Here is a 72,089-nt window from a genome sequence, read left to right as displayed (position 1 = left end):
GATAGTCCACAGCACGTCCGGATCCGCCTTAAGATTGACCAACTAGAATCGCCCTTAAGGTACTAGAATTTTCGGCACTTTTGAGCAAGATGTGTGATTGAATTTTTCTCTCAAAAACTCACTTTGAATACTTTGAAAACTCGTTATAAATTGTGAACCCAGGCCACATATTTATAGGGGTATGGAAAGGGAATTGGAATCCTATTCAGATACAAATTAATTAAACCTAGAATCCTACAAGAACTCTAATTAATTAATTTATCTAATAGAATTAGGAATTTAATCATTAACCGAACTCTGCATGTTTTAGGAATCGTGCATGAACACAAACACTCACGCACACACACACGGCAGCCACGATGGGCCGCCCATGCGCGTGCGTGCGAGCAGCAGCCCACGCAGCGAGGCCTACGCGAGCTACAAGCCCACGTAGCTCCTGCGCGCGCTGCGCGCGCTGTGCGCGCTGCCTCGGCCTGCTGGGCCTGGCCTTGCGCTGGGCCTGGCGTGGCCTTGGCTGTTCGTGTGGCGCGCTTGGCTAGCTGGGCGATGGCCTGGCTTCGTGCTGGGCCCTCGTCCGGCAGGCCTCGTCCGATGCTTATTCGTACGATACGCTTCCGATTAAATTTCCGATTCCGGAATTCATTTCCGATACGAACAATATTTAATATTTCCGATTCCGGAATTAATTTCCGTTTCGAACAAATATTTAATATTTCCGTTTCCGGAATTATTTTCCGATTCCGATAATATTTCCGATTCTGACAATATTTCCGTTTCCGGCAATATTTCCGATTCTGGAAATATTTCCATTTCCGATAATATTTTCCGATACGTACCATGTTTCCGTTTCCGGCAACATCTACGACTTGGATAATATTTATATTTCCGATACGATCCATATTTCCGTTTCCGGTAATATCATCGTTTTCCGGAGTATTCATTTCTTGCCTGTGACGATCTCAGCTCCCACTGAAACCAAGATCCGTCGATTCCGAATATTCATAGATGGAGTATCTAAAGCCATTAGATACTTGATCCGTTTACGTACTATTTGTGTGACCCTACGGGTTCAGTCAAGAGTAAGCTGTGGATTAATATCATTAATTCCACTTGAACTGAAGCGGCCTCTAGCTAGGCATTCAGCTCACTTGATCTCACTGAATTATTAACTTGTTAATTAATACTGAACCGCATTTATTAGACTTATCATAGAATGCATACTTGGACCAAGGGCATTATTTCCTTCATGTAAATCACAAGCGCGCCTTTCAATACCCGGGAAAAACCCAAACGACATTTAGGAGGGATGGACTTCACGGTGCAAAGACTTGTAGAAATCAATCTGTCAAGAAGAGTGACGGTAAAACCACAATCAAGCTCTTGCACCGTAGTATCCACTGAAGGAAATAATGCCCTTGGTCCAAGTATGCATATAATATTAAGTCTAATAAATGCGGTTCAGTATTAATTAACAAGTTCATAATTCAGTGAGATCAAGTGAGCTGAATGCCTAGCTAGAGGTCGCTTCAGTTCAAGTGGAATTAATAATATTAATCCACAACTTACTCTTAACTGAACCCGTAGGGTCACACAAATAGTACGTAAACGGATCAAGTATTTAATGGCATTAAATACTCCATCTATGGATATTCGGAATCGACGGATCCTGGTTTCAGTGGGAGCTAAGATCGTCAAAGGCAAGCAAATGAATACTCCGGAAACGATGATATTGCCGGAAACAGAAATATGGATCGTATCGGAAATATAAATATTATCCAAGTCGTAGATGTTGCCGGAAACGGAAAACATGGTACGTATCGGAAAATATTAATGGAAATGGAAATATTGCCGGAATCGGAAATATTGCCGAAAACGGAAATATTGTCAGAATCGGAAATATTATCGGAATCGGAAAATAATTCCGGAAACGGAAATATTAAATATTTGTTCGAAACGGAAATTAATTCCGGAATCGGAAATATTAAATATTGTTCGTATCGGAAATGAATTCCGGAATCGGGAATTTTATCGGAAAGCGTATCGTACGAATTAGCATCGGACGAGGCTTGCTAGACGAAGGCCCAGCACGAGGCTAGGCCAACGCTCAGCAAGCCACACGCCAAGTGCTCGACCAGGCCCAGCCAAGCACTGGCAGGCGCGCACGAAGCTCATGGGCTGCGAGGCCGCATGAGCTGTGCGCTCGGCGTGGGCCGCGAGGCCTGCGTACGGGCGTGCATGTGCGTGCGTGTGCTCGTGTTCGTAACGAATCCTAATCCTATCGGAATTCGTGCATTGATTAAATCCTAATCCTAAAAGATTAAATTTATTATTTAGAGTTCTATTAGGATTCTAATTAATAAATCCATATCCTAGTAGGATTATAATTCCTTTTCATAAACTCTATAAATAAGGGCCTAGGGTCACATATTTGACAGATGATTTTGAAGTATTCAAAGGTAAGATTTTTAAGCAAAAATCAGCCAAACACTTGCAACCCAAAATAGCCGAAAATCCTAAGTAACCTTAAGGGCGATTCTAGTTGGTCAAGCTTAAGGCGGATCCGGACGTGCTGTGGACTATCTACGGAGGGACGACACTTGGAGTCCTAAAGACTTGTTCTTGTTCGGTTCTGGCGTAGCTAGGGAGGGCACGCTACAAAGTGTATGCATCTGAATTTTGCTAAATGATTATGTGCAAATAATATGTTTCCTGGCTTTATGGTTTTTCCGCATGATTTATGTTTATTCATATATATCATAACCTAACATCCACATTACTAGGTACATCGAAATTGAGTTGCGGTTTAGAAAGACCATAGAGCACAAACCGAACAACACCATCTCCATTATAAGACGGGGCCACAAAATTAGAACCAGCACCATGACGACATTTAGAACGAATATCATGCGTCTTAAAATAATCCCCACAAAGCCCAATCCCCATACGACCAAAGGTAAACTTAGCTTCAGAGAAAATAGCCAAGTCAGTAGTAAGAGAGTGTCGTTGTAATAGCCCCATTTTTAAGCAACTCATAATTAATTGATAATAATATAATTAGCTTAACTTATCTTATATTGTGTTTTAAAATATTTGAGGAAATGGGTTTAAGGAATATAGATTTAGGATATACTGATTAGTGTTTTAAAGATATTTGATATTGTATTAAATCTTAATATTTTAGTTAATGCAAACCCTTGAGTCCCTGTCAACCTTCCTCCCTTTCCTTGCATTGATGTCAATCAAAGAGGAAGACACAAATCATCCATGCTGTCAACTCCTCCATGCCCCATATTTTGTGAGTTAGTTTCTTAATTTGTCATCTCAATTAGAAAAACCCAAAACCCCATCTCATCTTGTCTCTCCTCTAACTAATTACTTTTCAATCGTCACTTCTTCTTGATCAAATTACTCCATCATGCGTTCATGTTTTGCCAATATCTTGTTCATAAAGGTGGTAGCCCTTGAAAAATTAATCAGTTTGGGCTCAAGAATCACTCAATTTGGAGCAATATTCCAAGAGATAATCCCTTCTAAAACTGATTGTTGCTGCTGTTGTTGTGATGCCAGCACCAGAACCTGTTTCTATTATTTAGACAATATTCTGATCATTTTTAGCTTCTGTTCTCTGAAAAAGAACTGTAGATATCTTCAATCTTATGAATTTAGGCTCAGGAATTACTAAAATCGGAACCCTGAGCTAAGAGATACGGTCTTCTGAAGCTGACAGTTGATGCTGCCAATGTGTTGTTGTTGTTGCCCCTCTTCCTTGTTACTTCTCACTTCCCCAACTTCTTAATTGTGTTGTTGGCTTCTAAAGGGCAAGTGTTGGTGATTAATTTATGAAGTTCAGGATAAAATTGGAAGTCAAGATTATGAGTCATCTTTGGAGATTAAAGTATGGGATGTGTTCTGGAAGATTGAATTCGGATTTAAGCGATCGATGGTGATCGAGAAATGAGATTCTTGGAGGTTGGGTGTGACGAGTGAAGGTACACATTGTACATCAATTTTTGCTAAAACTTGGCTTGTGTTTCCTGGATTTTAAGAAGTATATGATTTACATTTAAGAATAAAATTTTGATTTAAGTTCAAGTACTATGTTGATGTGATTTGGAATTTGAGATTTCAAAAAGAAAGTATGAAAGGTACATTTATTTAACATTTCAAAGAACTTCCATTTTGTTTTCAATTGTGAAATATATGATTGATATGAATGTGTGAATTGTGAAAGCTTGACTATGAAATTTGTGAAAAGTAACGTGTGTCTTGGTATATGATCGGTGCCAGATTTTGTTGAAAATAGTTATGCCTATATAAGAATGATATGGGTTGTGAAGTTATTAGTCTTTTGCATTATGGAAAGCTATGGGCAAGCCTATGCTAGTGTAATTATAACATTGGTATGTTTGATAAATAGTGTTTGAGCATCTTTCTAAGTATTCGAAATAACCTACGGAGTACATGATTAGAAAACTAAGAGTACGTGACTCATATATATTGACCTATTTTCGGGATTAATAAGGTTTATCCAGAGCTACCAGTTGACCCATACGTGAGAGATAAGATTTCTTTTGTACTCTTTGTTTTCTTGACCCATTATTTGAGCCATACAATTTTATAACAAGATCTACAAATTAATTTTATGAGATTATTATTTTCTTTATTTATGTTATGATTAAAGCTATCGTTAAATGGTAGTTTCCCAATATACCAGTTATTTTATGATTTTAGTTCGAATATGATGAAAATGATTGGTTACAACGAAAAAAGACTTTTTGAAATAAGTTTTATGATTTGAGTAATCATAGGAAGTAAACTAAATGATCTTCTAGAATCTAGTTTTTGAACTACTCAATATATTATGTATTTTAATTAATTACTTGATTTTCCGAATTATGAAGTATGGCCTATATTCAGCAAGTTATACTTTATCGAGTTGGGAAGCTCAACATTTTATTAAATTATTTCGTTTGAGATCTTTAAATGGTTTTCTGTATAGGGTATGTTTGAATTTGAAAGACCTAGATTATTCTTTGAGTAAGATGAAATAATATAAATAATTTATATTTTAATACGATTAAATTGTGGATTTATATATATCGTTTTATACCTTAACCCTAATGAGAATTAGTTACGTTATAAGATTTATGTGATAGATTTTTGTATGTAACCTTGTGCGATTGAGTATGAAATTAAGTTTGACCAGTACGGATTGAGTTATTAAGCTCGTTTGGGTATAGTATTTTATTGAGAACTCAGATTCATTTAGGATTACTTATAAGTGATCAGACTTATGAAAAATTCGCATTAAAAGGGTATGGGATTATTATGCTATTGTGATTATAAGCTAATGGTTTGGAGGTGTGATCTTTGTGTTACAAACCAAATTAAATGTGCAATTTTGTAATTGGGATTAAGGATTTCGATGGATTAATAGTGAGTTGAAAATTTGAGCTGGAGAGTATGATTTGTGATAAGTTTAAGAAATATGATTTTCCTTGAAGTATAGTTTATATTCAAGGGTTGTTAAGAATATTGGACTTTATATACATACTATGTTCAAAATTGTTTTTCAAGAATTACGTATACGAAATTTGTGGAAAGTTATGAGTAACTCATTAAGATATTTAAGCAAATATTTTGGACAAATTTATCACTATGTATAAGCATGGTTTGTGCCAAGATTTTCCATTGCGTTTAAGATTTCAGATGAGGTTTTGTTGTGATACCAGACTTTGAGTATGTGTGAGAATATATATTTTCTCAATTTATTGGATAAGTTTTAAAATGTGTTTTTTAGTGGGGAAGAAGCCGTTAACAACGGTCATGAACAACACTTGTGTATTTGTGTGTGATTTGTGTAAATGCACAATTGTGCATCTGTGTAAATGTACATCTGTACATCTGTGTGGGGACATGTCCTAAATTCTTGCAAGCATGTGTGAAAAGGTGGGTGACGACCCCTAAAAGTTTGGAGACTATGGTTATTCAACCCGTCTCTATTCGTGTTCTTTTCCCCTGATTAGTATATATGTTTGAAAAAAATATAATGTGTCTGATTTTGCTAGAAGTAACAAATATTGTGAAGCTTGTCAATGTGTGTGTGATTTGAAATGTAAATAATTTGCTAGAAAAAGCAAATATCTCTTAAATCATTGATTTTGTGCAAGCTTTGAATCATAAAGGATTTCTAAGAAATACATGTTTGATATTATTTCCAAAATAAATTATCGAGAGTAATCCGTATTTGAGTTCATTGTTTTCAAAAGGAATATATATGTGCGATTTGGATCTGAACCTCAACATGAGATTTTGTTCATGTTGTATTAGGGAATGGAGAATTAGTCTTAGTTGAGTTGTGTTAATTGTTTAAGCTCGGGTAGACTCTGAGATACGAGTTGAGAATATGTGATGCATTCATTCTCAAAACATATGAGATTAGTTATGCTGAAAAAATGGATTTCAAGACTTCTGAAAATATAAACCGTGCGATCTTTGGAAAAACACCTAGTGAATGAGTGGAAATCTTTTCTTGATTTATTTGTCAATTATAAACACCAAAGTTATGTTCAATGTTTCATGTGCTTTAAATTTTGGCAATTTGATTACTGAGCTTAATTTGAATATGATTTGATTCGTATTGAATCGATTTTATCTTTGAAATAAATAACTCACGAAATTATATTTTAAGCCACTAAAATGAGTTTCAGGTTGGGCAATTAATGTGTACTCAGTTTCCCTGACTTTGTTCTTTGAACCTGTCCTGGTGGGGGCAGATTCCTATTCGTGATTTTGCAGGTTTAGTTAATGCTCGAAGTTGAATAAGGGATCGCGAATGCAAAAAGAGATATGCTAGCTGAATTACATATATAAGGTTGGAATAGTTTTTGTGTGATTATTCTTTAGTTAAACATAAAGAGTTATTGAAGATTATGGATTAATTCCTTGTGGGTTAAGAGCTAAGTTGATCAATGCTAATAAGTAATTCTAGTTAACAGCTCGTTAAGAAAGGGTTGTTATAGTCGTGTTACTACTTTAGCGGCATCATCACTACAATGACGATCACGAAGATAAGTGATCAAAGAGCTCCTAGTAACCCTATTTCCCCCACCATCTTGACACCCATTAAGACCCACAAATGGGCAATGAAAACGCACCACAGCAGTGGGCATTAGAAACGACAACACCTATAAACGAGAGACTCCCAAAAAAAAAACCAATATCCAATCACAACCCAACAACTCCAATCGCAGCAACACCAAACAACAAAATCCACTACCAAAGTAACTTACTGTAACAACACCAAACAACACCAAACATCACATAAAGCTACTTACTTTGAGCTTTGAGATTCCCACGATGATATGGCAGCAGCTGAAGCTAACTTATTTGGTACATGCAACGTCACCAGCAACGTCATGGTATAGAAGCACCTTCCAACAGACCGCAAAGAAACACCGCAAACAACGACAACCAATTCACCGGAAATAACAACAACGTAAACAACACACCGAAAACCACCTCAACCAACACCGGAAACAAAAAAAACACACCGCAACACACCTAAACCAATTCGTAACCAACACACCGCAACCAATTCCCAAACAACACACCGCAACCAATTCGCAATTTCACACCCCACAACAAACTTCTCTTGATCACAAACTTCCCCGTAAACAAACTGCCACAAACCGCACAAATTGCCCAAAGAATACTCACCGGAAACTGATCACAAACTTCCCAAAAAAGTCGCTTGAAACCTCCTCGAAACTGACCCAAAACTGCCCCGTAAACTTCTTGAAACCTACTCGGACTGACCCAATACTGGAGTAGAAACCCTCCGCCTGAACCCACACGCAACCTCGCCTGAAATTTGAACCGTAACCGCCGCAAAAACAGTTCCTAAACTGCCGTCGAAGTCTGCCCCAGAAACTACCGCAAACCAGAAACCACCGGCTGAAACCACCCTGTCCGCAACCACCGCAAAAACCTGCTGGTCCCGTCGCTGAACCTAATGCCGCCGGAAACCCTGCCGGATTATGGACGTGAAACCACCATATTCGCACCCTAATCGCTCTATTTTTGAGAGAAAAGGCCGTTTATTATTATTATTATTGTTATTATTATTATTATTATTATTATTATTATTATTATTATTATTATTATTATTATTATTATTATTATGAAGAAGAAGAAACGATTACACAAAGTTGGATGGGAGCCTAGCCACTAATTGGGCTCCAACACCCTTATTCAAAGCAAAACACAAACGATGAAAAAGAAAAGAATGAATGTTAGCAGCATCCGTGTTACTCTGAGCTACCCGTGAGACCCTAGCCATGAACTCGAGGGCATCACACCCTAGTTCTCCAAAGGTGGAGAAAGCAAAAGCGATAAAACCATACCCGTTGTCTATGCACTTCGCCTCATACTTCTTCTTCTTCTTCCTGGCAACAGCGTTAGCGACAGCAACCCCAGGAGCAAAAGCATCAACTCCTGGCCCGGTGAATGGAGAGATCCCTGTGACATCTAAGCATACATTCTTCCCTTTGTCCCAAGAGTAGACAAGAAGGTCTGCAGGACGGAGATCTCTCCCTTCCTCAGACAGAAATCCCAAAGGCACCTCCTTCTGCACAATAACCCCAGCCTGCGAACAGATATCCCCTAACACATCTCGAACCAAGTTATGGAGGAATTTCAGGCCAACATCATTACCACAATGCACAGCGTGATCCCCGAAACGATCTATGACTTTCGAAGAGCAGCAAGGACAAGTAAAGTCAGGAGGGAACATAGGAATCGCAAGGCGATAACACAAAACACACCTGAATTGTCTTGGGTGCATCGTCTGCCCTGACCCCTCAATAGGGAGGGCTCTCAAGAAGTCTAAGGAGTGCGTCGCTCGGTTGCTAATGAGTATAGCCTTTTCTCTAGACCTCGGGTTGTGCTGTCTCATCATCTTCTTCTCTACCATATCAAAGTACACTGTAGCCAACTTTTTCATAAACGATGGGGCTGGTACCACACGGCAAAGATCGAGAGGATCGAAATGACACAAATCTCGAAAGCTATTTAAAGCTAAATCACAAGCAAGGCCTAAACCAGAGTCACCACCATGCCCAAGCAGTCTGTTCTGGAGACCAAGAGACTGGAGACGCGAGGCAACAAAAGCATATGCGGAAGAATCCTGCGCAGTGTAGACCCCAAAACCACCCAAACGAAAAGGTAAAGTGGCACACCGCCACTGCCAATCTCCAAAACCCGCACCACCATCCACAATAATATCCTGAAGAACCCTCCTTAAGGCGAGATCAAAGGAAATAGGAGCAGACCCGAGCATAACTATTATTATTATTATTATTATTATTATTATTATTATTATTATTATTATTATTATCACTATTATTATTTTGTATTATTTTTTTTAATTATATTTATAAATCAAATGCTAACAAAGTCAAATATTTTACAAATAATTAGTAGGAATCTGAGAAACAATCTGGGTCCCCACTCCTCTGGCTATAGAAAAACCTATCCTGGTGAAAATGGGATCATTATTATTATTATTATTATTATTATTATTATTATTATTATTATTATTATTATTATTATTATTATTATTATTATTATTATTATTATTATTATTATGATAATGATGATGATGATGATGATTGATGTGGCCTAAAAGAATGCCACCTGACTGTACTATCAAACCCCAGAAAAAAGGCCCAAAAGCCTGCCTGCGGGCTTTTCTCAACTTCACAGGGCCAAGGCCCAAACGATTAAGAGGCCCACTTGGTCCAAACCAAGCCTCCAAAAACTTAGCAGGACACGTGTCCCGATCTTGCATAACACCCAATCATGCAGGACCAGTTCCCGAGAAACCCTAGCAGTATAAATAGTGCAGATCCCTAGGTAAAAGGCATTCAATTCATCCCCACCAACAAAAACTTATCTTTGCTCTGCCTTCTCTCTACAAATTACTTATCTCTCTAGCTTATACTTACTTAAGCATCGGAGGGAATATTCCTACGGGAATATTCTTGTTTTGCAGGTTGCCAGAAGTTCGTGCCAGGTCATACTTGATACCTCCGAGGAACGCGTGCCACGTCAGCACCGTAAAAGATCCCACAACATTTGGCGCCATCTGTGGGGAGGTACAATGTCATGGCCGAACTATACTCTGACAGAGAGTACGCTGGTGGAGAAGAAGAGAGACGGCACATTGAAGAAGCCAATCGAATCGCAAATGCAGGGAACACACCGCGACGGATGCAGGCTGAGGTGGTTGTAGAAGAAGAACCAATAACCGAGGCGTCTCCGCCAGGCGGCCATCTAAGCCCCAGCGTCCGAGACGTCGTGTTAGACGAGAATCTAGATTTGCCAGTCTCGGTGGGCTCCCTACGCGAGATCTTAACAGGATTCCAACAGCAAATGAATCAGACCTTTCGACAAGAGATGAGCACTACATTGCAAGATGAAATTCGGAAAAATATGCTAATCTACTGCGCTGAGAGGACGGCTCCGCAGAGGCCCCTCAGTCTAAGCGTCAATCGGATAAGCAGAATGCCGCTCAGATCCAACGTTTGGAGGGTTGGAGAAGGTTCTCGTCCACAAGCAAGCAGGGGAGTCAGCCCTGTGCCTGAGCACTCGGGAAATGGCCGTGACCCCCCCCACCTTCTTACCTCGAAGGGACCCGGTCATACGACCATCGTCTAGGGGAAGCCCACCAGCCGTCTTACGGCCAGCCTCAAGGCGTCAAGAACATTATGAGGCTGAATCTGAACTATCAGACACCGGGTCCACTCCTGTGATGGAAGATACGCCATTTTATCCCACTACACGTGGACCGACCCAGATGACGCCCCATAGGGAAAGCATGCGCCCCCGCCTGCTATCCAACCGCCGTGAACCAACCTATTATATTCAGCAAGGGCTCAACAACCTGACGTTAAGGCACATGAGTACCCCTTTCTCTGACGAGATCATGAACGCCCCGAAGGAACCCAAGGTAAAAACTCCTACAATTGAAGCTTATGACTGGACCACCGATCCCGATATGCACCTTGTCGCATACCGCCATCACATGTATGTTCAGGGAACCAATGAAGCCACTTGGTGCAAATACTTCCCAGCCACGCTCAAAGGAGTAGCGTCTAAATGGTTTGAACGGCTGCCCCCAGGATCAATTGCCTCTTTTAACGAACTATAGAATTTGTTCTCTACGAAGTTAATGGCGCACAAGGAAGAAAGGAAAACCAGCATGCATTTGGGACGGATCCAACAGGGGAAAGACGAGTCCCTAAGAAGCTACATGAAGCGTTTCAATCTAGAGGCTGGACAGATCCCAGAGTTGCCTGATGGCGTCTCTTTTGATAATTTCATCAGGGGATTGAAGAAGGGATCCTTCAAGTTTGACATGGTTAAGAAGAGTGTAAGGACTATGGCCGAGGTCCGGGACGAGGCTGAAGCATTTATCCATGCAACAGAAATATGCAGCGCGTCAAAGGAATGAAAGATTGGAGAAACAACAGACTCCTCCGGGAAGAAGGATAAAGTGGACCGAAAATCCCCACGAGTGAATGGCACATGGGCTCTCTCAAAAGAGCATGATACCAACTTTCCTGGGCACAAGAGAGAACGACCGCAAGAAAGGGAATATTTTGAGTACAACACAGATCTTCTCACCATACTAAAAGACGTGGGGACAAGGTACGACCTTGATCGACCTTTCCCCATGAAGTCTCCTGCTGAGACTCGAGATCCCAAATTATATTGCCAGTTCCATGAAGATATAGGACATGAAACCAAGAATTGTAGAAGCTTGAAGAGGGCTTTAGATGGCATAGCCTCCAAAGGACACCTCAAGAACTACTTACAGAAGAATGCTCATGGCTTTGGAAAAAACCAATACAAAAAGAACAAGTCACCTGCCTCGCCGACTAAGGGACAACACAGCGACGGAGGATTTGTAGTCGTCATATCTGGAGGACCGGCCGCTGGAGGACCCACCATGAGAGGACAGAAAGATTATGCTCGCCGCTTAGGACAAGTGCTGCTGTCAGCCAAAGCGCCCATGGATCCATTCCCAAAGATAGAAAATGTGAGTCAGATGACGGACGGATAGCCACGCCGCATGATGATCCCCTTATGGTTGAATTCAAGATATCTAACATGAGAGTTAAACGCATACTAATAGACACGGGAAGCTCGTCCGACATAATGAGTCTAGAATGCCTCAATCGCCTAGCGCACGACCCCAAAACCATCGAAAGAATTCACTATCCCATCATTGGTTTTGGAGGGAGTATCATTCACCCTGTTGGCGTCATCACTCTGCCGGTTCGAATTGGGGATAGGAAGAATGGGCGAAAGATGGAGGTGGACTTCCTAATTGTTAAAGACTTGACTGCATACAATGTCATCTTGGGACGACCCACCTTAAACAAGATTAAGGCTGTAGTCGTCACCCATCTGATGCTTCTGAAGTTTGTATGCGATGATGGAGTTATAGGCACCATACATGGAGATCAACAACAGGCTAGGGACTGTTACCTGACGACCCTCAACCCGTCAGCATGGAAGCAAGATTCTGCCGAAGTCAGAGGAAAACGAAAGCATGAAGATGAACCCCAAGTCGCCAAAGAAACTAGACCCGTCCAAATAGAAGCGGTCAAAATTGAAGAAAGTGGATGAAAGTAGAACATCATTAGGGTAACTATTGTACTCAGAGCCTACAAAACGGCCTAGCTATTGTACCAGAGCCCACAAAACGGCCTGTAAATGCCCGCCTAAGATGCGGTGAATGTAGCAAGCAATTTAGTAAATAAACAATACCTTCAAAAAGGAACACTAAGGGGTGAAGAAACTCACCAGAAAACAATCCCTAAAATAGTGGCGTCAATATCTGCTAAATAAACAATACCCAATGCTAATAAACACGAAGGGTTTGGACATACCCAGTGCTAATAAACACAAAGGGTTTAGACATCCAGCATGACGCCTTTTCTTCGAAAGGCGCCCAAAAAAGAAAAGACTCAAACAAGAGCAAACATTCAGACATAAGACCTCCTCCTTGGATGTCGTCTAAAAAGACTAATCGTTTGACGGCCTGAGAAGTGGCCTAGATTAGCGCCTCAAATTAGGCTGATCACCTAAAACACTGAGGTTTCCGTCCAACAACTGGACCCAAAGAAAGAATTCCCAAGAAATCAGTCACGAACTGATGGAATTAAAATAAAATAAAGTGCACAACGGCACGAATTGTTTATACATAGCGCCCAAGGCGCAAACAAACCAAATCAAATAAATGCCAAAAGGCACCAAAGTTATTACAAACGCCCACGGCGTCATTCAAACCAACTACAAGAAAAGCCGCTCAAGGATGAGGGGCAATAGAACTCCCGTCCTGGACGTCTTGGCCTTCAGGGGAGTTCACCTCGTCTTCCTCTATGTCCTCCTCCCCGTCACTGACGTACTCAGGAGGATCTAAGCCTAGGCGCCTAGCCGTCGAGACGGCTATCTGGTGGGAGATACGGCGTTTGAACCAGGAAAAGTCCTTCCCGTCCATAGACTGATCCCACGCCTTTTGGGCACTCTCCAAGATGGACTCCTCGCCCAACTTGAAAGAGCTTGCAGCCTCCTTGCGCACGACCTCAATCTTTCCCTGCATGGCCTTGAGCTGGCCTTCAAGAACGTTCACCTTGGAAGAGAAATTAGTCACCCGCTCCGAGACGGAAGAGTACTCCTTTATCAGCACGGCAAGCCGCCCCTCATGCTCCAGCAACTTCTCTTCATACTTCTCGGCGTCCTCCTCGGCCTTCTTCAGATCTTCCGTCTTGGATTTGATCTTCTTGTCCGCGTCCAAGTTGATCAATCTGGCCGTCTTCTTAGCATATTGCTCATGATTCTCGATATGGTCCTTGTGCTTGAGCATCTCATTGTGCATATCAAAGCGATAGTTCCTACTCTCAGCACAGCGAATGAAAAGCTGCCAAAGACAACATAGAATTAAAAAATAACGTGCATATATAATCATAACTACAGAGATCCAGGAGTAAGTGTCTCACATCAAGGACGAGAGACTGAATGGACCCAAAGAATCCCAAGTCAATCCCGGGGAGTGACCTCACATATTCCTCAGGGATGGCCGCATACACGTCTGCAAGGATCTTATCCTTCGCCTCTGAGCTAAAACCGGCAGAAGGGGGGATGCTCGCCACCTCGGCCCGCCGCATCCGCTTGAACATCTCAACTGAACCAAACGCCAAGATTATCAAACATTGTGCAAATCCCAACTTGACATAACAGATTTAAAGTACAGAAACACTAACCAATTGGCGAAGCTGCAGGAGAAGTAGAGGCATTATCAGTAGAAGGAGCCTCAGCTTCCTTGCCTTTACCCTTGTCCTCCTTGGACGAGGTGGTGGCGTCAGCAGCCTCAGTCTGTTCGACTGCTACTTCGTCAGCAGCTGCTCCGGCAGTACAATCCCTTTCGGTGTCCACATGGGAAGGAACCTTCTTTTGCTCAGGAGGAGGAATGAACGTCTGGGTAGGAAGAACCTCCCCCTCAGCTAGGGGAGCGGACGGTTTTGGTACCGACGGCTTGGTGACAACATCGGCCGGACCCATCTTCTTAAAGAAGGGCCGTTGTGGCTTAGGAGCCTCCGTCGAAGATGCAGGACGCTTCTTCATAGCTGGCAAAGTGGGTTCCTAAAGATGAAGGAAGTCAGCGACCCAATCATGATCAGAAATGAACAGAGGCAAAAAATAATAAATAAAAAATACCTTGGCGACGTCACCAGAGGCACCCTCGCTGGACTTCTTGGAGGAGTCCTTTTTCTTGGCCTCCACGGCCTTGAGAATGTCCTCAGTATACACCTCGGACAGCCAAGCGGGTACTTCCACTACACCCTTGTCTTCGGAGGATAGGCGATCCATGGCAGAACCTACAAAGCCAAGGGTTAGTAAAAAAAATAATAATAAAGGGATGTTGAGTGAAAATCTATGGGGAACTACCTCTACTCAAATAGGAACAAAGACCAACGGCCGAAAGAAAGACTATATTGGTGAACTGGCCGACATGGGGAAGCCAAGCATTAGGCACCCAGGCATGGCTCTTTGATGACAGCCGATACATCTCAGCCTGGAACAAGGCCTTCACTAGCCCCCACTCTTTGGACGAGAGGCGAGGGTAGGCGTCAGCTTTAGACAAATAGCGGGGCCGACGGTTCCACCTAGAAAGACGTCTAGAAAGAGAGAGGTCTTCCATTTGAACAATAGACCACTTCTTCCTCCACCAAACCCAACTAGAAGTCTTGCCCACCACCGTCTTATATCCCTGACGGCTGTAAAGGGTGAACCACCCCTGGGGAGAACGAGAAGAAGGGGCAATGACTACGAGACGAAGGAAAGCAGGAAAGGAAGGGGTGACGCCGCTCAAAGCACATTTGGCAATAAAACCAAAAACGTTTGCCCAAGAGTTAGGCGTCAATTGAGCAAGGCCAATGTCATACCCCTCCAAAACGTCAATCACAAAGGGGTGCAATGGAAATCTTAGACCCAACCTAAAGGCAGCAGTATAAACAGCTACCTCTCCTTGGGAGAGTTGGTCCACGGAGTCATGGGGTCGAGGGCTCCTAAGACTAAAACCTGGGGGCAGAAGCAGAAAACGCTCAAAGTCACGTCCCTGCTCCCTCAGGTACCTCAGCCATTTCATGCTGGGAAAGATATCTGACGGAAATAGATTGACGTCCTCCTTCCCCCGGACCATAGGAGGAAGGTTTTTTTGCAAACTCCTCGTCTGAAGAGCTAGAGGAGTCATCTTCAAAATCCTCGCGTGGAACGCGGGGACGGGAAGCCACATTCTTCCTTCTTCTAGGAGAATGTGCCGTTCTTATGCCCCCGTCTCCTGTATTACGGGAGGAACGGACTCCACTCCTACTTCCTTGGGACGGGTTCGAAAAAGGAACCCTATCGTCCCCCTCTCGCGGTGCAGCCCATGCACGCACGTTGGTTGTTTGTCTAATTCGAGCCATGCCGTCCTACATAAGGGACAGGACGTCTGACTTTAGAAAACTAATGAAAGAGATAGGCGTCATAACCCCCAAGACGCCTCCACAGAACACTATAAACAATAAACATGAGAGGTCCCACAAGCATACAAAAAACAAAGTTTTGATAGAGAACTTACCAGAAAATGATCAAACCGATGAGAAGTCTTGACAAATCCTCTAAACCCTCAAGAACACTGGACAGCGAATCCAAGAACACTCAAGCGCAAGCACAAACAGATCTTTGGCAGGACGGAATTTGCTTTCTCTCTCTAAGAAAAATTGCTCTGAAGTAACAAAAGAAAAATGAAAGAGGAACTGAAGCTTTTATAGGAAAATCTAAGCTCTGAAAAGCCCTCACACGTGGCGCTCCCTCCGATCAAGCAGCCTACCCCACAGGGACAAGGGGCATCCTCCTTGAGGGGAAAAAGAATGCCACCTGACTGTACTATCAAAGCCCATAAAAAAGGCCCAAAAGCCTGCCTGCGGGCTTTTCTACAACTTCACAGGGCCAAGGGCCAAACGATTAAGAGGCCCACTTGGTCCAAACCAAGCCTCAAAAAACTTAGCACGACACGTGTCCCGATCTTGCATAACACCCAATCATGCAGGACCAGTTCCCGAGAAACCCTAGCACTATAAATAGTGCAGATCCCTAGGTAAAAGGCATTCAATTCATCCCCACCAACAAAAACTTATCTTTGCTCTGCCTTCTCTCTACAAATTACTTATCTCTCTAGCTTATACTTACTTAAGCATCAGAGTGAATATTCCTACGGGAATATTCTTGTTTTGCAGGTTGCTAGAAGTTCGTGCCAGGTCATACTTGATACCTCCGAGGAACGCGTGCTACGTCAGCACCGTAAAAGATCCCACAACAATGATGATGATGATGATGATGATGATTATTATTATTATTATTATTATTATTATTATTATTATTATTATTATTATTATTATTATTATTATTATTATTATATGTACGTACTATCTCCGTCCCTAAAAGATTAACCCATTTAAATTTTCACGGTCTCTAAGACACGGCTTAAAACGTAAATATCTCAAATTTACACTCGAAAAACTTTAAAAAAAATTGCTATTCCCAAATAAATATTAAAATGAATCTAACAAGATCCCACATAACTATATTATTTCTCGTAAGATAATGAAAATTCATAGTTAATGTTTTCAAAGTGTGACCATAAAATTACAATGGAACAATTTTTTAAGGGGGGAAGGAGTAATATATGGTAATGAAACTAGTTTTTGACCCGTGCGATGCACGACGTATTTTTATTTTTAAAAACATAGTTAATTAAGAATTTAACCTTGTCACACTTTCATAGGGACGTCAGAAAAAATAATGTTTCAAACTTACAACTTTCTTAACCAACTTCCCCAGCATGACGTTACTACTCCTGATCCTAATCATGTTTTTTTTACTAAATTATAGATCAAAATGTGAATGGACCACTCTGAAAGAAATAGTGCCCTTGGTCCAAGTATGCATATAATATTAAGTCTAATAAATGCGGTTCAGTATTAATTAACAAGTTAATAATTCAGTGAGATCAAGTGAGCTGAATGCCTGACTAGAGGCCGCTTCAGTTCAAGCGGAATTAATTATATTAATCCACAGCTTACTCTTGACTGAACCCGTAGGGTCACACAAATAGTACGTAAACGGATCAAGTATTTAATGGCATTAAATACTCCATCTATGGATATTCGGAATCGACGAATCTTGGTTTAGTGGGAGCTGAGATCGTCACAGGAAAGAAATGAATACTCCGGAAACGATGATATTGCCGGAAACGGAAATATGGATCGTATCGGAAATATAAATATTATCCAAGTCGTAGATGTTGCCGGAAACGGAAACATGGTACGTATCGGAAAATATTATCGGAAATGGAAATATTGCCGGAATCGGAAATATTGCCGGAAACGGAAATATTGTCAGAATCGGAAATATTATCGGAATCGGAAAATAATTCCGGAAACGGAAATATTAAATATTTGTTCGAAACGGAAATTAATTCCGGAATCGAAAATATTAAATATTGTTCGTATCGGAAATAAATTCCGGAATCGGGAATTTAATCGGAAGCGTATCGAACGAATTAGCATCGGACGAGGCCTGCCAGACGAAGGCCCAGCACGAAGCCGGGCCATCGCCCAGCAAGCCAAGCGCGCCACACGAACAGCCAAGGCCACGCCAGGCCCAGCAGGCCGTGGCAGCGCGCGCAGTGGGCTGCAGCTCGCGTGGGCTTGTAGCTCGCGTGGGCCGAGCGGCCGTGTGGGCTGTGCGCGGGCATGGCCTGCACGCTTGCGGGTCATGCTCGTGTAGTGTTTGTGTTCACATACGAAGCCTAAAAAGTATAGGATTTGTTTAATGATTAAATTCCTAATCCTAAAAGATAAATTAATTAAAATAAGAATTCTACTAGGATTCTAATTTAATTAATTCGTATCCTAGTAGGATTCGATTACTTATTCCATGGTCTATAAATATGAGTTAAAGGCTCACAATTTAGATCGAGTATTCAAGTATTCAAGGTGATTTTGAGAGCAAAATTCAGTCACACAATTGCCTACAAGTTGCCGAAAATTCTAAGTACCTTAAGGGCGATCCTAGTTGGTCAAGCTTAAGGCGGATCCGGACGTGCTGTGGACTATCTACGGAGGGACGACACTTGGAGTCCTAAAGACTTGTTCTTGTTCGGTTCGGGCGTAGCTAGGGAGGGCACGCAACAAAGTGTATGCATCTAAACTATGCTAAATGATTATGTGTAAATAATATGTTTTCCTGGCTTTATGGTTTTTCCGCATGATTTATGTTTTGTCATATGAATCATAACCTAACAGTGGTATCACGAGCCTCTTATTATTTTCATAATCTAAATTGCATGAACATGGTTAAATTTCACAAATTTGCAAGGAATTAAAAGGGGTGATTAATTTTCGTAATTGTTAATTAATTGCAAATTACGTTTATTTAATTATATGTACGCAGTTTTTCGGCAGTTTTTCGGCAGTTTCTTCGTTACTCATCCAAATCGAGTGATTTTTGTGTCAATTCCGCATGTAAAAGGCATTCTAAATTTTTGCCAAAAGTAATATTTTTCGGCCGAACCCAGAATTCCCAAATTCGAAGCCTAACTATGACTTTTCGAAGATTTTAGTTTTTCGAACGCAAAAGTTTGAAAATTTAAGATGTTAAATTAAATATTTGCGATTCTTGTTGATAAATCTTGAATTTTTTATTGACCTACAGTATATGTTTAACAAGTTTGAATGCCTAGCCTTGTTAATTATACAACCTAATTTGTAATTATGATTAATTTGTTGAAATTCGAATAATTTAGAATTAATTTGATTTTCATAATTAATTGATAGTTTAATTAGGTATCTATGATTAAAATCCACCATAAATATTGTTAATTTATGTTAAATTTTTAATTTTTATGACCTAGATTTGAATCCATGTTAATCGGAAATTAATTGATTAATAAATTTTCGATTTTTCGCCCTAAAATTATGAAATTAATATGTTTTATTAATTTGTCATTAATTTTGAATTAAAAAATTTAAATTTTTATAAAAACGCTCATTAATGTTGCACGCACAAAGCAATGGAAGCTACGTGTTACCCTTAAGGGTTGTTGTATAGTGCGGGCACGCGACGACAAGCAAGGGAGCTCGTCGCCCGTGCGGTACGAATGCAGCGAGCAACATAGCGCATGGCGCGCGCACGAGGCAAGGGAGCATGTGCGTGTGTGCCGTGTGTGCTAAGCAATGGGCGAGGGCGACGATTCAAGGCACGAGCGACGAGCAAGACGCGTGTGGGCAGCGATGCTGCCGCGCCACAGCGCGCCTGGCTCGCCCAGCCAGCAAGCAGAACGCGCGAGCAGGGAGCGATCCCTCGCTCGGCGCGCGCTAGCGTGCGCAGCATCACGCGACACAGCACAAGGATGCGCGTTGCGTGGCCAGCTGTGGCGTGTGGCTGTGTGTGCCTTGTGCTACGATCAATCGAGCGGAGCGCGCTGCCTCGTAGCTTGATGGGGATTGGGCGCAAGCCCAAGTGCCTCGTCTTTCGACGATTGGTACGTTTTGATTTTAATTTTGAATTTTCAGTTCTAAAATAATTTTAATTAACTTTAAAATTGATAATTTAAATTGTTTTCTTGGAATTTAATTTTGAATATTATAATTATTATAAATGTTATCTTATACTAATTATTTTTGCTAAAATTAAATCCTTGAATTAATTTAAATTCATTTAATTCAAACTGAAAATAAATTAAATAAATGGATTCAATTATAAATTTATATGAGCTTTAAATTTTAATTAAATTTGTATGTTTCCAGTTAGACTGGAAATACATTTTTATGTTTAAAATTAGTAAAGCATATAAAGTTATTGGTTTAAGTGGGAGCAATTTTAGTCATAAACTCTTGATTAGGTCTACAAATCCCTTAAGGTTAAACAACTTGATTAGAATTAATTAGGACTGAATAATTGGTAGATTATTGGTGCCCTTGATTAATTGCTGCAAATATTTATGTGATGCATAACGTGTTTTACTAACCAGCTATGTGGGCCATTCATGATAATGAATGGGTGAATGGTATATATTGTATAAGTACTGTTTTGCAGGTTATGAAGTGACTAGTATGGCCCAAATAGGATAGAAATCATGGTCTGCGTACCATTAATTTGAATGTAATTGGTCTAAAGTACCAAAATTGTTTTTCAATTCAAATATGGTCTGCGTACCATCAAATAGTTGTAATTAGTTCAATTATAGCTTATCCTATTTGAAGAAAAGGGTGCCTCCCGCGGAGATTTTCAAGACGGACTTTGAAGTTGAAGCTTCAAGATGAAGTCGGGCCATACTAGATCACATTTATCTTATGCATGTTTTAAGTTATTTATTGCTTTTAAATATGTCTTAATTATGCATGAGATCAAAGCTTGATTATGTTGCATGATTAAGGATTTTAGTTCACTTAAAATCTAACCAACATAGTAAGAGCCTTAAGTTCCAAACTTAAAAATTGAGTTAAAAGGTGCCATGCCAAAATAACACTTACTTGGATATCCTTTCTTCATCGATCTTAGTAATAGTTTTCCGCCATAGCGAGGTGTTACTTATCGATACTAAAGGGGTAAGGTACACAAATAATTGTGCGTACATGTTAGTTTTGGTGAAACTCAATGATATAAGTAAGGAGTCCTTTTATGTCGTGGCAAAATCGATAGGTTTACCTAATAAGTTCTTAGACGTACCTATCAACCAAGAGTAGTTTCTAGACTATTAGCAAAAGGCTTTTGCTTACCTAAAATATTTTAGAATTGAGTCTAAATACATAATGTGCTTAATTCTTCAATGGATTTTAGGATCTTGGAATCATTTTATTCACACCTGCCGGAACACATAACTTGAATAAAATGCTTAATGAACATTGAATTATGCATGTATGCTAGAATTTAAGTTTATTAAGAGAAACTGTGAATAATTATTTATTTGTTTATTCTTTTTCAATTGTAGTTTTAACTTTGGCAAACAACAATCAAAACATCATCATGGGTTATGAGCTTATGGTCAAGCTGAACCTAACAAATTTTCTTGAATGGGAAGCTAACCTAGTTGAAATAGTCAGACTCAATGGACTTGAGTATGTACTATTACATCCCATGCCAAGCTACTATGCCAGAGACATGACCCCTGAAAGATTTTCCGCCTGGGATGCGGATCTCAAAAAGGTTATGAGTCTCATGCTGAACAATATCCCTGATGAATGGGCTAGAAGGTTTGTAGCTTATGAACCTTTTACGCTCATCAAGAATCTGAGGGATATCTGTCGTGGAAGCACGGAGGACAGGGACCTGAACGTCCATGAGTTGATTGAATCAATGTCTGGTCTAAAGGTTAGTTCTCCCAATAGGTGTTATAGGATGGAGGTCCAAGAAACACATGTTCAGCTCCTTGGCACTAAACAAAGGGTAGGCGTCCCACTAAGGTTCCATGTGGATCTTATGCTTTCATATTTTGATCGCCTAAGTCTGCTAGTGTAGACACCTACTTTTGTCCCCATTCCCGAAAGGGAAGGTTCGATGATGAGAACGTAAATCTCCACTTGACAACGCATCTCCTATAAAATAACGAATCTCAATTCCCCTTTTCATTTCACCCGAAACCTGCTATTTATAGAAACCTGCTATTTATGGAAACCTGCTGAAAATAGTAACTGCCGTAATGGGTAGTTGTTAAAAGTGGCAAGTCATAAAAGATAGAAACCTGTCAGAATTAGGTGTTGCACTCCAACATAAATCCTAAATGAGATAGAAATTGCGAGAGAATCCTATTCCTAATACGATTCGAAAGTAAGAGTTACGTATTAATTAAAATCCTAACGAGCCTAGAGTTCGTAACGGGCCCAGATGCATTCCATCATAAAATTAATACGCACTAAAAGACTCGATTAAAGTCTCATATACTTCGGATTCTAAGAGTCCGAATCTGACAAAGAAACGGCCCAGACCCTATTTTCAACGCCTGGCTCTGGGCGCCGAAATCTTCGGCGCCCAGCCCTGGGCGCTGAAATTACCTGGGACGTGTTCTTTCCTAATTCCTCATGGATTAGAGTTCTACAATTCTATCTCTCCACGAACTCTTTTCTATAAATAGGGCCCTAAGTTCGACGTGAAAAACACAACACACAATTATTATTCTGAGTATTGACTCTAAACCCCTAAGCCTAAGCCTCACGCTGAGAAATTGATCACGTGTTCTGTCGCAATCGATCCAAAAATCGAACAGAACGTATCTTGTCCCGTAATTTGAGATTCGTTAAATAAAAGGAGAAATAGCAAAGTCAAAGTGGTTAGTTTTCTGAGAACCGTGACGCACCTCTCAAGGGTGCGTCGTAATGTGTCCCTTTTCCATGGTTTAATTGCTTTCCTCGCCCTTTTATGAACTGTTAAACTAATTAAATCTGATTGTTCTATCACGCCTAATATAGATAATATGTTGGGAAATCGGATTATCATGCTAGGTCCCTTAAAACAATCTAAATCAGATAATCGCGATTGATCTAGTATTATATGTTGCATATTGTTAAAATCAACTCAGATTAGTTTAATAGTTAACGCATGTCCCTTCAATTATTTATGCTGAGCTAGTAAGGATATCCTACCTCTGGAGTTATCGAAGAGCGAGTACTCCTCTCGGTAGTTACAGTCCCGCGAACCCTCAATCTCTACCTTGCGGGTGTATGTTGAGAGATCCCCACACCAGGGATCACAAGGGAACCTACGGCCGTCGTGGTCAAACATAATTGCACTCCCTTTATGTCACGATAACCGGGTTTTGTCAGTTTTTCTCATTGTCGTTAAAAACTGAATGGCGACTCCTATATTACTAGTCAATTGGGTGTAAACTCACAGGAAATCCAATTACACTTGATTTGACAAAAGAAACGTCACACCCACGAGGGACAAGGTCACGCATTAGCCTCGTGCTTTTTCGACCCCCTCACAGTGGCGACTCCACTGGGGATAGTGAAGGAAATACTCGTGCTTGTAGGTAATCAAAATAGCCAAAGGGTGAAACGATCCTACCCCGCGTTTATTTCCCCATCAAGTTGGGACGACCTGAAAATCAGCATATTAATGTGAACGGGCAGAACCGCATAACGAATCTTGGCTCCCTCAGGGAGTTAGGACTAAGGATACCCATCGCCAACCGGGGGGTGCATACGCTTCGAATGTTGTCCACTCGGCACTTTCGCTAGTAGTACACCCGTCCCAAACCCAACCGCTCGCCCATTAGGTCCCTCTCATTGGTGCATGCCCCCTTGGCTTACATCGTGATTGGCCTCTTGGGCGAAATTCGTCTGTTGAAGGCACTACCTCGACCGGGGCATGTGTTGGATCTGCGATAGAAGCGGTACCAAGCCAGGCGCAAATACTACCCATAGAAGCCTATCATAAACTACATGACATATTATTATTGCCTCATGATGTAATGCTAGTTATGTGTAGCGAAATATGTGATTGTGTGTGACAAACAATGTTAGAAAACCAACGACCTTAAAAAGTGCCCAAACATTCATAAACCAATCGGCCAAAGAATTATACCAAAATACGTGTTCCGCAAACCCGAACGATCGCCATAAAAATAAGCGACGCTCGGGATGGCCCGTAACGAATCCCACAAAACTCTGTAACGCGTAAAGGACATTATTAGGCAAGCACGCAAAATCAAAGTCGCATAAACAAAAAATATACGCAAACAAGAAAACGAGCACCACCCAGGGACGCATTTTCGACGCCCCTGGCTGGGCGCCAATATTTCTCACGCCCTACGCTGGGCGCTGAAGTTGCTGCCTGGCCTTTTGGTCAGGCGCAGCAGCCTCGGTGCCTGCGCATGAAAAATATACGTAGCCAAAAAAACTATTCGTAAAAATTGCTGCAAGGGCGTATGAAAGGCACTCGATTCTAAAAGCGACTTGTAAAAAATAAAATAACTCTTTGTGTCGTTGTTAGGCCTCCTATGACGACAATGTTCGGCTCCAAAAGCGAGCACGCTAATTGAAATAACCTTGAATGTCACATGGGCAAAGTATTCAAAAAATAATGTTCAAATGAAGTTTTCAAGGAAAAATAATGTTCGAATAAAAAAAATAAATCCGAGTCTAGACTAGGCTATGCCAAAGTACAACCTAAATCCTAAGTCTTAGTTGTCTTATCCATAGAATCGGTCCTAATGCTTAGTGTCGTTCTGCAAGTTAAAAGGTTAAACCATATTGAGTCTCCCTTCCTAACATTTAAATCAATAAGCACCCATATGTAATTGTCATCCCTTGCTAAGAATCTACGGCCTCAATACCCTCTCTCACCAATAAAAATAATATATTATAGTATTCGCAAAATGGAAACAGTCACATTCTGAAAATCATTCCCCCGTAGTCGCACAACCCCCAAAGTGAGCCTAAGGTGTCAATACCATTAGCAAAAATTAATGGCTTCAAGTCTTGTGATCACATTGGGTCACGACTATCATAGTCCTCTCGAGTCACTCCCTCCTTGAAATACTCCTAAGTACGGACTAAAAGATTTTTCATGAATGCAACATGACCAACCATGAAAATACCCAAATCGGCATACCATAAGGCTACCATTGGGGTAAAGCAATACACACTAAGAGGGAAGCCGCACTAATGATTCTAGTCTCGCAAAAATAAAAATTCGATCTCCCCAACTAACTACCTTGCCAACATTAAGCAAAATGGCGCATGACAAATGAACACCCAAGGGTTAAAATCTAAAGTGTCAACCAACGAAAGGTATGGTCCAATTAGCCTAAGTCTGAGAGTCGCTTGGTCAAGTGTTATAGGCTTACGCCACGTCATTATTTTGAGTCTAGGCCACCTCCTTATATTCATACACGGGTTATAATCAGAAAGATTAATGAAAGTTCGAGTCTAAATCATAACTTCCAATTAAATCCCAGAAACTGGAGTCTGAAAAGAAACAAAAAATTATTTTCGATGTAATTCTTTCGTTAAATTTCAATAAAGTGTAAACAACAGTTTGAATCTACGCTATTTGCACATTTTAAGAAACGACTAAATACGCTTGCAAAGTAAGACAATTTAAAGGTCCACCCTAGGCCTACTAAAGCTAACGGTCCACCCTAGGCCTACTAAAATTATAGGTCCACTATAGGCCTACCAAACGAGGCTCACTCAGTCTCACCTCGTGACTCAAAGACCATAACCATCTACCTTTTAGCCCAAATAAAAAAAAATTGAAGGATTTATGTTGGGGAGAAATCCCAAGCAAAAAGAAAAAAGAGAAAGAGAAAAGGGAAAGCGAAAAGAGCGAGCCATGTAGTACTTAGCCCGTACCTCCCAAAGTGCGAAATTTACCCAAGTAAACGAAGGGAAAGAATTGAGTTAGCCCGTACCTCCCAAAGTGCGGAATTTACCCAAACAGACGAAGGAAAAGAATTGAGTCAACCAATCCAAATCATGCCACAAAAGTTTCATAAAGTTCTACGATGTCTACCCTTTCCAGTCCTTATGTTCTTAGACGCCTTCGCTCTGGGGCCCCTGTTCAGCTCATTTAACCCATCCATGTTCTCATTGCCATAACCCAAGAAACCATTACCTCGACTCTTGTTCTTAAACTTGTTGTCAACTGCAAACCACGTACGGCCATTGACACGTGCGTCATACCCATTATTACACCACCGTTAGCATAATGACCATATAACTTGTTTGGATACATCCTGTTGATATACCCTTGAGCCGTCCCCATGCTACTCATTGGCCTTGGTTGATGTAAACTCATGACACTAGCTTGAGGCTGTAAATTTTGAGTCCTAGCAGATATAATCCTCATGATTGACCAATACCCATACAAATTATCCTATCTCATTCAACCCATCTTTCAAACCGTCTTGAGTCACGAATAAAAAAAAGAAGACAAATGAAAAGTACAAAAAATAATAAATAAAAAATTAAAACTTTGCAAAGCGCCTTTAAAAGTTCGTCTAAAAAGAAAAATAAGCATTTAGCGCACCAAAAAAGATCCGCCCAGAAATCATTTCCAGCGCCCAGAGCTGGGCGCTGAATCTCTCTGCTTGCTAAAAATTTGTCCAGAAGTGCTCGTGATTTTATCCACACATACACGGAACAATAACGAACACTTGGGGGGGTACAGCACGTATTCAGATATACGTACCACCAAAAAATACGTACCACCAAAAAAATACATGTACTCAAAAAAAAATATATAAAACAAATTTTTGGCTTACGGCAAGGCAGCAGATTAAAATAATAATAAACTTCACTTATTCTACCGTTTCAAATAATATGTTTCCACCTCATAACGTACTTGTTTAAAATCGGCATTCTAAGAAACCATTTTCTGACTAAGAACTACGCAAGACCTGATTCCAAATTAAATCTATTTAAGGCGGATACGTAGGCAATCCATGATTCGGTCCAACCAATTTGCAAAAATGTTAAAGCCTACAGAATAACAAGAATAAAAAATAGAGTCCTTTATTGAAATTTAATTACTTGCAATCCAAGTCGAAAGAAAAATTTAAGTCAAAGGAAGAATCCAATTCATCAAGATGCCAAAATTAATGAGCACACATTGAAAAATAATAAGGGCACGTACCCTTGCCAGAAGGAGCACTCATAGTCCTAGGCACTTATCCAATACTCAAAAGATCGCTTTGCCTCAATTAAATGGGGGCTAGCGCGAGCGTCCATGACCTCTAAAGTACTCGACTTGACCCTCCCTAAAGCAAAGTAACTCACTTAAAGACCTTCTTTCACCACTAGACACAGTCATAATCACCAACAAGTAGTAAAGGTAGTAAGCTTGCAATAAAGAGGATTGTTCTACGGCGTCGCCCCATCGTTCCTTTGAACTCAGGGCACCCGTTCATGGTAATTCAAATGCTTGCGAATCCCCTTTGAAATAAATCAGACATTGTCAATAGGACTTGGCACTTAACCAAGGCTCACCCTACTCAGACATATGACACGGTCATCTAAACTCGAAATCTAAAAGCATCATTAATGGGAATACATAATAGCAACTGGGGGCTAAAAAATTGAAATGAAAGAGCTAGGGAAAAGAACTACGTATACTTTGACCTTTTTCACAGACATACACCAAGTAAATCTAAGTCAATTTGAAAACGGTTTATATTCCCGCAATTCTGGAAAAGATGGCCCTAAAAGCCCAAAGCATGTGCCACACGGGCACAAGTAATATCTTGACGCCTGCACCCTGGCCTCTAGCAAATCCTTAGACAGCATTCCAAAAATCGTAACAGTATTTTGATTCACTCATGTAATCCTGTACGAACCCTTCTATAAGTCAACTTACTTAGGACACCTCGGATTGTACACAGTAGGACTCGGACTTCAAATAATTTTCAAAGACTTCTTCGAACATAATAAAGTGTCGTTGGTTTAAGCTAAGTATATCTCGATGTTGCAAGTGAGTCAAAAGATTTCTAAATATGGTTATGGGTAAAGAAAGACACCTAGCTTTTGGCCAAAGCACACTTCAACATGTGACTACCTTGACCATGGCAATGTCGCACAATACGACATTTACAAGAGAAGAGCAAATCACTACTCGAACGTATCTCGCACTAAACGAGTATGGTTCAAACTATTCATGATCCATGTCACCATGAATGCATAAAAACGTATGCCAAGCATTATAGCATCAAACCAATCCCGTAGCTACAATCGGGGGCCTGAGAAAAAAAACTCTAAAAACGCCTGAAATGACGATTTTATCGCAAATTCTCGACGTTAATGCTATACACACGTCATAGGGGCACAATCCTAAGGTTTGATCGCGTCAAACGAACCTTAGAATGACTAAAACCCCTCTCGAATTCTAAACACTACTTAGAATATATGAAGTCACCCCACTAACAAGGGTAACTGAAAATCGCGAGTCACCAAAACTCCGATCAAACTACTGCACATAACGCTCGCCCTACAAGCGCCCGTTACACAGTCTACATCGTTCCGAAGCAAAAGCGAAAGAAAAAATCAAGAAAGAAAAAACTGTCAAAATTCTGCCCAGAAATCATTTTCAACGCCCAGAGCTGGGCGCCGATATCTTTAACGCCCCAGCCTGGGCGCTGAATCTTTCTGCTTGTCAAATTTTTCCCAGATATAAAAACAAGAAAGAAACATCTATGAATGCTCGCATCGAACGAAGTAATAAGCCGTGCAAACCCACGCAGAAGGTCCTACACTTGTTCGAGCACCTGAACGAGGCATGATGAAGTACTCCAAAGCAAAAAATAATAATGATATCCCAACACCTGGAGGAATGTTTTAAGACACGCTGTTAGGCCACACAAGCCTACTCCGCACCATAAGTTCAACCATCCCACGGTACAAGTCTAAAAAAAAGAGAGTAAGGCATATTGCACTAATGCGGCCACGACCAAAGAGCATGTGTAAAAAAGGCAAAGACTACTTATCGCCCAAATTCAAAATACAAGCCACACGACTTCTACGTTAACGATTAAAGGTAGAAAAATATTACCTACCACGGAAGGGATAGCTCGCACCTACACGAGTGGAACCCCAAGGCATCTTTCTCGAAAGAACCTACAAAAATCGTACGCCAAAAGGAAGCATCCCAACATGCGTACTTGGGGGCTCCAAGCTACGAAACGACCATAGCAAAATAAAAATTCTCGAAGCAATTAAATGTTTGAACAATCAAAAGGGCACGATGTTCGAGCCCACTTCATGAATGGGCCTGAACCCTATCAAGCTTCTAAGCAAACTATTCAAAATCAGTCATTGCTCAAAAAAAAATGATTCAAGCAAACTGATTAATGGACCGCACACAACGGCCATTCTATGAACGCTCGTTCGCACATAAATATCATCATTCTAAGTATCGAACACTCACGAACGCGTTCAAAAGAAAAAATATATACAAGAGCGATCAAAATCTTACGCCTCAAGGTATGTTCCTCGGGCCATATAGACTCTCCCAACTATTGCAATAACTGCACGCCTTAAGAGTGACAGTCCCTTTAAATAATCGCCCAAAAACGACAAACACCGTAGTCCACCAATCGGCTACGGTTTCTCGAGAAATAATTGTTATTCACCAATCAATGGTGATCTCAAATGAACGGTTCGTCCCAAAAATAGAATCTCTAGAAGAAAAGAAAAAAAGAAAACGAACGAACAAGAGGCCAACTGTGTCATCAAGAAACCTCGCCAGAAATTATTTTCAGCGCCCAGCGCTGGGCACCGAAATCTTTAACGCCCAAGCATGGGCGCCGAAAATGATCCCAGACCCAAAAACAAACAGCTCTGACTTCTATAGGGCCCTGCCATATTCATTCGACTTGAAAATTGCCGATTTCTTTACTGAAAGTCGCACCTCACGGCTTTGTTAAGAGTAGCACACCACTACAAAGATCGCTCGCATTTACGAGCACAATCCCAAACACGATCAAGGACATTACAGAATGCGTATCCCCAAGGAAGCTTTTTGACAAGAAATGACCGTCAAGCACGAGTGCTTTGGGGCTCGAAAGAAAATATATACTCCAACAAAGAGTGTGCAAAGTTAAAATCATGTTCTCGGACTACGCTATACACAGTCCCATGTTTGGATAATCTCAAAAAGAAAAAACGCTATTTTTAAAATATCGTTAAAATATATATATATATATATATATATATATATATATATATATATATATATATATATATATATATACAGTGTGGGCCCACTTATAGGACACACCTAATCAGGAAATATTGCGACCCACCAACAGGTTGTAATAACAAAAGCCCTTCTACATAGGCAAAATGAAAAGAAAGTAGGAAATTCAAAATGGGCTCGCCCACCCTCAGCAGGCGGGGTCTGCGTCACTAGCCGCGCAGGTCCTCAAAATAAAATCTTTAAAATGAAACAGGCTCGCCATCTCCAGCCGGCGGGGTCTACGTCACAAACCACATAGGTCCTTATTTTCAAAAAAGCACAAACAAATTTCAAAATAGATTCGTCCACTTCTATCGGACGGGGTGTCCACCCTTAGCGGACAGGTTCGCCATCTCCAGCCGGCGGGGTCTACGTCACAAACCGCGTAGGTCCTTATTTTCAAACTTCAAAAACAGATTCGTCCACTTCTATCGGAGGGGGTGTCCACCCTTAGCGGACAGGCTCGCCATCTTTAGCCGGCGGGGTCTGCGTCACTAACCGCGCAGGTCCTTAGTCGCTGCAGCGATAACTTTTTCTGGTTTTCCCTTTTTCCAAAAATTAAAGGATCGGTTTTCCCTTTTTTAAAAACTGAAAGGATTGGTTTTCCCTTTTTCCAAAAATAAAAGGATCGGTTTTCCCTTTTTCCAAAAATTAAAGGATTGGTTTTCCGTTTTTCCAAAAAAGAACGATGTGCTGGATTTTCCTTCGTTTTACGTTCCATAAAAACAAGGGGGTTTTCTCGTTTAGCTAGCCCTGAAAATGAGAATCTTTAAAAACATTTTTACCTCGTGGCTGGGCTTGGCCAGGCCCAATTACACTTTTTAGCTTTGATTACGAAAACATCTGTAGCTACTCCCAATGACAAAGTGAGGGAGTTTCTACGCCTCTTTAGATACTTCTAATGACAAAGTGAGTGAGTTTCTATACTATCCGTTGACAAATCCCAATGACACGTGAGGGATATGTCGACACTTCAAGTGATGACCCTTAAGTCAAATGTTATCACTCGGGGGCTTGTGAGACCCTCGCAAAAGCAGGTCACCATGGCTTGTGTGACGCACTCCGTCTAAATACTTTGACCATCGTCTTACTCCAAGACTCAGTCAAAGTGGGGGCTAACTGTAGACACCTACTTTTGTCCCCATTCCCGAAAGGGAAGGTTCGATGATGAGAACGTAAATCTCCACTTGACAACGCATCTCCTATAAAATAACGAATCTCAATTCCCCTTTTCATTTCACCCGAAACCTGCTATTTATAGAAACCTGCTATTTATGGAAACCTGCTGAAAATAGTAACTGCCGTAATGGGTAGTTGTTAAAAGTGGCAAGTCATAAAAGATAGAAACCTGTCAGAATTAGGTGTTGCACTCCAACATAAATCCTAAATGAGATAACAATTGCGAGAGAATCCTATTCCTAATACGATTCGAAAATAAGAGTTACGTATTAATTAAAATCCTAACGAGCCTACAGTTTGTAACGGGCCCAGATGCATTCCATCATAAAATTAATACGCACTAAAAGACTCGATTAAAGTCTCATACACTCCGGATTCTAAGAGTCCGAATCTGACAAAGAAACGGCCCAGACCCTATTTCAACGCCTGGCTCTGGGCGCCGAAATCTTCGGCGCCCAGCCCTGGGCGCTGAAATTACCTGGGACGTGTTCTTTCCTAATTCCTCGTGGATTAGAGTTCTACAATTCTATCTTTCCACGAACTCTTTTCTATAAATAGGGCCCTAAGTTCGACGTGAAAAACACAACACACAATTATTATTCTGAGTATTGACTCTAAACCCCTAAGCCTAAGCCTCACGCTGAGAAATTGATCACGCGTTCTGTCGCAATCGATCCAAAAATCGAACAGAACGTATCTTGTCCCGTAGTTTGAGATTCGTTAAATAAAAGGAGAAATAGCAAAGTCAAAGTGGTTAGTTTTCTGAGAACCGTGACGCACCTCTCAAGGGTGCGTCGTAATGTGTCCCTTTTCCATGGCTTAATTGCTTTCCTCGCCCTTTTATGAACTGTTAAACTAATTAAATCTGATTGTTCTATCACGCCTAATAAAGATAATATGTTGGGAAATTGGATTATCATGCTAGGTCCCTTAAAACAATCTAAATCAGATAATCGCGATCGATCTAGTATTATATGTTGCATATTGTTAAAATCAACTCAGATTAGTTTAATAGTTAACGCATGTCCCTTCAATTATTTATGCTGAGCTAGTAAGGATATCCTGCCTCTGGAGTTATCGAAGAGCGAGTACTCCTTTCGGTAGTTACAGTCCCTCGAACCCTCAATCTCTACCTTGCGGGTGTATGTTGAGAGATCCCCACACCAGGGATCACAAGGGAACCTACGGCCGTCGTGGTCAAACATAATTGCACACCCTTTATGTCACGATAACCGGGTTTTGTCAGTTTTTCTCATTGTCGTTAAAAACTGAATGGCGACTCCTATATTACTAGTCAATTGGGTGTAAACTCACAGGAAATCCAATTACACTTGATTTGACAAAAGAAACGTCACACCCACGAGGGACAAGGTCACGCATTAGCCTCGTGCTTTTTCGACCCCCTCAAAGCTAGGAATACCAATAAGCGAAAGGATGGCAGTCTCTATCTTGCTCAATTCACTGCACAGTGGGTTTGGTCGCTTCAAGCAACTATACCTAAGTGAACCAAGAGAAAAAACAGTTGTAGAATTTGTTCACCTTGTCAGAAAGGCTGAGATAATACTGGACTGCGAAGCCAAAGATTTACTCAAGGCTAAAGGGAGACCGTTCAAGAAAAGTGGAAAGTCCAAGGGCAATGCTAAATCAAAGCAGGACAAGTCCACATCAAGCTGTCTTTATTATGATGGAATAGGCCATTACAAAAGAGAATGTCCAAAGCTAAAGGAAGATCAGAAGAATGGAACAGTCATTCCATCTTCAGGTATTTTCGTTATAGACTGTACACTTGTTAATTCAACTTCTTGGGTATTAGATACAGGTTGTGGCTCACACTTATGTTCCAATTCTCAAGGACTAAGAAGAAGTAGAAATTTAAGCAAGGGTGAAGTCGACCTACGAGTGGGAAATGGAGCAAGGATTGCTGCATTAGATGTAGGAACTTATTTTTTGTCGTTGCCCTCTGGGCTAGTTTTGGAACTGGAAGAGTGTTTCCATGTTCCAAGTCTTACTAAAAACATCATTTCTGTTTCTTGCTTAGATGCTAAGGGATTTTCCTTTTTAATAAAAGACAATAGTTGTTCGTTTTATTTTAAAGAGATGTTTTATGGATCTGCTAGATTAGTCAATGGACTTTATTTATTAGATCACGACAAACAAGTTTATAACATAAATACCAAAAAGGCCAAAAAGGATGATTCAGATCTCACCTATCCGTGGCATTGTCGATTAGGCCATATTAACTTGAAACGCATGGAAAGACTTCAAAAGGAAGGAATTCTAGAACCATTTGACTTAGAGGATTATGGTAAGTGCGAATCATGTTCACTTGGCAAAATGACAAAGCAACCTTTCTCTAAAGTTGGAGAAAGAGCAACTGAACTATTGGGTTTAATCCATACAGATGTATGTGGACCAATGAGTACAAATGCTAGAGGTGGTTTCAGCTACTTTATCACTTTCACTGATGACTTCAGTAGATATGGTTATGTCTACCTAATGAAGCATAAGTCTGAATCCTTTGATAAATTCAAGGAATTTCAGAGTGAAGTAGAGAATCAATTAGGCAAGAAGATTAAGGCACTGCGGTCTGATAGAGGCGATGAATATCTGAGCTATGAATTTGATGACCATCTGAAAGAATGTGGAATTCTGTCAGAATTGACTCCTCCTGGAACACCACAATGGAACGGTGTGTCGGAACGGAGGAACAGAACCTTGCTAGACATGGTTAGGTCAATGATGGGTCAGGCCGAACTTCCAATAGAATTTTGGGGACATGCACTAAATACAGCTGCATTCACTATAAATAGAGCTCCGTCCAAAGCTGTTGAAAAGACTCCATATGAGTTATGGTTTGGAAAGCCTCCAAAAGTGTCTTTTCTTAAGATTTGGGGATGTGAAGTATACGTCAAACGATTAATTTCAGACAAACTTCATCCAAAATCTGACAAATGTATCCTTGTGGGCTATCCAAAGGAAACAAAGGGGTATTACTTCTACAATACATCTGAGAACAAGGTGTTTGTTGCTCGAGATGGTATCTTTTTGGAAAAGAATCACATTTCCAAAATGACAAGTGGGAGAAAAGTAGACCTCGGAAAAATTTGAGTCGAACAAAAAACTCTAGAGAATGCTCAAGATGACATTCAAGATGAAACTCAGAGATCTTTAGAAGTATCTGGTGAGGATCATGGTCAATCTAGAGATGTAACCCCGCGTAGATCGCAGAGATATAGATCTCAACCGGAAAGGTACTTAGGTATTTTGACGAACGAGAGCTATGACGTTCTATTACTTGAAAGTGATGAACTTGCGACTTACAAACAAGCTATGACGAGCCCTAGCTCCAAGCAATGGCAAGAAGCCATGCAATCTGAATTAGACTCCATGTCCGAAAACCAAGTATGGGATTTGGTCGATTTTCCAGATGGCTACCAAGCCATTGGAAGCAAATGGGTTTTCAAACTGAAAAAGGACAAGGATGGGAAACTTGAAGTTTTCAAAGCTAGATTGGTTGCAAAAGGTTACAGGCAAGTCCACGGTGTGGATTACGATGAAACCTTTTCACCAGTTGCAATGCTAAAGTCTATTCGGATAATGTTAGCAATCGCTGCATATTACGATTACGCAATATGGCAGATGGATGTCAAAACCGCTTTCTTAAATGGCGTTTTAACAGAAACTGTGTTTATGACAGAGCCTGAAGGTTTTGAGGATCCAAAGAATGCTAAAAAGGTATGCAAGCTAAAGAAATCAATCTACGGATTGAAGCAGGCATCCAGGAGCTGGAATATACGTTTTGATGAAGCAGTCAATGACTTTGGTTTCATCAAGAACGCAGATGAATCTTGTGTATACAAGAAGGTCAGTGGGAGCAAAATTTCTTTCCTAGTATTATATGTCGATGACATATTACTTATCGGAAATGACATTCCTATGTTAAACTCTGTCAAGATTTGGCTTGGGAAATGTTTTTCAATGAAGGATCTAGGAGAAGCACAGTACATATTGGGCATCAAGATTTACAGAGATAGATCTAAAAACATGATTGGACTTAGCCAAAGCACTTATATAAATAAGGTGCTTGATAGGTTGAAGATGGCAGACTCCAAGCGAGGCTACCTACCCATGTCTCATGGAATAACTCTAAGCAAGACTCAGTGCCCAAAAACACTTGATGAGCGTAGACGAATGAATGGGATTCCGTATGCATCATTGATTGGTTCAATAATGTATGCTATGATATGTACACGCCCGGATGTTGCGTACGCACTCAGTGCTACGAGCAGATACCGGTCAGACCCAGGAGAGGCACATTGGACTGCTGCCAAGAACATTCTGAAGTACCTGAAAAGGCACAAAGATGACTTCCTGGTCTATGGTGGAGATGATGAATTAATTGTTAAAGGCTATACGGACGCAAGTTTCCAAACCGACAAAGATGATTTCAGATCACAGTCTGGGTTTGTCTTCTGCCTCAACGGAGGAGCAGTAAGCTGAAAAAGTGCTAAGCAAAGCACCATTGCGGATTCTACAACTGAAGCAGAGTACATTGCTGCACATGAAGCAGCAAAGGAAGCTATATGGCTAAGGAAGTTCATAGGTGAACTTGGTGTAGTCCCCTCCATTAAAGGACCAATAGCCCTGTATTGTGACAATAACGGAGCTATTACACAGGCAAAGGAGCCTAAACACCACCAAAGAGTCAAACATGTACTTCGTAGATTTCACCTTCTAAGAGAGTTCGTTGAAAGAAAAGAAGTCGAGATAAGCAAGATTGGAACTGATGACAACATATCAGATCCATTGACTAAACCTCTGCCGCAGGCGAAGCAAAACTCGCACACTGCAGCTATGGGAATCAAGCATATTGGAGAATGGCTTTGATGTCCTTATTTAATGTTTTAAAGTTTTAGAGTTTAATTCTTTGTAAAACATTATTGGTTAATCATTCACAATAAATGAATAGAATTCATTTTTCCATTTAATTTGTGGTTTATTAAATGATGAGTCCCTTCAATTTGACGATATATTCAAGATAGACTGTCAGGACCAGTCCTGTGACTAAGAAATGTCTATTAAGTGAACTTGAATGTCAAAGGTTGAAAATGGTCCCTAGTCGGAGTTTTCTATAAAATTGGACGCATAGAAAACGTTAGACGACTAGAATGCAAGATGGCTAGTAGTTCTGTTTCTTGAACTATGTGGACATGGAAATGTCATAATCATTTGCATAGATACTTACTTTGGGAAGACTAGTATCGGACAGACCTATGAAACTTTACTGTAAGAGATGAAAATCTGTCATAAGTAAATTTCATTAAAATTATTAGACACTAAATCCTCAATACCTGAGTGATTTGAGATTACTTGTTTGAGAACTGGTTGCTTTGACGTTGACCAACCGTCGCACTGTAAAAGGAGGCTATAAAGGCAACGCTCAGTTAATCACCTATCAAACGAAGTCTAATCTCAAGATCACAAGATTGGGATTGTCCTCCCATAAATCGGGATGAGATGCTTAAAAGTTGTACAAGGCCACTCGGAGAGCTAGAAACTGTAAAATGCATGGCCGTGCTCAGATGAACCATAGGCTATGATTATCTGTTTATTTGATCAGTTGAACTCTGAAACCGAGAAACACCTCTAGACATAATAAGGATGACAACTCTTACCTTATGATCAAGAGCAAGCATCTAGGGACAAAGGAATTAGGTAAATGCACACTTGTCCCTAAGGACAAGTGGGAGACTGAAGGAAATAGTGCCCTTGGTCCAAGTATGCATATAATATTAAGTCTAATAAATGCGGTTCAGTATTAATTAACAAGTTAATAATTCTGTGAGATCAAGTGAGCTGAATGTCTGACTAGAGGCCGCTTCAGTTCAAGTGGAATTAATGATATTAATCCACAACTTACTCTTGACTGAACCCGTAGGGTCACACAAATAGTACGTAAACGGATCAAGTATTTAATGGCATTAAATACTCCATCTATGGATATTCGGAATCGACTGATCTTGGTTTCAGTGGGAGCTGAGATCGTCACAAAGCAAGAAATGAATACTCCGGAAACGATGATATTGCCGGAAACGGAAATATGGATCGTATCGGAAATATAAATATTATCCAAGTCGTAGATGTTGCCGAAAACGGAAACATGGTACGTATCGGAAAATATTAACGGAAATGGAATTATTGCCGGAATCGGAAATATTGCCGGAAACGGAAATATTGTCAGAATCGGAAATATTATCGGAATCGGAAAATAATTCCGGAAACAGAAATATTAAATATTTGTTCGAAACGGAAATTAATTCCGGAATCGAAAATATTAAATATTGTTCGTATCGAAAATAAATTCCGGAATCGGGAATTTAACCGGAAGCGTATTGAACTAATTGGCATCGGACGAGGCCTGCCAGACGAAGGCCCAGCACGAAGCCGGGCCATCGCCCAGCAAGCCAAGCGCGCCACACAAACAGCCAAGGCCACGTGAGGCCCAGCGCAAGGCCAGGCCCAGCAGGCCGTGGCAGCGCGCGCAGTGGGCTGCAGTTCGCGTGGGCTTGTAGCTCGCGTGGGCCGAGCGGCCGTGTGGGCTGTGCGTAGGCATGGCCTGCACGCTTGCGGGTCATGCTCGTGTAGTGTTTGTGTTCACATACGAAGCCTAAAAAGTATAGGATTTGTTTAATGATCAAATTCCTAATCCTAAAAGATAAATTAATTAAAATAAGAATTCTACTAGGATTCTAATTTAATTAATTCGTATCCTAGTAGGATTCGATTACTTATTCCATGGTCTATAAATATGAGTTAAAGGCTCATAATTTAGATCGAGTATTCAAGTATTCAAGTATTCAAGGTGATTTTGAGAGCAAAATTCAGTCACACAATTGCCTACAAGTTGCCGAAAATTCTAAGTACCTTAAGGGCGATCCTAGTTGGTCAAGCTTAAGGCGGATCCGGACGTGCTGTGGACTATCTACGGAGGGACGACACTTGGAGTCCTAAAGACTTGTTCTTGTTCGGTTCGGGCGCAGCTAGGGAGGGCACGCAACAAAGTGTATGCATCTAAACTATGCTAAATGATTATGTGTAAATAATATGCTTTCCTGGCTTTATGGTTTTCCCGCATGATTTATGTTTTGTCATATGAATCATAACCTAACACACTCTTCTTTGGTTTCATATATCCTAAGCAATTAATACTATAATTGTAGTTGAATGTCACAACTGTGTAGACTTGCTACTATGTAAATATAGGAAACAATGTATAAGTCACACAACTTGTGTTCCAGCCAGTCAACTCAAAAAATCAAAAAAAGGAGTACCTTCAATTCGTAGTTGTTTGAAAATTGATGTTTAAGGAAACAAAGTGTGAGTCAGACAACCTCGTAGCAAGAAAAATCGCAAAAGAGAAGTACAATACAGTTTGTAAATGCAGTGTATTTGATGTTCAAATCATCAAATTGCCATGGAAAGATAAGAATGAACTGGTCTTATTTAAGAACTACTTAAGTGGAGTAATCCGAGTTTCCTTTGAGATTCCACAGGCACTCAACTTGAAACCAATCCACATGTTATATTGTCAAACATGTTATATTGTCAAAAGATCCTCTGTGATTTGATGACTTAAATTTAATAATAATAATAGACAAAAATGGTTCCATATCTTGAATAATGTTGAATTTAATCAAATCAGCATTCAAGTTGTTTAAAAGGGATCAACCCTGTAGCTAATTTACGCAATATTCATTTACATTCTATCAATGGGGTCATGTAGAACTGCCTTTACAGCACCTGCCATCTCATCTGAAGTAAACCCGTCTTCCTTCATGTAGAAAAAGTGCAGTACCTTACTCATTTTCCAAAACACCTCCCTGCAATCTTTTGGAACTACACCTCCTTTATCGCCTCGCAATACCATTGTGTCAGCAGCTCTCTTCTTTTGTCTTCAATTCTTTTTTTTTATTTCTCCAATGGCGTCTTCTTTGCTGATAGTTCCATTTTCGTGATGGATGCGCAAAGACCCTGCATTCAGCTTCCCTTCCTCTGCTTCCCTCTGAGGCAGCAGTCATCATGTCAAAAATAAAACAATGTATCTTCTTTTATAATATAATGAGCAAACAATTTCTAATGATAAATTTATTTCAGAAAAGTTTATACACGGGACATATTTTAAAGTCATCAACCACAGTGGTCAGCACACTGTTCTTCGCCCATGAAATACGTGCATCAGCTTTTCTTCAAACAATGGCCTCAAATACAGGAAGATGGACAAAACACCAAGCCTGTTTCGCATTTCAAATCTCATACAGACATTCAGACAACGAACCTAATAAGGGATGGAGCATAGAATGTGTAGCATAATGGTATTTATTAAAAGATAAGAGAACTAAGAAGGGGATAGGCTTCTCCATTTAGAATGTCCAGTTCTAACAAAGCAATTTGGCATTCTGCACAACATCATGGCCAAATAATTTTCACCCGAACACAGCATCATCAGTTAATCACAGATTCACTAAACAACCAAATAAATTGCCTTTTAAGTCACAACTTTAACACAAGTTGAATTCTCTAACATAGTGGTTGATACAGATAACCACGGCCATAGAATTATCAAAGCTGAACCAACTCCCAACAACCATGATGCTCATGCAAGGACCACTTCATGTCAAAACTTAGTTTAAGTGTACAATTTCTCAATACTAAAGGAGCATTGCCTCTCGATCCCCCAATTGAAAACTAATACTCAAATAATCTATATTCCGCTATAAGAAATTCTTTGTTGGCCATATTTTTGGAAGCAACAAAATCTACCTACATCTAATTCCCAAAGTTTATATCTCCTACAAATTAAACAACTAAGAAAACCCATACATTAACCCTCCTGCAGACCCATTATACCCATTGGCTCACACATCTTTCCTTCAATCTACCACTTTCATATCAACAAAATACAACATATAACCACATCAATTTGGAACCTGGAAAGCGGAAATCTACATACTAACAAAAATACAGCAATTCAAAATTGAAAATTAAACCAATACCTATATGTAGCTCCTGTATGAATTTTCAAAATATGCAGCTGTATGAATTTTCCTAATTACGCAGCTGTATGAATTTTCCGAATTAAAATTGGAAATTAAACAACTTGTTGCCAATATTTTGGATTCAAAATTGGATATTAAACTCACAAATATAAAAAACGGAAACATACCTCTATGTAGCTTCTGGTCGTATCATTACTCATGGAAAACCTATTACCGTTAAATAGAGTTAGGATTGGATTAAGAGATGAGAGATGGAATGTCAATGACTGTTTGTGCACACAACCCGTAACCGACATGATTAAAGGAGTTGCTAATGTCGGGCAAATGAATTTGTAATTAAAGTTAGGTAGAAGATGGTGGGTTCGAATTGAAGGTGATTTTGGAGGTAGATTTTGCGATGGTGGGATTGAATTGAAGCTGGAATTGAAGATGGAATTCAAGCCGATAGATATTCAATGCTCGTAAATTGCAAGGTAGACCTCATCAATTTGGAATTGATGATGAATAATGGCGAGGAGCATGAACCGAAGATGACAGTAATGGAGATCGGAAGGGATGGAAGGGCGCCGGTAAATGTATCTCCAATTTGGGCTGGGTTTTGCTTTTCTTTTTTTTCTATTTTTTTCAACTAATTCCTGCTTGTTTGGATTTATGGGGTAAGCCATGTGGAGTTGTGTTTCTTTTTTGGAAGGTAGCCACGTGGCTTTGAATTGGTAGTGATTGTGTTTTTTAAATACTAGTTAATGATTAGTCAATTACAATGGAGCAATTTCATCAACGCGAAATTCCCTCAAAAAAATAAAATCGTCATCAATGCGGGAGTTAAAGCATTTATTGAGCACCAAAAATTTTCGGTACCCGCACCATCCCGAGCCACATCCTCACTCTTCTCCACTCTTCCTCAATTTCCCCTCTTTTGATAACTGTCCTACCCCAATGAAGAAGATCAATCAACGATTTGATTAGCGGCCACCACGTCTCTGCTGAGGTATTCTTCTGGTATCTTTGATTAATGTATCTAATTTTTCGCTTTTCTCACATTTGTTTCGGTTCATGTAATTTCTAGGGTTTGAATATGCTGATAATAGTTTGGTTAGTCTCCTGTGTTTGATCTATCTTTTTTTAAGGGGATTATGATTAATCTACCTACTTTTACATGTTTTTATTTTATTTTAATGGTACTAGCTTGTTCATATTTTCTTTTATTTGTGCTTCATCAGATCTAATATGCCACTTAACTGTAGAAATTGAACACCTTTATAGGCAGTTAAACAATGTAACTTACTGTGATTCTGCTAGTTTTGAGGTTTGCGTACTGCTGTTTTGATGTGTATTATTCTGTGCCGGTGTTTTGCGGTGAAAATGTTGTCCCTGGCTCTCTATTGATTACACCTTATCATATGAAGAGCTAGCTAACCGAATAATCTTTGTTTTTAATGCTATACATTCACATATATCATAATGACCTGCTGCACATTCTCTGGAGTACTGTTGCTTGAGAGCACTTTCCTCTCTATGCAAGTGACTAGTTATTTGACTGATAAAAAATTCCGCCGTTTAACATTTGATATGATGCTTGCTTAGGAGTGTCCTGCTGCTTCCAGCCAACCTTTGCTTACTGTGAGTATTATACTGTTGCTAGGTTATCTATAACTCCTATGAGCTATAAATTTGATGGAAATCTTCTTTGAGCTGTTGTAGATGAAAACCATATTCTACTAAGCATTCATATAACTACAGATGTTGATTTTGAAAGCACTCCAGAATGATAACTTCAATGTTTAAGGAATTTATCTAATCTAGATTGATATAAGTGACAATTTGGATAAAGCCTTTATGCTGACTGTCTTTCTGTTTTCATGCGGTTCTTAGGACTTCTGGAATTGGAGGTCATACTGCATATAAACCGTTGGGGTTCTTCAGATCAGCTTTGGATGCTTCGTATCGTTTTGTAACATTAGCATACAGAATAACCTGGGTTGACTATGACTGATTATTTGTGTAGAGTTAGATACATTCTTGCAGGCTGCAATATTATCAACTAGTCAATTAAAACATCACACTTTTCCTGGTAGATATTGGAGTGCAGTAATAGTTCTTGGAATTTCAGTGCAGTTGTCAAAGATAGCTGTCTGAAATTGTGTCTTACTGAAAAGAGAAACAAACAAGTTCATAATACTTCTTGGAAAGCAAGCTATATCTCTGTTGTCTGTTATAAATAACATGTGTTGTTATGTTTTGAATAATCCAAGTACAGATTTTTATGTAAATAAAATTTCCAAGTGCTTAAAAATTGTTACAAGAATCCTTAACCTACATATCAGACATTTTTCTTTTTGATGTTTCTCACAACACTAGAAACAAGCAAGCTGCAAGAAGTTCGTAATCCAAAACAAGCAAGCAGCAGGAAGTCCGTAATGCTTGGCATTCTGGTTAGTGGCCAGCAAAATGTGTCCTGTTACTTATATCAATGACATCTCCTTTCTCCCTCCCTTCAGAGTATATTCACTTTTATTGTAAATCTAGATCATTAACTCGTTCCAGTATTAAAGTCTTTAACCAATTGGTGAAGACTTGAGAACAACTTAGAGCTTATCTGTTCCGCCACTGATCTGGAACTTTATTGTTTTTTCTGATCATCATTTTTGTACAAATTTATAAACTTCATACCTTTAGCGACGATATGTCTGCATTATTTGACAGAAGAACTAATTCTATTTTACTGCTTATTTGCAGTTGAGTTAGCCCGTATAGGTGCAGGGTATTCTTCTAACTCTAACTCTACCTTATTCCCTTTTTGTTGTTTATTTTTTATGTGACAGTCCTGGAGTCCATTTACAACATAAAAACCAATATTACATGTTTTCTTCAATATTGATTTAGTTGACATAATTTGTCACAAATTTTATCCCCAGAACAAATCACTGTGTAATGAAAATCTATTTAAGTATCAATTAGTAGGAGAATGAAATTTTTTTTGCGGTAAGGCCAATTCAAAGTTTGGTTTCATGCAATAATGTAACGACGTAGTAAAGTAGCATCCTTAGGCCTCTATATAACATATGAAGCAGCCATAGCCTACTGACAAGAGTTTTGCATACTGCTGATTTGATGATTCTGATCTTGTAGTCGTGCATGGTACAGATTGGCGTCTAGCATGAATGCAGATCGAAGCCCCTGCACAAAACAACCTGCTAGTTGTGCACATCAGTTTCAGTGGCTTCAGTCTACTGTCTAAGGTACACATTCTGATTTTGTATTAGTCTTTCTGTTTAGTTCCAGTGACTGTTTTATGACTTTAGTTTATTCGTTAGATCCGGTCTTCACTTATTTTTTTCTGTTGTTGAATATAATACTTGTCCTTCCACAAATGCTTACATCTTACATGAGTTCTATTCGAAAACATAGTCTTTTGTATGTAGTTATAGACTTTAAATGTACTGATAAGCATACAATAGTTCTTGGTTTCTTGAGTTATACCTCAAAGGCTCAAATGAGAGAGTTTAGTGGAAGGATGTCATGCAAAATTCCTATATTAGCTTTCTTTAATCAGTACTTCTCTTCAATTGTAATTTCTTAAAAGATTTTTTTGTCCTCCCTGATTTGCTAATTCATTTTTGGTCATATTCCATGGTTCTCTTTGTCTCATGAGAGAAACGTGCCGAATGCGGTCAATGAAGCTGACTAAGGTATTTGTATCAATTGTTGATGTACAAGATGGAGGGCCTAGTTGGATTCATATGATGGATCGTTCTACTACTACTATGACCTACCAAACTTGGCACAGAGATCCCCCGGTTGGTTTGTATTGCTTTTCTTTTGTGGAATGGCATGTCAGTCAACTAGTTAAGAGATACTTGGATGTTATTTATTCCCTTTCTAATTTGAGTTGACATTGTAATTTTGTGTATTAAAATAAAAGAAAATTTGTCATAAAGGACCTTTTAAAACACAAAATTGTGAAAAATGATCTTTTAAAAAAAAGTTGTGAAAGAAGGCCCAATTGGGTTTTTTTGTTGTGAATAAGGACCATAAGCCATATTCCGGTGGTCAACGGCTGTTTTCCGGCGTTGACCATCCCGGCGTTGACCATCACGTGACATGCACGTGTCTTAAATTTTTACAATTTTTTTTAAAGTTTCCTTCCATGTTTCCCCCACCCCCCACCTAACTTATTCAGATCTTAAAAAAAAAAATCGATTCTTGAAATTAGGTAACACTAAGAACCCTAATTTCAAGAACCAAAAAATTGGAGAAATTTGAGGAAAAAAATTAGGGCTTTTAGTGTTATCTCGTACGAAAAGGACCGACAAGCAATTGGGTTGCGCGAATTTGGTTGATTTCAACTGGGGAGAAGAAATTCGTGGTTGGAAGGAAGAAGAAAATGGTGGAGGAGCAGCAGAGCAGGAGAGAGAAAATCGATTTTTTTTTTAAGAACTGAATAAGTTAGTTGGGGGTGGGGGAAACTTGGAGGGAAACTTTTAAAAAAAAATGTTATACAGGTGCGTGTCACGTGATGGTCAATGCCGGAAAACAGTCGTTGACCACCGGAATATGGCTTATGGTCCTTATTCACAACAAAAAAATTCAATTGGGCCAACTTTTTTTTAAAAGGTCCTTTCTCACAATTTTTGTGTTTTAAAAGGTCATTTCTGACAAATTTTCCTAAAATAAATAATAAACTTGAATGATTCACACAATGGTCCTACACAATATCGTTGTAGAACAAATGTATTAATGTTTATTTATCTAATATATAATATATTTAATTTTTATATATCCTCTCCCTATGTATATAATTAAAGGGGAGAGAGGGGGGTGAATAGAGGAAGTTTATCTAAAAAACCCCTCCTTTATGTTTATGTAAAAGAGGAAGAATATAATACAATTATCTTTGAAACCATCCTTCATCTTAATGTAAAAGAGGAAGAATAGAGGACGGTTGTCTTAGCAACCGTCCCCTATTTTAATAAATACATAACTTATTCCTTTTATATTTTCTGATTTGAGGAAGGGAATAGCGGGCGGTTTATTGAGACATTGTCCTCTATAAATATGTGTATAAAACATATACTTCAACCGTTCTATATACTATAGGCATCACTTAGTAGAAGAACGGCCCTCAGGCAATCTATAAAGCCTATTTCAACCGTTCTTTATTCCATTCTTTGTAATAGTGAGTACTTTTTAGGAGCAACTTAAATTTCATTGATGCTAAATAAAGTTTTAGATGGCACCATTACTTCATTAACGCTAAAAACAAAAAATTCGGGGCAACTTTTATTTCACTGATGCTAAAAAAAAAATTTAGATGCAACCATTTTTTCTTAATGCAAAAATGTAATTTTTAGGGGCAACTTAAATTTCATTGATGTGAAAAAAATGGTTTATGAGGCAACCATTATTTCGTCAATGTTAAAAAGTACATTTTAGGGGCAACTAAAATTTAACTGATGCTAAAAGAAGTTTTAGAGGCAACCATTATTTCATTAATGCCAAAAAATATTTTTAGGGGCAACATAAATTTCACTGATGCAAAAAAAAGAAGTTTTAGAGGCAACCGTTATTTCATTAGTGCTAAAAAATACTTTTTAGGGGCAACTTAAATTTCATTGATGCTAAAAAAATATTTTAGAGGAAACTATTAATTCACTAATGCTAAAATGTAATTTTTGGGGCAACTTAAATTTGTTGATGTTAAAAAAATATTTTAGAGGCAACCATTATTTTATTGATGTTAAAAAGTACTTTTAGGGGCAACCTAAATTTCTCCGACACTAAAAATAATTTTAAGAGGCTACCATAATTAACTAATGCTAAAAGACACTTTTAGAGGCTAAAATTAATTATTTGCCTCAAGGTGTTGCCCCTATATGTAAATTTTCTTGTAGTGTTACCAAGTGTGAGGGGGTCGAAAAAGCACGAGGCTAATGCGTGACCTCGTCCCTCGTGGGTGTGACGCTTCTTTTTGTCAAATCAAGTGTAATTGGATTTCCTATGAGTTTACACCCAATTGACTAGTAATATAGGAGTCGCCATTCAGTTTTTAACGACAATGAGATAAACTGACAAACCCCGGTTATCGTGACATAAAGGGAGTGCAATTATGTTTGACCACGACGGCCGTAGGTTCCCTTGTGATCCCTGGTGGTGGGGATCGCTCAACGTACACCCGCAGGGTAGAGATTGAGGGTTCGGGGGACTGTAACTACCGAGAGGAGTACTCGCTCTTCGATAACTCCAGAGGCAGGATATCCTTACTAGCTCAGCATAAATAATTGAAGGGACATGCGTTAACTATTAAACTAATCTGAGTTGATTTTAACAATATGCAACATATAGTACTAGATCGAGCGCGATTATCTGATTTAGATTGTTTTAAGGGACCTAGCATGATAATCCGATTTCCCAAAAATATCATATTTATTAAGCGTGATCGAACAATCAGATTTTAGTTAGTTTAACAGTTCATAAAAGGGCGAGGAAAGCAATTAAACCATGGAAAAGGGACACATTACGACGCACCCTTGAGAGGTGTGTCACGGTTCTCAGAAAACTAACCACTTTGACTTTGCTATTTCTCCTTTTATTTAACGAATCTCAAATTATGGGACGGGATACGTTCTGTTCGATTTATGGATCGATTGCGACAGAACGCGTGATCAGTTTTGCAGCATGAGGCTTATGCTTAGGGGTTTAGAGTCAATACTCAGAATAATAATTGTGTGTTGTGTCCTTTTCACGTCGAACTTAAGGCCCTATTTATAGAAAAGAGTTCGTGGAAAGATAGAATTGCAGAACTCTAATCCACGAGGAATTAGGAAAAAACACGTACCAGGTATTTTCAGCGCCCAGGCCTGGGCGCCGAAGATTTCGGCGCCCAGAGCCAGGCGTTGAAAATAGGAGCTGGGCTGTTTTTCTTAGTCAGATTCAGATTCCTCGAATCCGGAGTATTTGAGATTTAATTGAGTCTTTTAGTGCGTATTAACTTTATGACGGAATGCGTCTGGGCCCGTTACGAACTCTAGGCTCATTAGGACTTTAATTAATACGTAACTCTTATTTTCGAATTGTATTAGGAATAGGATTCTCTCGCAATTTCTATCTCATTTAGGATTTATGTTGGAGTGCAACACCTAATTCTGACAAGTTTCTATCTTTTATGACTTGCCACTTTTAACAACTACCCATTACGGCAGTTACTATTTTTAGCAGGTTTCCATAAATAGCAGGTTTCTATAAATAGCAGGTTTCGGGTGAAATGAAAAGGGGAATTGAGATTCGTTATTTTATAGGAGATGCGTTGTCAAATGGAGATTTTATGCTTTCATCATCGAACCTTCCCTTTCGGGAATGGGGACAAAAGTAGGTGTCTACAGTTAGCCCCCACTTTGACTGAGTCTTGGAGTAAGACGATGGTCAAAGTATTAGACGGAGTGCGTCGCACAAGTCATGGTGACCTGCTTTTGCGAGGGTCTCACGAGCCCCCGAGTGATAACATTTGACTTAAGGGTCATCACTTGGAGTGTCGACATATCCCTCACGTGTCATTGGGATTTGTCAACGGATAATATAGAAACTTCCTCACTTTGTCATTGGAAGGATCTAAAGGTGCGCAAAAACTCCCTCACTTTGTCATTGGGAGTAGCTACAGATGTTTTCGAAATCAAAGCTATAAAGTGTAATTGGGCCTGGCCAAGCCCAATCACCAAGTAAAAATGTTTTTAAAGATTCTCATTTTCAGGGTTAGTTAACGAGAAAAATCCCCTTGTTTTTATGGGACGTAAAACGAAGGAAAATCCAGCACATCGTTCTTTTTTGGAAAAATGGAAAACCAATCTTTTAAATTTTGGAAAACAGGAAAACTACTCACATCGTTCTTTTTTGGAAAAACAGAAAACCAAAAGCTACTCACATCGTTTTTGGGAAAAACGGAAAACCAGAAAGAGTTATCGCTGCAGCGACTAAGGACCTGCGCGGTTAGTGACGCAGACCCCGCCGGCTAAAGATGGCGAGCCTGTCCCCTAAGGGTGGACACCCCGTCCGATAGGAGTGGACGAATCTGCTTTGAAATTTGTTTGTGTTTATTTTTGAAAATAAGGACCTACGTGGTTTGCGCCGTAGACCCCGCCGGCTGAAGATGGCGAGGCTGTTTCATTTTGTTTTTGAAGATTCTATTTTTCGAAAATTGAGGACCTGCGCGGCTAGTGACGCAGACCCCGCCCGCTGAGGGTGGGCGAGCCCATTTTGAATTTCTTACTTTCTTTATTTTGCCTATGTAGAAGGGCTTTTGTGATTACAACCTGTTGGTGGGTCGCAATATTTCCTGATTAGGTGTGTCCTATAAGTGGGTCCACACTGTGTATATTTTTTGTTAACGATATTGCAAAATACCGTTTTTGGGAAAGAAATATCAAGATAACGGATATTTTACACAAATAGGGGATTGCGCGTGCCCGACAGCGAATATTCGCTGTCTGGGAAGCACTTTCCGCGCCCAGCTCTGGGCGCGAGAATTTCTAACGCCCGGTGTTGGGCGTTGAAAATGCGAAGGGGAGAACGGTCTTTAAAAGACGCGACCGTCTTGTTCTTCTTCTCATTTCCGCCATTTTCGTTCTTACTCTCCATTTCATTCTACTTATTTTTGCTCGTTTTCTTCACTTTTCTTCACGAGTTCTACTCCAAATCACTTCCTAATCTTCCCAATGTAAGTAATTTTCAGTAATTTTGAGATTTTTTTTGTCAATTTCAGTATTTTTGTCAAGTATTTTTATGCATGAAATTGATTTGAGGGTTTTTTATTTTGTGCCCCTTTCCTTCAATTAGATAGTTGGAAATGTTCTACATAACATGTTAATTAGTTTGTGCATGTTAATTTTCGCAAGTATGTTGATTCTTGTTGAATTTGGGCATTTTTATACTAGCCCCCAAGTATACCTACGACTCTAGTGTTTTCTTACAATGTAGGTGTTTTTGGTATATTGCTTGCGTTCCTCACAATTCATGAATGACAAATCATGGAAGAATTTTGATTTTGTTGGAGTTAATAATAATTTTTCTATTTAGGGAATTTTTGCTCAATATGAACTTAGTACCATGGTTTTAGGGAACAAAAATTGTATGACTCCATTTTATGAGCGGAATGCACTTTTTAGTGATTGGTGTGAGTGCCAATTTTTGTTAAAGGTATAATGCCTTGTTGTATCGTTGATCAGCATGTCTGACGAGTTATCTCCTCCTTCTGGTGGCCACGAGGAGCGTGGCATGACGCGTCAGTCTACTGGCGCGGGACCCCTATGGGTGGGTCCTAAGTTCTACGACGGTCTAGACCTGCACTACGACCTAGAGCACCACGTGACTACCCGCCTTCACGCGAGGAGGGACACTACGGTTCGCGGCTACGGTGCAGCGACGAGCGAGACTATTTTTGGTTTCCTGAGCTCGGATGCCCAGGCTTTGGTGAGGGCGAGCTCACTTTTTCCGGTGGTCGAGACCTTCTGGGAGATACTGCGGCTTAACATCTCCCTGTCCTTTTTGCGGTCGCTCATGTGGTGGTGGGATACCACCAACACATTCCATTTTCCTTGGGGTGAGATGACGATCACTCCTGAGTACTACACGGCTTTGACGGGCTTGACCTTTACAGGGAACCCCGTTCGCCTGGGGTCGGATGGCCCACCGCCGACCGTTGCTGAGGGTACCAGGCTCCTGGGCTCGTGGATGGGCATGAGATTGCCTTCGTACCAGCCTCGTGGGATACCTTTTGCTGACCTGATGTGGGCCCTGGAGCATGGGGTGGAGGAGTCGTCTTCGAGACAGGCCCGACTGTTCTACCTCCATTTTATTACTTCCACTTTTCTATCGGGTCCGACTGACACCTTTGACCCGAGGTAGATAGGCATGGTGGAGGACGTGTCTACGCTGGGTGACTATCGCTGGGGCGATTTGGGCTACGCGACGCTCGTCGGCCAGTTGAGTTTGGCGGTGCGCGACTTGGACCCGTGTAGACGTCACTTTGTCATTACATTGGCGGGAGTGCCGCGTTTGATCGAGGTATGTGCCTAGCCTTTCTTTTGTTTTCTCGCCTTTACCGGGCCCCTCTTTTTTTTTGACGTATCATTGTCTTTTCCTTTTATAGCTGTGGGCTTTTGAGCACTTGCCTTGGCTGGCTCCCCGAAAGGGGCAGAGGCCTTTGGAGTACCCTGCCGGTCGTCGTTGGGGTTGGAAGAAGAAGCTGACTGCGCGTCCACCGCCCGATACCGTGTGGGACCTCATTCGGGACGGGAACCCTGAGCATGTACAGAATCTTATCCTCTATCTCGTATTTCGTCATTTTTCTTTTATTTTCTATGTGCGAGATCTGACCGTGTCCGTACGAAACAGGTGGTTTGGACCCCATGGCTCTCCTTTAGGGGTACTTATGCTTCGGTCAGGGATAGCTATGCCCTGAGCCAGATGCGGGTCTTGTTTGTTGGCCGCCGCGACCCTGTCTGGTACCTGGGAGAGCGGGTACGTATGCAGACGGTCGGGGCTTTTTCGGTGCCTAAGCCTTCACCTGCGACCATGCTGTCTACTCGTTCGATAGGCGAGTCGTGTAGGGTCTACTCGAGGACTGGTGTGCCGGCGACGGAGTTGGTGATAGCGGGAGCTAGCTATTATCAGTTTGTCCAGGATTCCCTTCGTCTCCCGGAGCCTGGCGTTGTGAGTTGCTCTCTCTTTTTGTACTGATTTCTTTTTGTTAGGGTTTTCATGCTCGTGCTTTATGTATTTATGTTTATTGTGTTTTGTGCAGGAGTATCCTGACCCTTCGTTAGGGGGATGGGTGCTTCCCGATGCTCAGATCTCGTATACCGGAGAGAGTGGATCCGAGATTGTGGAGACTTTCCCGGAAGACCGGGTTTTCCATGCTCCGCTCCCTGAGGAAGTACAGGCGGTATGCACCTTTTATTTGTGCACTCTTCTTATATTTTTCTTTTTTCTTTTGTTACTAACATTCCTGTTTCAGGTTCCGGCCCGTACGGCCAACGCGATGGTGGGAGTGATCAACCGGTTGAAGTCCGCGTTGGTTCGGGCCCGATCTGCACTTTCTTGCAGGAGCCCCCACTCCACTCGGGTAATGTGCCCTCTTTTTCTTTTGATCTGTACCTTTTGTTTGGTTTTCCGTTACTCACCCTCCTTTTTGTTTTTGCAGACGGGGGCTGGACGAGCCGGGGCCGACGACGCAGGTCCCTCGGGTGGGGGACGCGGTCGTGAGGAGAGAGAGAGGGCACGACGCTCGCCCCTGCGGCATCGCCGTTCCGATGTGGGGACGAGTTCTTCCGGGGAGAGGTCCGAGCCGGAGCGCAGGCGACGTTCCGTGTCGGTGGCTCGAGAGCCTAACCCCGAGTTGCAGCCACAACCTCATTTTTGGGGTGATTCTGGCTGGGGGTCCTCATACCACGGGGAGTGGAGTGGATGGACCGGCGAGGCTTGGAGACATGAAGCCGATGACGAGTCTTAGGCTTGCCTCCTGTTTTGTATATATTCATTCTTGTATTCCGCATGTATATATATTTTATTTTTTGCGAAGGTGCAAGAATGTTTTGAGCCTTCCATGGGCTTTGCCTCAACATATTATAACAATATTAGCTTTCTAAACCAACGACGAATTTTGAAAAGAGAAAGAATTCCATAAAAATAATGAGTTCATACAAGAGTGCACACATATTTTTAGACTAGCCGACTACTTGGGGTATTACATATGCATGTTTACTATTTTTCGCTTTTTGCCGACTCATGCCATACTCATTTGTTGGGCTTGTTCCTGAAAATTCTTGTGTCTTTGTTTTCATTCTATTTGACCTTGCCCGTGCATGGGTTGGGGTATAGTGCCCTTTGTAATATCCTTTCTTCTTGATGTGTTGCATGACTTTATTATTTTTTAATATTTATTGGACCGAATCCTTGATAAGGATTGCCTACGTATCTTGTCAGAATCAGGTCGCACGTAGTTCTAGCTTTGATTTTTTGAATTTTTTTTGAAAGGGGTGTTCATTACACATCTGCTTCCCCCCCAAGTGTTCGTGGTTCTTTTGATGATCCGAAAAAGGAGTACGAACACTTGCAGAAGCGGGAGGATAGGTGGCAAGAGAGAATGACGCCCGTTCAAGGGCGAAGGAAATATCGGCGCCCAAGCCTGGGCGTGAAAAATAACAGCGCCCAGTCCTGGGCGTTGAAGTTTTGTCCTTCGCCTTTTCTACTTTATCGAGTTTTATGCCGTTTGCTTAGAGTAATGCGCAGAATGCTTGCTTATGAGTCTTAATGTGTTTTATTAAATGCCTTAACTCCGGACTGAATTTTATTAAATATAGTACTTTTTCAATTGGTCTAAGTTCGTGAGGTTAGCGAATTCCGCTCCATCTATGTCGGCTAGTTGGACTGCTCCGCCAGGTAGGATGGTCTTTACAAAATATGGTCCTGTCCAGTTAGGCCGGAATTTTCCTCGAGGGTCCGTAGTAGGTGCGCAGACTTCTTTTAACACAAAATCGCCTTCTTTGATATGTTGAGGTTTGACTCTTTTGTTGAATTGCCTTGCGATGCGCTTTTAATACACTTGTACGTGATGTAAAGCTCTCAACCTCCGTTCGTCTAAAAGGACGAGCTCGTCGTACCTAGCTTGAACCCAATCGGCCTCGGGCAGCTTGCTTTCTAGGACGATCCGGAGGGAGGGAATTTCCAACTCGACCGGTTGAACTTCTTCCATTCCTTATACCAAGGAGTAGGGTGTTACTCCAATGGAGGTGCGGATTGAGGTTCAATAGCCCCATAATGCGAAGTGTAATTTGTTGGGCCAATCCTTATAATTTTCGGCCATTTTTTCGATTATGACTTTAATATTTTTGTTGGCCGCCTCTACCGCGCCGTTCATTTGCGGCCTATAGGGAGAGGATTTATGATGTTTGACATGATATTTTTCGAGCAGGTCTTGGACTTCGGCCCTAAAGTGGGAACCTTGGTCACTTATGATTTCATGTGGAACCCCGTATCGACAGAATATGTTCTTTTCTAGGAATCGAGCGACATGTTTGGCCGTTAATTTTGCATAGGAGACTGCCTTTACCCATTTAGTGAAGTAATCGATTGCGACTAAAACGTACTCGTGTCCCCCTACGCCTGTTGGTGTTACCTTGCCGATTATATCTATACCCCAGGTGGAAAAGGGCCATGGAGAAGTGAAGGTGTATAGTTCTGAGGGAGGCAAGTGGTTAAGGTTACTGAAGATTTGGCATTTTGGGCAAGTTTTTACAAAGTGATGGCAATCGGTTTCCATAGTGGTCCAATAGTACCCTGAGCGGGATATTTTTCGGGATAGCATTTTTCCGTTCATATGGGGTCCGCACACGCCGTTATGGTATTCTTCCATTAGTCTTTGGGCTTGGTTTTGGTGGACACAAAGTAACTTGATTTTATTCGGCGTGTATTTGTACAGTTCCCCCAGAATTATGCTATATTGTGAAGCGAGGAGGAGTAGGGCCTTTTGTGCTCGCGGGGAGGTGTTTGTGGGGAATTCCCCATTTTTTTTGTAACGAAGGATGTCCGTATACCATGGTTCTTCTTCGGTGTTTTCAGGTTCGGAGTCTATGGCACAGCAATAAGCCGGCTCTTTCATTCCGTCCCATTCATTCGGGATGTTGAGCATTGAGGCTAGCTTTGCTAGTGCATCCGCGAATTGGTTGTCGTCTCTTGGTAAGTACGTATACTCAATTTTTTCGAATTGCTCGACTATTTGGTCTAAGTGAGCTTGATATTTTGAGAGACTAGTGCTTCGGACCTTCCATCTTTTAGATATATGGTTGATTATTAGGGAAGAATCCCCGAAGACTTGTAGATGCTTGACTCCGAGGCTAACTGCGACCTCTAGCCCAACTATGCAGGCTTCATATTCGGCGGCGTTGTTTGTGGCCTCGAAGTCAAGTTTGACGGAAATTGGTATATGGGCCCCTTCGGGACTGACTAGGAGAACTCCGACGCCGCATCCCTTCTGATTGGACGCGCCATCGAAGTATAGTGTTCAATAGTCGTCTCGTATCATCAGAAGTTCCTCGTCAGGGAGGAGGTAAGCTTCCGTGGTTTCCTCATTCGTGGCTTGCTCGGCCAGGAACTCGGCTACCGCTCTTCCTTTGATTGTTTTTTCTGGCATGAATTTTAGGTCGAATTCTGAGAGCATGACTAGCCACCTGGACAGGCGACCATTTAGGGCGGGCTTTTCGAACATATATTTTAAGGGGTCTAGTTGTGACACTATATGAACAGTGTGGGCCAACAGGTAATGTCTGAGTTTTTTGGATGCCCAGACGAGGGCGAGGCAGGTTTTCTCAAGTTCTGTGTATCTCGTCTCGTACTGTATGAACTTCTTGCTCAAGTAGTAAATGGCTCGCTCGGATCCATGTACACACTGTGAGAGCATAGCTCCTGCTGCAGTGTCCGTGACGGTTAGGTATAGGCGTAAAGGGATCCCGGGCAAAGGCGGGGAAAGGACGGGTGGTTTGCTTAGATATTCTTTGATTTTATCGAAGGAAATTTGGCATTGTTCATCCCATTCGTCCTTTTCTTCTTTTCTTAATTTTTTGAATATTGGCTCGCAAGTCATAGTAAGCTTGGAAATGAACCTACTAATGTATTGCAGCTTTCCTAGGAAGCCCCTTATCTGTTTTTCAGTTTTCGGTGGGGGAATTTCGGTAATGGCTTTGATCTTGGATGGGTCAATCTCGATTCTTCGCGTACTAACAACATATCCTAGCAATTTTCCAGAGGTTACCCCGAACACACATTTTTGTGGATTTAGTCTCATGTTATATTTCAAGATTCGGGTGAAGAACTTTCTAAGTGCCGGGAGGTGACCTTGCCGGTCTTTAGATTTGACGATCATGTCGTCTACATAGACCTCAATTTCTTTGTGTATCATGTCATGGAGTAACGTGGTGGCTGTTCTTTGATAGGAGGCCCCCGCGTTTTTCAAACCAAAAGGCATTACAGTGTAACAATATGTACCCCAAGGGGTAATGAAGGTTGTTTTTTCCATGTCTTCTTCTGCCATAAGTATTTGGTTATATCCGGCGTACCCGTCCATAAAGGAGAGAAGCGCGTGTTCTGCGGTGTTGTCTACTAGTATGTCAATGTCAGGTAGAGGGAAGTCATCTTTGGGACTGGCTTTGTTGAGGTCTCGAAAGTCTACGCACATTCGCACTCGTCCATCTTTTTTAGCTACAGGGACAATATTAGCCACCCATTCTGGGTAGTTGGAGACTTTTATGAAGCCGGCGTCTAATTGTTTAGTGACTTCTTCTTTTATTTTCAAGGCTATCTCTGGTTTGAGCCGCCGTAGCTTTTGTTTTACTGGCGTCATTTTGGGATCTAGCGGAATTTTATGCTCAGCGATTTCTCGATCTATTCCTGGCATGTCTTTGTAGGACCAAGCAAAGACACCCTCGAATTCCCGCAAAGTGGAGATTAGATCGGCCTTTTCAGTGGGAGTTAAGGTGAGGCCAATTTGAATGATTTTAGGATTTTCTTCTGTTCCAATAGTTACCGATTATGTGTCCTCAATTATAGGAGTTTTGAGTTCTTGTTCATTTACAGCCTTTATTAATTCGGTATATTCCTCTTCTGGCTCTTTTTCGTGCTCATTAGTGGCGAGACATTCTGCATTATTACTCGGATTTTTAAGCGGCATATACTCAAAAGTTTTGTTCATCTTATTAAAGTCATGAAGCATTACATCAAAAAGATCTCCCGGAGTATATATTTCCGGGTCTAAACTATTTTTGGGAGGGGTTACAATTTTGCTAGGTTCGGACTCGGAGTCAGACTCGGATTCAGACTCTAATTCTTCATATATCGGACCCTCTCCCGCAGATATCTTGAGCTTCACCCCACGAGCATTAGTCCATTTGAAAGTCTTGCGCCACCCTCGTTGCATTTGGTCATCTTTTGAGGGTGATGGAGCGATCAATTTAGTAGGATCGAACAATTCATCTTGAAGAGCTAATGCCCTAATTTCTGTTTCATTCTTCACTCTTTTCTTTTCTAACCCAAACAATAGCCCGAAAGCATGTGAGTTGGGGAGCGTTTTTGGCATAGCACGATTCTTTGAGGCGAGTGGCCTTTGAGAACGTAAAGGGTCGTGTTCCAGAGCATGCATCTCTTGGGTTTGTGCGACCTCTAGGTATAGATGTTCGGGATATGCTTCTTCCATCGCGCTCCTTGATGGCTATCACGGGTAGGTATTCAGGGGCCCTGCATTATTGTTGTGGAGTAGGAGACACATTAGTTTGTTTCATGAGTCGGTTTTTAGACATTTTATGACTACCCTTAAGTCGGACTAGTATATTTGGACTGCTATGTGTGCACTTTGAACTCTTTATATTTTCGAAAATCTTTGCCCGTGTGACATTCATAGTTACTAGCATGTTCGGTTTTGTTGCCGAACATTGTCGTCGTAGGAGGCCTATCAACGACACAAAGAGTTGTTTATTTATTTACTTTTTTTAAGTCGCTTCTAGAATCGAGTGCTTTTTCTTACGCCCTCGTAGCAATTTTTTTTTTACGAACGGTTTTTTCGTGCTACGTATTTTCCTTTTGCGCAGGCCCCGAGGCTGCTGCGCCTGACCAGAAGGCCAAGCAGCAACTTCAGCGCCCAGCGAAGGGCGTGAGAAATTCTGGCGCCCAGCCAAGGGCGTTGAAAATGCGTCCCTGGATGGTTCTCGTTTTCTGTTCGCGTCTACTTTGTTTATGAGACTTCGATTTTGCGTGCTTGCCCAATAACGTCCTTTACGCGTTGTGCAACGTTTGTAGGATTCGTTACAGGCCATCCTGAGCGTCGCTTATTTTTGTGGCGATCGTTCGGGTTTGCGGAACACGTGTTTCGGTATAACTCTTTGGAAAATTGGTTTATGAATGTTTGGGAAATTTTTAAGGTCGTTGGTTTTTCTAGGATGGTTTGTCACACACAATCATATATTTCGCTACACATAACTAACATTCCATCATGAGGCAATAATAACATGTCATGTAGTTTATGATAGGCTTCTATGGGTAGTTATTTGCGCCTGCCTTGGTACCGCTTCTATCGCAGATCCAACACATGCCCCGGTCGAGGTAGTGTCTTCGACAGACGAATTACGCTAAAGAGGCCAACCCGCAAGTGCAAGCCAAGGGGGCATGCAGGCGAGAGGGACCTAGTGGACGAGCGATTGGGTTTGGGACGAGTGTACTACTAGCGAAAGTGCCGAGCGGACAACATTCGAAGCGTATGCACCCCCCGATTGGCGATGGGTATCCTTAGTCCCAACTCCCGAGATGAAACACCAAGGGAGCCAAGATTCGTTATGCGGTTCTGTCCGTTCACATTAATATGCTGATTTTCAGGTCGTCCCAACTTGATGGGGAAATAAACGCGGGGTAGGATCGTTTCACCCTTCGGCTATTTTGATTACCTACAAGCACGAGTATTTCCTTCACTTTCCCCAGTGGAGTCGCCACTGTGAGAGGGTCGAAAAAGCACGAGGCTAATGCGTGACCTCGTCCCTCGTGGGTGTGACGCTTCCTTTTGTCAAATCAAGTGTAATTGGATTTCCTGTGAGTTTACACCCAATTGACTAGTAATATAGGAGTCGCCATTCAGTTTTTAACGACAATGAGAAAAACTGACAAAACCCGGTTATCGTGACATAAAGGGAGTACAATTATGTTTGACCACGACGGTCGTAGGTTCCCTTGTGATCCCTTGTGGTGGGGATCACTCAACGTACACCCGCAGGGTAGAGATTGAGGGTTCGGGGGACTGTAACTACCGAGAGGAGTACTCGCTCTTCGATAACTCCAGAGGCAGGATATCCTTACTAGCTCAGCATAAATAATTGAAGGGACATGCGTTAACTATTAAACTAATCTGAGTTGATTTTAACAATATGCAACATATAGTACTAGATCGAGCGCGATTATCTGATTTAGATTGTTTTAAGGGACCTAGCATGATAATCCGATTTCCCAAAAATATCATATTTATTAAGCGTGATCGAACAATCAGATTTTAGTTAGTTTAACAGTTCATAAAAGGGCGAGGAAAGCAATTAAACCATGGAAAAGGGACACATTACGACGCACCCTTGAGAGGTGCGTCACGGTTCTCAGAAAACTAACCACTTTGACTTTGCTATTTCTCCTTTTATTTAACGAATCTCAAATTATGGGACGGGATACGTTCTGTTCGATTTATGGATCGATTGCGACAGAACGCGTGATCAGTTTTGCAGCGTGAGGCTTAGGCTTAGGGGTTTAGAGTCAATACTCAGAATAATAATTGTGTGTTGTGTCCTTTTCACGTCGAACTTAAGGCCCTATTTATAAAAAAGAGTTCGTGGAAAGATAGAATTGCAGAACTCTAATCCACGAGGAATTAGGAAAAAACACGTACCAGGTATTTTCAGCGCCCAGGCCTGGGCGCTGAAGATTTCGGTGCCCAGAGCCAGGCGTTGAAAATAGGATCTGGGCTGTGTTTCTTAGTCAGATTCGGATTCCTAGAATCCGGAGTATTTCACATTTAATTGAGTCTTTTAGTGCGTATTAACCTTATGACGGAATGCGTCTGGGCTCGTTACGAATTCTAGGCTCGTTAGGATTTTAATTAATACGTAACTCTTATTTTCGAATTGTATTAGGAATAGGATTCTCTCGCAATTTCTATCTCCTTTAGGATTTATGTTGGAGTGCAACACCTAATTCTGACAGGTTTCTATCTTTTATGACTTGCCACTTTTAACAACTACCCATTACGGTAGTTACTATTTTTAGCAGGTTTCCATAAATGGCAGGTTTCTATATATAGCAGGTTTCGGGTGAAATGAAAAGGGGAATTGAGATTCGTTATTTTATAGGAGAAGCGTTGTCAAATGGAGATTTTATGCTTTCATCATGGAACCTTCCCTTTCGGGAATGGGGACAAAAGTAGGTGTCTACACCAAGGTTTTAAATTTATTAAAATAATTAGTATAAAGTAAATTATAATAACTAAAATCAAAATTAAATTGCGAGAAAAATTAAAATACGAAACTAAATTTAATTAAAATCGTTGTTCAACCGAAAATTAAAAAACAAAACCAAACAAGTTAATCGGCTAAGGCAAGGCCCATGGGAGCAAGGCCCATGCCTCGCCAAGGCATGCAACGTCACAAGAGCTGACTGCACGCATGGCCGAGGCCATCGCACAGCCAGGCCCTTGTTAGGTTATGATACATATGACACTACATAGATCATGCGGAAACAACCATTAACCCAGGACAACATATTATTTACACATAATCATATAGCATAATTTAGATGCATACTCTTTGTTGCGTGCCCTCCCTAGCTGCGCCCGAACCGAACAAGAACAAGTCTTTTAGGACTCCAAGTGTCGTCCCTCCGTAGATAGTCCACAGCACGTCCGGATCCGCCTTAAGATTGACCAACTAGAATCGCCCTTAAGGTACTAGAAAATTTCGGCACTTTTGAGCAAGATGTGTGTTTGATTTTCTCTCAAAAAACTCACTTTTGAATACTTTGAAACTTGTGTATAAATTATGACCCCTAGGCCTTTATTTATAGAGTTATGGAAAAGGAATCGTAATCCTAGTAGGATGCGAATTAATTGGAATTAGAATCCTACATGAATTCTATTTAATTAATTTATCCAATTAGGAATAGAAACTTAATCATACACTGACTCTTGTAGATTCAGGAATCACGCATGAGCACAAACTCACACACACACGGCAGCCACAAGGGCTGCCCATGCGCGTGCGAGCAGCAGCCCGCGCAGCACGGCCCACGCAGCCGTGGCCCTTGGCGCGCGCTGGGCCTGCCTTGCGGTAGGCCTGGCCGCTGCCTTGGCTGGGCTTGTGGCACGCATGCTTGCTGGGCGATGGCCCCGGCTTCGTGCTGGGCCTTCGTCCGGCAAGCCTCGTCCGATGCTAATTCGCACGATACGCTTCCGATTAAATTTCCATTTCCGGAATCTATTTCCGATACGAACAATATTTAATATTTCCGATTCCGGAATTAATTTCCGTTTCGAACAAATATTTAATATTTCCGTTTCCGGAATTATTTTCCGATTCCGGTAATATTTCCGATTCTGACAATATTTCCGTTTCCGGTAATATTTCCGATTCTGGTAATATTTCCATTTCCAATAATATTTTCCGATACGTACCATGTTTCCGTTTCCGGCAACATCTACGACTTGGATAATATTCATATTTCCGATACGATCCATATTTCCGTTTCCGGCAATATCATCGTTTCCGGAGTATTCATTTCTTGCCTGTGACGATCTTAGCTCCCACTGAAACCAAGATCCGTCGGTTCCGAATATTCATAGATGGAGTATTTAATGCCATTAAATACTTGATCCGTTTACGTACTATTTGTGTGACCCTACGGGTTCAGTCAAGAGTAAGCTGTGGATTAATATCATTAATTCCACTTGAACTGAAGCGGCCTCTAGCTAGGCATTCAGCTCACTTGATCTCACTGAATTATTAACTTGTTAATTAATACTGAACCGCATTTATTAGACTTAACATAGAATGCATACTTGGACCAAGGGCATTATTTCCTTCAGTCTCCCACTTGTCCTTAGGGACAAGTGTGCATTTCCTAATTCCTTTGTCGCTCGATGCTTGCTCTTGAACATAAGGTAAGAGTTGTCATCCTTATTATGTCCAGAGGTGTTCCTCGGTTTCAGAGTTCAACTGATCAAATAAACAGATAATCATAGCCTATGATTCATCCGAGCACGGCCATGCATTTCACAGTTTCTAGCTCTCCGAGTGGCCTTGTACAACTTTTAAGCATCTCATCCCGATTTATGGGAGGACAATCCCAATCTTGCGATCTTGAGATTAGACTTCGTTTGATAGGTGATTACCTGAGCGTTGCCTTTATAGCCTCCTTTTACGGTGCGACGGTTGGTCAACGTCAAAGCAACCAGTTCTCAAACAAGTAATCTCAAATCACTCAGGTATTGAGGATTTAGTGTCTAATAATTTAATGAAATTTACTTATGACAGACTTTCATTTCTTACAGTAAAGTTTCATAGGTCTTGTCCGATACTAGTCTTCCCAAAGTAAGTATCTATGCAAATGATTATGACATTGCCATGTCCACATAGTTCAAGAAACAGAACTACTAGTCATCTTGCATTCTAATCGTCTAACGTTTTCTATGCGTCCAATTTTATAGAAAACTCCGATTAGGGACCATTTTCAACCTTTGACATTCAAGTTCACTTGATAGACATTTCTTAGTCACAGGACTGGTCCTGACAGTCTATCTTGAATATATCGTCAAGTTGAAGGGACTCATCATTTAATAAACCACAAATTAAATGGAAAAATGAATTCCTTTCATTTATTGTGAATGATTAACCAATAATGTTTTACAAAGATTTAAACTCTAAAACTTTAAAACATTAAACAGAGACATCAAAGCCATTCTCCAATATGCTTGATTCCCATAGCTGCAGTGTGCGAGTTGTGCTTCGCTTGCGGCAGAGGTTTAGTTAATGGATCTGATATGTTGTCATCAGTTCCAATTTTGCTTATCTCGACTTCTTTTCTTTCAACGAACTCTCGTAGAAGGTGAAATCTACGAAGTACATGCTTGACTCTCTGGTGGTGTCTAGGCTCTTTTGCCTGTGCAATAGCTCCGTTATTATCACAATACAGGGCTATTGGTCCTTTAATGGAGGGGACTACACCAAGTTCTCCTATGAACTTCCTTAGCCATATAGCTTCCTTTGCTGCTTCATGTGCAGCAATGTACTCCGCTTCAGTTGTAGAATCCGCAATGGTGCTTTGCTTAGCACTTTTCCAGCTTACTGCTCCTCCGTTGAGGCAGAAGACAAACCCAGACTGTGATCTGAAATCATCTTTGTCGGTTTGGAAACTTGCGTCCGTATAGCCTTTAACAATTAATTCATCATCTCCACCATAGACCAGGAAGTCATCTTTGTGCCTTTTCAGGTACTTCAGAATGTTCTTGGCAGCAGTCCAATGCGCCTCTCCTGGGTCTGACTGGTATCTGCTCGTAGCACTGAGTGCGTACGCAACATCCGGGCGTGTACATATCATAGCATACATTATTGAACCAATCAATGATGCATATGGAATCCCACTCATTCGTCTACGCTCATCAAGTGTTTTTGGGCACCGAGTGTTGCTTAGAGTCATTCCATGAGACATGGGTAGGTAGCCTCGCTTGGAGTCCGCCATCTTGAACCTATCAAGCACCTTATTGATATAAGTGCTTTGACTAAGTCCAATCATCTTTTTAGATCTATCTCTGTAAATCTTGATGCCCAATATGTACTGTGCTTCTCCTAGATCCTTCATCGAAAAACATTTCCCAAGCCAAATCTTGACAGAGTTCAACATAGGAATGTCATTTCCGATAAGCAATATGTCGTCGACATATAATACTAGGAAAGCAATTTTGCTCCCACTGACCTTCTTGTATACACAAGATTCGTCTGCGTTCTTGATGAAACCAAAGTCACTGACTGCTTCATCAAAACGTATATTCCAGCTCCTGGATGCCTGCTTCAATCCGTAGATCGACTTCTTTAGCTTGCATACCTTTTTAGCATTCTTTGGATCCTCAAAACCTTCAGGCTGTGTCATAAACACAGTTTCTGTTAAAACGCCGTTTAAGAAAGCAGTTTTGACATCCATCTGCCATATTTCGTAATCGTAATATGCAGCGATTGCTAACATTATTCGAATAGACTTTAGCATTGCAACTGGTGAAAAGGTTTCATCGTAATCCACACCGTGGACTTGCCTGTAACCTTTTGCAACCAATCTAGCTTTGAAAACTTCAAGTTTCCCATCCTTGTCCTTTTTCAGTTTGAAAACCCATTTGCTTCCAATGGCTTGGTAGCCATCTGGCAAATCGACCAAATCCCATACTTGGTTTTCAGACATGGAGTCTAATTCAGATTGCATGGCTTCTTGCCACTGCTTGGAGCTAGGGCTCGTCATAGCTTGCTTGTAAGTCGCAGGTTCATCACTTTCAAGTAATAGAACGTCATAGCTCTCGTTCGTCAAAATACCTAAGTACCTTTCCGGTTGAGATCTATATCTTTGCGATCTACGCGGGGTAACATTTCTAGATTGACCATGATTCTCACCAGATTCTTCTAAAGATCTCTGAGTTTCATCCTGAATGTCATCTTGAGCATTCTCTAGAGTTTGTTGTTCGACTCGAATTTCTTCGAGGTCTATTTTTCTCCCACTTGTCATTTTGGAAATGTGATCCTTCTCCAAAAAGACACCATCTCGAGCAACAAACACTTTGTTCTCAGATTTATTGTAGAAGTAATACCCCTTTGTTTCCTTTGGATAGCCCACAAGGATACATTTGTCAGATTTTGGATGAAGTTTGTCTGAAATTAATCGTTTGACGTATACTTCACATCCCCAAATCTTAAGAAAAGACACATTTGGAGGTTTTCCAAACCATAATTCGTATGGAGTCTTTTCGACAGCTTTAGACGGAGCTCTATTTATAGTGAGTGCAGCTGTATTTAGTGCATGTCCCCAAAATTCTAATGGAAGTTCGGCCTGACCCATCATTGACCTGACCATGTCTAGCAAGGTTCTGTTCCTCCGTTCTGACACACCGTTCCATTGTGGTGTTCCAGGAGGAGTCAATTCTGATAGAATTCCACATTCTTTCAGATGGTCATCAAATTCATAGCTCAGATATTCACCGCCTCTATCAGACCGCAGTGCCTTAATCTTCTTGCCTAATTGATTCTCTACTTCACTCTGAAATTCCTTGAATTTGTCAAAGGATTCAGACTTATGCTTCATTAGGTAGACATAACCATACCTACTGAAGTCATCAGTGAAAGTGATAAAGTAGCTGAAACCACCTCTAGCATTTGTACTCATTGGTCCACATACATCTGTATGGATTAAACCCAATAGTTCATTTGCTCTTTCTCCGACTTTAGAGAAAGGTTGCTTTGTCATTTTGCCAAGTAAACATGATTCGCATTTACCATAATCCTCTAAGTCAAATGGTTCTAGAATTCCTTCTCTTTGAAGTCTTTCTAAGCGTTTCAAGTTTATATGGCCTAATCGACAATGCCACAGATAGGTGAGATCTGAATCATCCTTTTTGGCCTTTTGGTATTTATGTTATATACTTGTTTGTCGTGATCTAATAAATAAAGTCCATTGACTAATCTAGCAGATCCATAAAACATCTCTTTAAAATAAAACGAACAACTATTGTCTTTTATTATAAAGGAAAATCCCTTAGCATCTAAGCAAGAAACTGAAATGATGTTCTTAGTAAGACTTGGAACATGGAAACATTCTTCCAGTTCCAAAACTAGCCCGGAGGGCAACGACAAATAGTAAGTTCCTACGGCTAATGCAGCAATCCGTGCTCCATTTCCCACTCGTAGGTCGACTTCACCCTTGCTTAACTTTCTACTTCTTCTTAGTCCCTGTGGATTGGAACATAAGTGTGAGCCACAACCTGTATCTAATACCCAAGAAGTTGAATTAGCAAGTATACAGTCTATAACGAAAATACCTGAAGATGGAACGACTGTTCCGTTCTTCTGATCTTCCTTTAGCTTTGGACATTCTCTTTTGTAATGGCCTATTCCATCACAATAAAGACAGCTTGATGTGGACTTGTCCTGCTTTGATTTAGCATTGCCCTTGGACTTTCCACCTTTCTTGAATGGTCTCTTTCTAGCCTTGAGTAAATCTTTGGCTTCACAGTCCAGTACTATTTCAGCCTTTCTGACAAGGTGAATAAATTCTGCAACTGTTTCTTCTCTTGGTTCACTTAGGTATTGTTGCTTGAAGCGACCAAACCCACTGTGTAGTGAATTGAGCAAGACAGAGACTGCCATCCTTTCGCTTATTGGTGTTCCTAGTAGACTTAGGCGATCAAAATATGAACACATAAGATCCACATGGAACCTCAGTGGGACGCCTACCCTCTGTTTAGTGCGAAGGAGCTGAACATGTGTTTCTTGGACCTCCACCCTATAACACCTGTTGGGAGAACTAACCTTTAGACCAGACATTGATTCAATCAACTCATGGACGTTCAGGTCCCTGTCCTCCGTACTTCCACGACAGATATCCCTCAGATTCTTGATGAGCGTAAAAGGTTCATAAGCTACAAACCTTCTAGCCCAATCATCAGGGATATTGTTCAGCATGAGACTCATAACCTTTTTGAGATCCGCATCCCAGGCGTAAAATCTCTCAGGGGTCATGTCTCTGGCATAGTAGCTTGGCATGGGATGTGATAGTACATACTCAAGTCCATTGAGTTTGACTATTTCAACTAGCTTAGCTTCCCATTCAAGAAAATTTGTCAGGTTCAGCTTGACCATAAGCTCAGAACCCATGATGATGTTTTGATTGTTGTTTGCCATATTAAAAACTACAATTGAAAAGGATAAACAAATAAATAACCATTCACAGTTTCTCTTAATAAACTTAAATTCTAGCATACATGCATAATTCAATGTTTATTAAGCATTTTATTCAAGTTATGTGTTCCGGCAGGTGTGAATAAAATGATTCCAAGATCCTAAAATCATTGAAGAACTAAGCACAGTTTGTCGACTTAATCCTAGAACATCTTAGGTAAGCAAAAGCCTTTTGCTAATAGTCTAGAAACTATTCTTGGTTGATAGGTACGTCTAAGAACTTATTAGGTAAACCTATCGAATTTGCCACGACATAAAAGGACTCCTTACTTATATCGTTGAGTTTCACCAAAACTAACATGTACTCACAATTATTTGTGTACCTTGCCCCTTTAGGACCAATAAGTAACACCTCGCTGAGCGAAAACTATTACTAGATTGATGTAAAGGATATCCAAGCAAGTGTATATTTTGGCATGGCACCTTTTAACTCAATTTTTAAGTTTGGAACTTAAGGCTCTTACTATGTTGGTTAGATTTTAAGTGAACTAAAATCCTTAATCATGCAACATAATCAAGCTTTTGATCTCATGCATTTTAAGACATATTTAAAAGCAATAAATAACTTAAAACATGCATAAGATATTTGTGATCTAGTATGGCCCGACTTCATCTTGAAGCTTTGACTTCAAAGTCCGTCTTGAAAATCTCCGTGGGAGGCACCATTTTCTTCAAATAGGATAAGCTATAACTAATTACAACTATTTGATGGTACGCAGACCATTTTGAATTGAAAAATAACTTTTGGTGCTTTAGACCAATTACATTCAAATTAATGGTACGCAGACCATATTTTCTATCCTATTTGGGCCATACTAGTCACTTCATAACCTGCAAAACAGTACATATACAATATATACCATTCACCCATTCATTATCATGAATGGCCCACATAGCTGGTTAGTAAAACACATTATGCATCACGTAAACATTTGCAGCAATTAATCAAGGGCACCAATAATCTACCAATTATTCAGTCCTTATTAATTCTAATCGAGTTGTTTTAACCTTAAGGATTTGTAGACCTAATCAAGAGTTTATGACTAAAAAGCGCTCCCACTCAAACCAATAAATTCATATGCTTTACTAATTTTAAACATAAAATTGTATTTCTAGTCTAACCGGAAACATACAAATTTAATTAAAATTTAAAGCTCATATAAATTTATAATTGAATCCAAAAATTTAATTTAATTTCAGTCGCATTTAAATTAATTCATGATTTTAATTTTAGTAAAATAATTAGAATAAATTCCATTTATTATAATTATAATATTCAAAATTAAAATCCAAGAAATTAATTCAAATTATTAATTTTAAAATTAATTAAAATTACGTGAACTGAAATTTTCAAATTAAACGTTCAAAACGATCTAATCGTAACGCAAAACACCCTACGCGTTGCACGCCCATGGGCCGTACGCACACAGCCATTGCTGGCCATGTGCGCGCAGCCCATGCGCTCGTCGCATAGCTGCTGCTGTCCTATCGCAAGCCTCCGCACAGCGCCCCATCGCACGCGAGCTATCGCTCGCAGTGCGCGCGCGAGATCGCTCGCTGGGCGCGCTGGCTCGCTCGCTGTGCGCGCGAGCCATCGCTCGCTGGGGCGCGACATCGCTCGCTGGGCGAGCGACATCGCGCGCTGCGCGCGCGAGCCATCGCTCGCTGGTGCAAGCCATCGCTCGCTGGTGCGCGACATCGCTCGCTGGGCGAGCGACATCGCGCGCTGCGCGCGCGAGCAGTGCTGGGCGCAGCGCTCGTGGCACGCGAGCTTGCGCTCGCTGCGCGCGAGGCTGCGCGCACTTGTGCGAGGCAGCGCGCGTTGTGGCGCAGCTCGCTTGCTGCCCACACGCGACTGCCTTGGCTCGCCCTTCGCCCATGCCCATTCGTTCATTGCTCGTGGCACACGACACAAGGCAGGGCTGCTGCCTTGTGCTCGTGCACTACGCCCTTGCTCATTGCATTCGTGCCGCACGGGCGACGAGTCCCTTGCTCGTCGTCGCATGCCCGCATTATACAACACCCCTTAAGGGTAACACGAAGCGTCCATTGCTTCGTGCGTGCAAGTTATTTGAACGAATCGCATAAAAATTTAAAATTTATATTTAAAATTAATGACAAATTAATAAATATTATTAATTTCATAATTTTAGGGCGAAAAAATCGAAAATTTATTATCCAATTGATTTCCGATTGATATGGATTCAAGTCTAGGTCATAAAAATTTAAAATTTATCGTAAATTTACAACTTTTATGGTGGTTTTTAATCATAGGTTTCTAATTAAATTACAATTAATTATGAAAATCAAATTAATTCTAAATTATTCTAATTTTCAACAAATTAATCATAATTACAAATTAGATTGCATAATTAACAAGACTAGGCATTCAAACTTGTTAAACATATGCAGTAGGTCAAGCAAAAATTCAAGATTTATCAACAGGAATCGCAAATATTTAATTTAACATCTTAAATTTACGAAATTTTGCATTCGAAAAACTAAAACCTTCGAAAAGTCATAGTTAGGCTTCGAATTTGAGAATTCTGGGTTCGGCAGAAAAATACTATTTTTGTCAAAATTTTAGAATGCCTTTTACATGCGGAATTGACACAAAAATCACTCAATTCGGATGAGTAATGAAGAAACTGCCGAAAAACTGCGTACATATAATTAAATAAACGCATTTTGCAATTAATTAACAATTACGAAAATTAATCACCCCTTTTAATTCTTGCAAATTTGTAATATTTAACCATGTTCATGCAATTTAGATTATGAAAATAATAAGGGGCTCGTGATACCACTGTTAGGTTATGATACATATGACACTACATAGATCATGCGGAAACAACCATTAACCCAGGACAACATATTATTTACACATAATCATATAGCATAATTTAGATGCATACTCTTTGTTGCGTGCCCTCCCTAGCTGCGCCCGAACCGAACAAGAACAAGTCTTTTAGGACTCCAAGTGTCGTCCCTCCGTAGATAGTCCACAGCACGTCCGGATCCGCCTTAAGATTGACCAACTAGAATCGCCCTTAAGGTACTAGAAAATTTCGGCACTTTTGAGCAAGATGTGTGTTTGATTTTCTCTCAAAAAACTCACTTTTGAATACTTTGAAACTTGTGTATAAATTATGACCCCTAGGCCTTTATTTATAGAGTTATGGAAAAGGAATCGTAATCCTAGTAGGATGCGAATTAATTGGAATTAGAATCCTACATGAATTCTATTTAATTAATTTATCCAATTAGGAATAGAAACTTAATCATACACTGACTCTTGTAGATTCAGTAATCACGCATGAGCACAAACTCACACACACACGGCAGCCACAAGGGCTGCCCATGCGCGTGCGAGCAGCAGCCCGCGCAGCACGGCCCACGCAGCCGTGGCCCTTGGCGCGCGCTGGGCCTGCCTTGCGGTAGGCCTGGCCGCTGCCTTGGCTTGGCTTGTGGCGCGCATGCTTGCTGGGCGATGGCCCCGGCTTCGTGCTGGGCCTTCGTCCGGCAAGCCTCGTCCGATGCTAATTCGCACGATACGCTTCCGATTAAATTTCCATTTCCGGAATCTATTTCCGATACGAACAATATTTAATATTTCCGATTCCGGAATTAATTTCCGTTTCGAACAAATATTTAATATTTCCGTTTCCGGAATTATTTTCCGATTCCGGTAATATTTCCGATTCTGACAATATTTCCGTTTCCGGTAATATTTCCGATTCTGGTAATATTTCCATTTCCAATAATATTTTCCGATACGTACCATGTTTCCGTTTCCGGCAACATCTACGACTTGGATAATATTCATATTTCCGATACGATCCATATTTCCGTTTCCGGCAATATCATCGTTTCCGGAGTATTCATTTCTTGCCTGTGACGATCTTAGCTCCCACTGAAACCAAGATCCGTCGGTTCCGAATATTCATAGATGGAGTATTTAATGCCATTAAATACTTGATCCGTTTACGTACTATTTGTGTGACCCTACGGGTTCAGTCAAGAGTAAGCTGTGGATTAATATCATTAATTCCACTTGAACTGAAGCGGCCTCTAGCTAGGCATTCAGCTCACTTGATCTCACTGAATTATTAACTTGTTAATTAATACTGAACCGCATTTATTAGACTTAACATAGAATGCATACTTGGACCAAGGGCATTATTTCCTTCAGCCCTCGCCAGCGCCCATTGGCTCGACGCCATCGCTGGCTTCCACTGCTTGCTTGCTTAGTTTGCACGCATGGCATGAAGGCACCCATCGATGCCTCGTCGCCATCGCTGCTGGGCACAACGCGGGCTGGCAGATGCGCATGGCTCGAAGGCCCTCGCACGCTGCCTCGACGCCAGGACTGTTGGGCGTGTGCAGCATTTCCCTTTCGCCTTGCTCGATTACTCGCACAACACACACTGCACAGACGCTGTGCCCGCGCGCGCACATTTGCTCGCTGCCTCGTACCGCATGGCGACGAGCTCCCTTGCTTGTCGTCGCATGCCCGCATAATTCACCACCCCTTAATGGTAACACTTACCTTCCATTGCTTCGTGCGTGCATGATCGTGAACGATTCATAAAAATCAAAACTTTTATATTCAAATTTAACGACAAATTAATAATCCATATTAATTTCACTAAATTTAGGCAAAAAATCAAATTTTTTTTATTCAAATTAATTTCCCATTACATGATTTCTTAGGGATTAAAATCTAGGTCATAAAATTATAAAATATTTCGATTTTAATAAATTTTATGGTGGTTTTTAATCATAGGATCCTAATTAAATTATCAATTAATTATGAAAATAAAAACAAATTCTAAATTATTTGAAATTCAACAAATTAATTATTATTATAAATTAGGTTGTATAATTAACAAAATTAGACCTTTTGTTAAACATATACAGTAGTTCAATCATAGATTCAAAATTTACATAAAAGATTCGCAAATATTTAATTTAACATCATAAAAATTACAAATTTTGCATTCGAAAAACTAAAACCTTCGAAAAGTCATAGTTAGGCTTCGAATTTGGGAATTCTGGGTTTGGCATCAAATCTCTAATTTTTGTCAAAATATAAAAACGTCATTTACATGCGAAATTCACTCAAAAAACATAATATTTCGACCATTATTTACAAAACTGCAGAAAATCCTGCTAACATATAATCAAATAATCGCACGAATTTGCAATTAATTACAATCACGAAATTAATCACCCCTTTAATTTATTGCATATTTATAAAATTTTAATCCATGTTAACTATAATTGATTATGGAATTAATTAGAGGATCGTGATGCCACTGTTAGGTTATGAGTAATACAATAATATAATTCATGCGGAAAAACCATAAAGCCAGAATCCAAATTAATTGCCACATAGTCAATTAGAATAATTTAGGTTACATACAATGTGATGCGTGCCTTCTCTAGCTGCTCCCGAACCGAACAAGAACAAGTCTTTAGAGCTCCAAATGTTGCCCCTCCGTAGAAAGTCCACAGCACGTTGGATCTGCCTTAGGTCAACCAACTAGGATTTTGAAGGAAATAAAGCCCTTGGTCCAAGTATGCATATAATATTAAGTCTAATAAATGCGGTTCAGTATTAATTAACAAGTTAATAATTCAGTGAGATCAAGTGAGCTGAATGCCTAGCTAGAGGCCGCTTCAGTTCAAGTGGAACTAATGATGTTAATCCACAGCTCACTCTTGACTGAACCCGTAGGGTCACACAAATAGTATGTAAACGGATCAAGTATTTAATGGCATTAAATACTCCATCTATGGATATTCGGAATCGACGGATCTTGGTTTCAGTGGGAGCTGAGATCGTCACAAAGCAAGAAATGAATACTCCGGAAACGGTGATATTGCCGGAAACGGAAATATGGATCGTATCGGAAATACAAATATTATCCAAGTCGTAGATGTTGCCGGAAACGGAAAC

General features: G+C 40.7%; 1 protein-coding gene and 1 long non-coding RNA gene across 14 annotated transcripts; one reads left to right on the top strand and one right to left on the bottom strand.

Annotated features, from left to right (window-relative positions):
- Positions 1–39,185: 39,185 nt before the first annotated feature.
- LOC110804620 (uncharacterized) lies at positions 39,186–41,204 on the bottom strand. Its single transcript, XR_002537788.2, has 2 exons — positions 40,748–41,204; positions 39,186–39,586 (listed from the first exon to the last, which is right to left on the bottom strand). It is a non-coding gene; the product is annotated as an uncharacterized lncRNA (long non-coding RNA).
- A 222-nt stretch (positions 41,205–41,426) lies between these two features.
- LOC110804619 (uncharacterized) lies at positions 41,427–52,268 on the top strand. 13 transcript variants are annotated; one of them, XM_056835280.1, is made up of 11 exons: positions 41,429–41,568; positions 42,165–42,200; positions 42,453–42,521; positions 42,905–43,012; positions 43,317–43,341; positions 43,725–50,633; positions 50,719–50,877; positions 50,964–51,281; positions 51,373–51,513; positions 51,586–51,693; positions 51,772–52,268. In XM_056835280.1, exons 6-11 carry the CDS (start codon positions 50,481–50,483, stop codon positions 52,078–52,080), a joined length of 1,188 nt encoding a protein of 395 aa, XP_056691258.1. In that variant the 5' UTR covers positions 41,429–41,568; positions 42,165–42,200; positions 42,453–42,521; positions 42,905–43,012; positions 43,317–43,341; positions 43,725–50,480; the 3' UTR covers positions 52,081–52,268. The 13 variants fall into 13 exon arrangements, with proteins under 13 accessions (XP_056691269.1, XP_056691267.1, XP_056691263.1 ...); XM_056835281.1 differs by lacking the exon at positions 42,165–42,200 and having other exon boundaries at positions 41,430–41,568; positions 43,725–43,819; positions 44,298–50,633; XM_056835279.1 differs by lacking the exon at positions 42,165–42,200 and having other exon boundaries at positions 41,430–41,568; positions 43,725–43,819; positions 44,233–50,633.
- The last annotated feature ends 19,821 nt before the right edge of the window (positions 52,269–72,089 follow it).

This window comes from Spinacia oleracea, chromosome 1, assembly GCF_020520425.1.
Source record: "Spinacia oleracea cultivar Varoflay chromosome 1, BTI_SOV_V1, whole genome shotgun sequence".
NCBI lineage: Eukaryota > Viridiplantae > Streptophyta > Magnoliopsida > Caryophyllales > Amaranthaceae > Spinacia > Spinacia oleracea.
This window is presented reverse-complemented; position numbering and strand designations above follow the sequence as displayed.

Excerpts from the sequence above, each read along its gene's own strand:
- LOC110804619 (XM_056835291.1), top strand. The coding sequence starts at position 50,481 with ATGGTGGAGGACGTGTCTACGCTGGGTGACTATCGCTGGGGCGATTTG. Across the intron at positions 51,514-51,585 it reads TCCCTGAGGAAGTACAGGCG|GTTCCGGCCCGTACGGCCAA; the intron begins GTATGCACCTTT and ends TTCCTGTTTCAG. Across the intron at positions 51,694-51,771 it reads GGAGCCCCCACTCCACTCGG|ACGGGGGCTGGACGAGCCGG; the intron begins GTAATGTGCCCT and ends TTGTTTTTGCAG.